The sequence below is a fragment of the Sander vitreus genome, chromosome 18 (assembly GCF_031162955.1).
Source record: "Sander vitreus isolate 19-12246 chromosome 18, sanVit1, whole genome shotgun sequence".
Classification (NCBI taxonomy): domain Eukaryota; kingdom Metazoa; phylum Chordata; class Actinopteri; order Perciformes; family Percidae; genus Sander; species Sander vitreus.
In genome coordinates, this window is record NC_135872.1 from 10,373,704 (window position 1) to 10,437,095 (window position 63,392).

Here is a 63,392-nt window from a genome sequence, read left to right on the forward strand (position 1 = left end):
TAGTCTTTACTTTTAAAATGTTATGCACATGGGTGATTTTAGACCCTTTTTAGGGGGGGCTCAATTTTTGTGCTTCGAGTGAGAGTTTTGCGAACTTGTCTGTCAGTGACAGAGGACAAACAATAACAGGTTCAAAGGGCTTGAAACAGGTTTAATATCCTGTGTGGCTGTCGCCAATGCTATGCACCTGTAACCCAGTCAAGGAAAGGGTAAACAGAAACGTAGTTTTAGCCAATCGGAGGTGGTTGTGCCACTCTCCCACCTTTGGCTGAATCTAATCTGTCAGAGGGAGAGTGGGAGTGCGGGAGGTCAGGTTTAGTTCCATCTTAGTGTTAATAGTGTCAAAAAAAGTTAGCTGACGTTGTTCAGTAGCTAGCTCAGAGATTATCGGCTAATGAAATAACTGATTTAGCAGGGGGGGTTAACACTTGCACTGTATCCGTGTCACATTCTCATTAGGGGCTGAGTCCCCCTAAAGGTTTGATAAAAAGAGAATGAAAAAAATCCACACCGACCTCTTTCTTTTTTTTGGCCGTCAAAGCAGAGTTGAGGCTCCAAGGTTGACATACGCTGTATGACAGAGCTTTCCTGAAGCCCTGTCTACTCTGGTATAAGTGAGTGTTGCTTTTTCAGCTTCGAACTCAATGTGCTGCGACGTTGCAGAAATTAAAAAGTCTCAGAAGGACTAGGTAAGAAGAACATTTAATATTAGTGAACGGCCCAATTGCTTGTCCACCGATAGCTTATTGCTGCTTGCTCATCCAAATTACTTCACACGTGAGACTTCCATTGTCCTGAGCAATACACCTGCCATGACATAGTTGCATCCCCTAGCATTGCTACATTATATACGTCATTTGCTAACAGCTAGCTTTTTAGGACCAGGCTATTTCCAGGACCGAAGTGTTTATTCTGACGATTACATCGCTGTAGTTTAAAATGTTCGGGTTTGCTACAATAGAACATCTCCGGTCTCTCTTTCTTCATCGGTTCTTAAATGTACGGCAGCGAGCGACGGAGAGCGAGGTGTGACCAGCAAGCTGTTTGGTGGTGTAACAGTTAATAGGGGTACCCTCTTAATACACTACACAGTGTGTACATTACACACTACTAATACATATGCCCCATAGATCTCTAGAGCTCACACTCAACACTGAACTTCTTTGGGTTCTAGGCAATACACGCGCCAAGAGTGAAGGTGATTGGATGAACGGCAGTCGAGAAAATTGAAAGACAGGCAGACAGACAGACAGACAGAGACTCCTTCCATTTTTAGCTAGATTAAGACTGGTTGTGCATAAAATATGGAAAAGAAAGTTTTTTTATGAACCACTTGAATTCTTCCTTAAAGCCTGGACGGAGATATTAAATGATTGAATGACTGTAAGGCTTCTGAACTCTACTCTTCTCTGACGTACGTGTTTTTTGATGTCTAATGGCTGTGACGCTCTCTTTTGATTGTCTCTCTGCAGTGCAGCTCTATTAAATCAGCCTGGCAAACCTCCCCATTAGTCATTATTATTACATTGATTATACACTGATGGTCCAACACCAGATACTCTAATCAGCAAAAGTCTCACATGAAGACCTGTTGTTACATATATATTTTTTCCATAGCTTTTATTCACCAGGTTTGGTGTGTTGAGACTAAGGATGTCTTACTTGGCCTCACATTTACAGACAGTTTATAGTTTAAATAAAAGATTATTGAACAAGGAGAAAAGAGAGCAGCAGCACGCACACTCATTTAACGGTTGTTACCTGGTGTGTACACATTTTTAGTCTTTTGAGAAATTTAAATCGTCTGCAGTTGCATTCATTTTTCAAGACCTTCCAAGACTGCCTCACCGACACTGTAGGATGACGTTGCAAACAGAAAGTCAGTGAGTTATACATTCAGTTAACCATAAAATAGAGTTCAGCTGCATTGACAAGTTCAGATAATCCTTTACTATATTATACTATAGTCCCCTTTTGTCAGTATTAGACTATGGTGAAGTAATTTATACGCATCTTCATCTCTTTTGAAAAAAGTGGATGTAGTCGATCATGCTGCCTTGTGGTTCGTAACTGGTGCAAACACATCATCGTAACTTATATGAAATGGTTCGACGGATCACTGTGTTTAAGGAGAATAAACCCATATGTTAATTTTTATTGCAAAAACTTTACTGGGTAAATTACCGCAGTGCATATCCAGTTAACTGACTTATCACTAATGGTCCCTATCACTCGAACAGAGCTGGGTAAATCTGCCTTTTCCTGTCACGCCCCACAAGCTTGAAATGAGCTGCAGGGCATACTTAACTTTGGAATCTTTACCCTCTCTTGACATGTTTCAAAATACTTTAAAGTCAGTTTTTACAGAACAATTTATTGCTGTCAACAGTTGCCATTATTTGCCACGATTCCATAAACCTCTGATTTCTGTATGTTTTGCGTCTGTTGTTATGTTTTGGTAGGCGAATTAAGGGTGATTGGGACATTTTTTGAATTTCCACCTTGTGTATGCTTTCTTGCCATCAATAAAAAAAAATGCATGACACATGATACATTTCTTTAATACTGAAGATGTTGCCTAGCAATTTGAGGAGGAAAAAAGGTTATATCCTATTCCAAAGAGACATGCATACCCTTTTGTGTAAACTGACCTAAAACCTTATCTTTTTGTAACATTTGGGTGAATGGGAAAGCACCTATCATTGATTTAGGCTAGTGTTAGAATATTTATTGCACAATTTAATGAATACTTTGATATAATGTCTCACGCACATTTTCCTTTTCCTGTTCATCATTATGAATTAAGACTCCATGTTCATTTCTGTTAAACATTAATACTAAAGGTTTAAAAATCCATCCACAATTCATACAGCTGTTTATTTGTTTTTTCCCTGTGCTCTCCCTTTTGCTGTCTTCCTGCATCTCTCTTCCTGTCTCACTGTGCCATTCTAATCTGCAGTAGATCAATCAGTTAGGGATGGGTTAAGATGTCAAGGCTAAACTTAGTGTTATGTTTGGTTTGGAAAGTGTATAGGGTAGCTGGTCCAGCAAGCAAAAACACAAAACGGAAAGCAAAATCCAGCTACAGTAGTCCATGAACATGTTAGTGGTTAAGTAGGGGTCTGCACACATGAAGAGTTTGGGAATCACTAATCTAGAGCATACACAATGGTTCTCTGTTGCAAGGTTGATCATTTTTTTCATTAGCAAAGCCTTTTAGCACTGTAGCATCCACCCATAATAAAAACAACCTAATTCCAAAAATAGAAACATGATATTGACAAATTGTTTACTGATTTTGTTGCAGTAGTACATCATATTCATGTTTCCATCAAAGGTTTGTGCAATATATTAGCTATATGACAATTTTATGACCTTATGATGAAAACTCATTACCTGCATTGCAACTGGATGTATTAAGAGATGTATTTGATGCTTGCTCCGCCCACCTATGAGGGCATGCAATTTTGATTATGTAGTTTCACAGCTGAGCTGAGTAAAAAGGTTTTCATCAGGTGAGAAAATTAACCCTGTATAGTTGTACTGTCCCATTTGACTTTATGTCCAAACACGTTTTATTCACTATGTTTTTTGTAATGGAATCTGTTCCCGTTTGTAAGTAAGTAAGTAAGTAAGTAAGTAAGTAAGTAAGTAAAGTATTCTCCGCCCGTGAAATCAAGGTCCTGGCAGTAATTTCAGTTTCCTGTGAAAAATGACTTGGCTTAATGCAATGCAGTGCAAATGAGGTATGAGAGGATCTGAATCCTGGACATTCAGAAGTGAGGCTCTGGACAGAGAAAAAAGCCATCACCCACTTAACAAACATCATAATCCTCTCCACTCATTTATTACTGTGAATATGCTCTGCTCCCTCTGAAAAGGACTCACCCAGAGATTATTCTGTGGAATAATGACAGCGTATTCTACAAGTTGCCAATCTTAAGAGACAAAAGCATGACAGGAAAAGCTTAAATGAAATCAAGGATGTGGTGGTTGTGTTTTTGCAAATTTGGTAGAAAAAAAAACAAAAAATGTCAACTGGCCCCTGGTTATTCAGAGTGTAGTGTTTCTTCTCCTCCCAGCCCCCTTTTAACCTTCTTGTTCTGTTACAAACACTTAAACAAAGTAAAGATGACCCTTTCCATCTAGTTTCTTGGTGATAGAAATGGGTTTGTACCATACTGTAGCAGAGAGTGCTTCATATACTGGAACTATACAATAAACAATAAATCACAGTAAATCACAATATATCACAAAGGCAAACAAATACAGCCAATGTGGCTAAATGAACGCCTGACTAAAGAGATGCGTTCCACAGTCTAGGAACCACTGTTTCAAAAGCTCTGTCATCTTTAGTTTTCAGCTTTGTACGGGGAACAGCCAGTAAGCCCTGGTCTGAGGACCTTAATGATCTGCTGACATCATAAGGAGCAGATGCAGCAGATGTTGTTATACTTGTATATGAAACTTTTTAGTTTGCTGCCAATCTTGACCAGTACTTTCTGGTAGAAGAGACGTTGTATCTCAATGGGACCTTTCTGGTTATATAAAATGTAGTCTCACATTGCCAGACCTTCCTCCACAGCGTTGCGGAGGAGGGTCTGGCCTAGTCCACACAACATTCCGGGATGGGTAAAAACATGCTCTGGTTTATTGACATTTCTTTAAACCAATCTCAATTGTCATGGGCGGCGCTAAGCGCTGGATGGAGCAACGGTGCCTCTGCAAAATAGCCTCGCGAAGGAACTTGTTTTGGTGGAACGTGCTCGTTCAAAAGATGTTTTAGTAGTACAACAGAAAACTCAGATTGGACAGCTAGTCTAGCTAGCTGTCTGGATTTACCCTGCAGAGATCTGAGGAGCAGTTAGTCCTCACAAATCAACCGGAGTTTAGAATGCCAACCCAAAGAAAGAAGAAGCTGAGGGACATCTGGCCGAAATGAGGGACATCCGACGGAATTTCCGGCGGCACCTGAACAATCCTGGAAATGACAATGTCGTCGATATAGACTAAATAAAATGAAGACCAGTGCATGGGTCATCAATTTCAGGTTCCATTGTTCAATCCATAACTCCTCCTGTCCAAGTGTCCTTCAGCTAAACACTGAACCCCATCTTCTGGCTCAGTGAATGTGACACGTATGATTTAAAACAAAGAATTGAAAAAAATATATACCAGTAATAGCCCTAGGGAAATGATTCATCCAGCATTTTCTGTACCAAACATCAACTCCTACAAAATAAAATTCTGTATAATAGTAAGTGCTTCATGTTGTTCATAGACAGTAGATAATAGTTCTCCCAGCTTTACAGTTTCTCTGCAGCACATCAGTGATTGTAGTGAAATCAGTAACATGGCTCCCGGTCGAATTCTGCATGCTGTCGCCAGTGTTCCCACTTGTTCTTGTATCAGCTGACGGCATCAACTGATCAGAAAAACATCTCGCCAACTGCCAACAGCTTGTTTGGCCACAAAGCTGGGTTCATGTCTGAAGCCATGCGAGCAGAATGACTACAGAGGAGATGGTAGGTGGGGGGGAAGGAGTCGACGGCTGCAGAGCCGGAGGTCACAGTTATGTAACACCACTAATGTCAGACCATCACATAAGATGAAACCCTCCCCAGCATCCCTGTTGCTGGATGCCATTTTCTCTTTACATCAGTTAAAATAATCACAGTACAGCCAATCTGAAACTTCAATGTCAATGTGTCCTGACTTCTATGGAAACGGTTTTTGTGTGCAATTAAATCCTATCTATCATCTCTGAAGTGCCTATTTCTGATTGATGTTGATTCCTCCTGTGATGGCTCACTTTTCACAAATACCACAAAAATAGCAAAAAGATCAGAGTTATTTAGGCAAGAAGGAGCTGTACCTGCCATTATGACAAACATTTCATCTGCTGACAGAGAGAGAAAAGCTCCAGGTGTTACTGAGAGAAAATGAAAGAATCGTCAATCTTAGTCTTTAAATGTCACCAACTAGGAAATAAATGATCCCCACTGAGAATAGGTGTGCAGATTTTGCCTCATTTTTGTCCTAAAAAACACATCACCATCCCTTCTAACATCCGACATTGTTATATATGGATTTCAGTTGTAATGGATGTGGTTGATGGCATGCAAGTCCATTAACTGCTTTATTTTGGGCATATTATTACTCAATTGTTTGATTTTATTCTTAGAAATCATGTTTTGGCCATCTGAACGATATAGAACTGAAATTCAAAGACAGACAGACAAACAGCAAAGAGCCCAGAGGTATACAGAGCTTTTTGGCTTCATCTCTTTTTGTTGAAAAAGTAATTGTTCAGTGAGTTAGCAGCAGCTACTGTTCTGAATTGAAACTGAGGAGCAACAGAAAATATTCATGGCCTGATTTCACAAGAAGACACATCTTTAGTTAAAGAAATAGTTCAACATTTTCGGAAGTATGTGTATTCGCTTTCTTGCCTAGTGTTAGATACCACTCTCACGTATATATAAATATGGAGCTACAGCCAGCAGCTGGTTAGCTTAGCTTAGCATAAAAACTGGAAAGGGGGGGAAGCAGCGAGCATGGCTCTGTATTTTGAATAGACAGACATGAAAATGACATAAATCGTCTCATAAAAAAACCTTCAAGTATATATATATATATATATATATATATATATATATATATATATATATATATATATATATATATATACATATGTAGGAGTATGTATGATGGTCGTATATGTTGCATTGGAAATTGACTTATAATGTTGTTTAGATATGAGGATGTGTTGGTTTCGGAGGTCAAGGATGAATCTTCAAACTAAATGAATTAATAAAAATGTGAACAGGGACCTGGTTCGTGCTGTGAGGAAGGACTGTGATAGAAAAATGTCAACAGTGATATTTCAATGAAACAAAGCTCTACAGGCATTGACTGTTTTGATAGTGTGTTACTATGGTTTATGCAACATCTTATAAATGCTGCAATGTTTATGTGAGACAGAGAAGACTTGTAAGAAGAAAAAGTACAATAAAATATAACACTTTCCAGACAGAAGGACACAGAGAAAGAGTGGGATTGATGTGTGACATGTCTGTTTGATGACTTACATCTTGTTGGGTTTTTCTTTCATGAGTGGCGATTATTGTGACATAAGTGTTACTTTGCTGTCAATCTCAAGAAAGCAAATAGTGAAAGGAAAGAGTAAATTTGACATGCCAGTTAGTAATACACACCATCTTGCTTTCTTCAGAAGAGATGGTTTTCGGCACATGAAAAGACATTTCCTCTTTATGTGATTTACAACAGAGAGTGGAGCAGGCCATTAATGGTATTCTCCGCTCGTGAAATCAAGGTCCTGGCAGTAATTTCAGTTTCCTGTGAAAAATGACTTGGCTTAATGCAATGCAATGGGAATGAGGTATGAGAGGATCTGAATCCTGAACATTCAGAAGTGAGGCTCTGGAAAGAGAAAAAAGCCATCACCCACTTAACAAACATCATAATCCTCTCCACTCATTTATTACTGTGAATATGCTCTGCTCCCTCTGAAAAGGACTCACCCAGAGATTATTCTGTGGAATAATGACAGCGTATTCTACAAGTTGCCAATCTTAAGAGACAAAAGCGTGACAGGAAAAGCTTAAATGAAATCAAGGATGAGGTGGATGTGTTTTTGCAAATTTGGTAGAAAAAAAAACAAAAAATGTCAAAAGGCCCCTGGTTATTCAGAGTGTAGTGTTTCTTCTCCTCCCAGCCCCCTTTTAACCTTCTTGTTCTGTTACAAACACTTAAACAAAGTAAAGATGACCCTTTCCATCTAGTTTCTTGGTGATAGAAATGGCTTTGTACATGTGATTAGCAGCCATACTGTAGCAGAGAATGCTTCATATACTGGAACTATACAACCCAGGCTGCACTATAATTACACATGAGAACATTTAGTCTACATGTGGCCTTGCATATTCATTTTCCACTCATCGGTCACCTCTAAAGAATCTTTCATTTCATCTGAAGTGAAGAAAAGCCTTATATAAGAAGACAAACATTTACATGTCTTTAAAATTTATATTAATTTGTCATTAACCTTTACTTGTGTTTATACAAGTTAAAAAACGGAGCAAAATGGTTAAACATAAGCATCACTTCAGATTGAATTTTTCTTCAGTTCATTTTGTAACACTTGGCCGTCCAAGCATGAAGAACTGCAGCCTGTCAGATGTCATTTGTGTCTTAAACTCATAGATCCATGCTTTGTCTGTAGTTTGTTGAGATTACACAGCTCTAAGAAGAGCTCATCAGTGGGTTTTTAAACAAGACTGAGAATGTGTTTGGATGTCATTGTAACACTTGGCTAGATAGTACATAACCAAAAGACTATGTGCATCAGAGATTAAATAAACTAACAAAAACACGCAGGGCTGTAGCTACAGAGGACAGGATGTTCTCAGTGTTGTTTCAGAGAATTTGGTAAAGAAGGAGTAGCTTAAATATTAAGCTATATTACACAAAACATTATGTTTTGAGTTAATGTTGTTAAAGTTGCCTGTTTTTAGGCAAAACAAATAAATATGCCAGTTTCTCCACTATAATTATATGATGATTATTATGCTTATTTGGTGGCTTAAAAACTATGATATTATACTGGGGGAGTTTGAAAACTTAACCTCAGTATTTCCAAAATCCTGGACACAGCCCTACTTATGATGCCTCATAAAAGAATTAGAAAAGACCATCTTGTGATGGGATCACACAAGCCACAATGCAAAATTGGGCCAGGAGTGTAAAGTGGGGGGACTCCTTCCATACTTCCTATCCCTATACTTTGAGCAGCCCTGCTCAGACCACAACCATTTTCGAACTCTGCAACAGTGACAACATCTGGTTGCAGACAAACACCTGGAAAGAGCTCATAACTGCCTAGGTGTCTCTAGGACCACATTTTGATAACACACACACACACACACACACACACACACACACACACACACAGTGAAAGGTGAAAACTACACCAGCGTCGCTTTCGCGGCTGGTAAAAGGCTCTCACATTTTTTTCACTAGTACTACCCATGTTGTGAGAATATACAGTATATGATTGGAGGTTTATTATTGAGGTCTATGTTATTTATTTATGTTTTTATCATGTTATAGTAACTGAAAATACAAGCCTGTTACTGTACTCTGGGTTTACAAAAAAAAAGTTTTACAGCACCAGTGGGGCATTTATTACAGTATTTGTTTACATCTGGATCACAGATGTGCAGATAATCAGGAATCAGATTCAGGTTCGGAGCATCCAGCAGGAGTGTGTTCTTTGGTCATATGTTCACACTTTGAGTCAGAATATGTGCAGAACAGAACTTGTAACAGAATATTATTGGGGTTATCTGATGAAACTGGGATATACAATTGTTGTTCATCTGCATGATAGTGGTAATTGAAAATCTGACGCATGATATTGCTGACAAGAATGCACAAGAATTTTGCCTGGAAATTTGTCCTGCAAGACATGAACAAAACTAATCAAGCGCTCTAGAAATCCGTACATGTTAAACATTTATATTGTTATTATGTGTTTGTGGTTATCGAATAAACCAGAGAGACAGGTGATGTAAAGATAAAGATGAGCTGTAGAGGAACACTGTGTCTGTATGTCAGGCCTTGCAGGGTGATGGATGAAAGGTAATGAAGGACATCAAGATCTCAGCTGATTGTTTCTCCTTCGTGGTGGAGCAGAAGAGTTTATGGTTTGCAGCTATAAAGGTGCGAATGTGACAGTTATAAAAAAATGTAACAGGGGTGAGTAAACTTAGTCATGTCGCCCTAGCTTTGGTTATGTAATAAAGGCCACGCTAAAAAGTTAGTCATGATGAAAGCAGTGGTGACACAGTCACCAGAGATTTGCTGCAACGGTGTCCGAACAGGCCAGTCTACATGGTAGGTGTGTGTCTTTGTGTATCATTGTTTTCTCCTGTTTTGAATTCCACAGAGCTCCTATTTACAGCTAAGTTACAGCAGGTAACACTTGTGGTTGTTGAAAAATCTCTATTTGTCCAATATATATTCCCGGGTGGTACATGTGCTCATTTCACCTGCAATCTGTATTTCAATTCAATTCAATTTTATTTATAGTGTCAAATCATAACAGGGATTATCTCAGGACACTTTACAGATAGAGTAGGTCTAGACCACACTCTATAATTTACAAGGACCCAACAATTCCAGCGATTCCCCCAAGAGCATGCATGAATGCGTAAGTGCGACAGTGGCAAGGAAAAACTCCCTTTTAGGAAGAAACCTCGGACAGACCCAGGCTCTTGGTAGGCGGTGTCTGACAGTGCCGGTTGGGGGTATGATGAACAATGGCAATAATAGTCACAATAAAGATAATGACTAGAAGTAATAGTTGTAATAGTTCATGGTGTCGTAGAGCACAGCAGGGCGTAACAGGACGTGGCAGGGCGTTGGCCAGACATAGCAAGTCAAAGCCGGGCATTGCAGAGCGTAGCAGGGTGTAATAGGGCACAGCAGGGCGTAGGGCAGGACCACGGCGACAGCTGCCACCATGATGTAGGTGCCATCATGATCCAAGATGATGATGCTGGGCGGAAAAAGAACATAAGGACTCCGGGGAATAAGCTCCCCGGAGCTATGTTAGTAACAAGCATTTCTGGGACATACATACACACAGGGGATACACACAGATGGAAAGAGAGAGGAGAGAGAAGCTCAGTGTGTCAAAGGAGGTACCCCGGTAGTCTAGAACTAGTCTAGAGTCTAACTAAGAGCTGCAGAGAAGGAGAGATAAGGAGGCTGTGTTCCTTGATTGTGGCTACACACCTTCCCCCGCCGGTCTAGGCTAACGCTGCGACTCCTTACTCCCTAAGTATACGTAAGCTTTCTATGGGGAGAAGCATTAAATGTTGAATGTATAAAGAATGACATACATACAATCAGCTGTCTGTAATATTGTATGCTATTACTGAACCACTGGAACGCTTAAAGTATTGGTTGCATTCAGTATCAGGTACAGTACAGCAAATCTCTTGTTGGTCTAACCTTGGCTGACTTCTAGCTTTTCCATCTGTGATGTTCAACACTGTGTATGTGAACAAACAAGGGAATGAGTCTCTTCATTGCTAAACCAGACCAGCAAACCAGAACTAGACATGTTTAAAGTGCTGTTTACTTTGTAAAATATGGAACACCTTTTTCTAGAGAACTACACTCTCAATGCTTTAACATGCTCATTTTTTGAGCCACCTGCTTTTGATCTTATTCAGGACATGATGCTTACATGGAACAAGAGGAACCTGGTTATTCATATCCCTGTATACATGTAAACATACTGTATGTACCCTGTATACAGGTTCATGGTCAATTGTTTGCAGGTGTGTCTGATTTTTTTCACCATCTCAAGGATTCTGTTTAGAGACCTGGATACGGTGTTTACATGCCACAATATCCTGCTTTCTTTTGGAGTACTACAAGGTAGAATATGAAGGTTTCTCAAAACCAGGATAAGGCCTTATTCACATTTCTGAAATTAGGACATAATGTTCTCATTCACTGTTCGTACTCATACCCATGAAAAGTAATGCACTGCAATGTAATTTGTATATAACTCACGTACAGTAATCGTGAGCCAGGACGTGCAGCGCTGACGTACTATAAAGAGCGACAAAATCTGCGTAGGGATTGTGGTCGAGGTGGATGGATGGTTCAAACAAACAAACACAGGATTTTAATAGAGGAGACTACTGTTCGTGTACTGTGTGAAAGCAAAAGTCATGTTTATTTTTTTATTTTGTTACCTAACTTACATACTTAACCTACACCACGCACATAAGTTATGTAAGAAACGTACTGTTTTCTACCCAAACCACCATCTTTTCCTAAACCTCACCAAGTAGTTTTGTTGCCTAAACAGGTTCTGCACTGCAGGTGATTGCGCACTGATCGCTTGTATTGCTGGACATCGGCAGGATAACTACTATTGTGAATACTGTAACTTCGTGATATATCAGAACTGTTGTATGAGAATACGTTGGATGTTTACATCACTAAAAAAAACGGTTATAACCAGGATATGAGAGCACACACTGAAAATACACTAATTGACACCATTATGGCCACTTTGTGTAGAATTGTTTGTGATTATAGCATTTCCATAGCATCAAATTATTCTGATGCCATCAGTTTGTGTTTGTAGAAAAATACTGGAGAAAATTGAAACAAGATTAACAGCTATTGTGCAATCAATAATTCAAAATATATTTTGCGGTATTTTGCTGATTTAAATCCAGCTTTGTGTCATGGCAGTCTGGCGCCACGGAGGGAAGCCACACACTGTTCATCTAAACACACTGCCATGACACAGAGTTGGATTAAATCAGCAAAATATCTCTTTAAGTTATTCATTTTTTTTTTTAAACTAACAGAAGACAGAATAAGGAATTATTTCAACACATAATTATTGAGTATTAAAATGACTGCAAAATGTCTGCTGAATTATTTTGGTGTCTTCTTATTTTTCATGAAGTTCTCAGCAGGTCTTGGCTCATTTGAACACTTATTACAGTAGATTTCTCAACAGAGTGAATGTTTTATACACCAACAGTACAGTATGCCTTGATGGAGAGTTGACACTAATAATTTCAAAAAATAAATAAAATAAAATATATGTATATTTCAACAATAACAACAATATCATAGTTAGACCAGTTGACACTCAAATGAATACATTAATGAACATTTTTTAATTAAATCATATTTTATTATGATTGAAGAAAAAAAACATACTGTAAATGTGAAGCCACACACAGAGCCAACTGCCACCCCTCTTTCAATGCATGAGAGATGCCGAAAAATGTTCATATATGAGAAGCCGCCTAGGCCAAAATTGAATACTTGACTTGCACATACATGCATACTCTCATGGATATACATACACATGCATGCATAATGTGAAAATGAGTATGAGGGTATATGAGTGTGAGTATGTGCTGTATGTATGTGCATGTTTGAGTATGTATAATGTCTGTGCAAGTGTTTGTACCAGTATATCCAGTATGTATGTGCAAGTCAATCATTACATTTTGCTGGCTTCTCATATTTATATATATTTATGAATAAGAATGTTCCAGTCGAAAAAAGAAAAGATGAAAATGTGATTGGAAGTATTGTGATATGACTAAAATATTGAGACTGTAATGTAAAACTACAAAAAATAAAAATAAAACAATGACTATGTAAGAAAATGACTAAAACAAGAACAAAAATGAACACTGCATAAAGACCTTAGTTGGCTGAATCAAGTGTGTTTAGGTAGGGCTGGAGCAAAGACCCCCTAAGTGAATGAGGTGCAAACTCTGAGGTCATTTATTAGTGAGGTGTACTGCTATTACTCTCAATCATTACTCAATCAATACAGAGTATTGAGTCAAACATCTCAGAACACAAGAATGAATTAATTAGGGCGTATAATTTACATAACATGTGATGCCATTAAATAAAAAATAAAATAGTGCCCTAATGCAACAGTCTTCCAAGGTGCAGTAGTGAATAAGATATGACTCTCTCTACTATGCACAAAGTCAGCTTACATGTTCCAAGTTAAACTATCAGAATATAGTTGTTCTACAAGAAAACATATGCTGAGTAACAAGCACATAACATTGTTTGATGCACAGGAAGAAACTATGAAAAAGAAATTCATAGTGATGAGGTCTGAATGGGTGGGCAGGGAGGCCTAGTGGTTACAGACACTGTCACAGGTTTGATCTCCACAACAGCTACAAGTGTCCCGTCCTTCAGCAAGACATTTAAGCCAAACCTGCTCGATCATTGTTCACCAATCATTTATTAAATGTCGTCAATATGAGTTTTTTCATGGGAGGAAAAAAAGATGAAACAGACCAGAAAGTTTGGCATGAACCTGCACTTTAGTTACAGACACACAGGAGAAGACACTGAGAATATATATATTTAAATCTTTCACTGTAAAAATAAGCTTTCCCTCAACCCTCAACACCTACAAGTTAAGTGTCCAAATATATACACCTTTCAATTTCACTGCAGTGAGTATAATTCTTACAACCAAAGATTAAGAGTCTTTTTGGAAAAAGTGGATTATTCAATAAAATATTTCTTCATAGCAGGGCATTATATACAATCCCTCTTAAAAACATGTCTCACAGTGTACTTTGTCCCTTTTATATATATATATATATATATATATATATATATATATATATATATATATATATATATATATATATATATATATTAGAACATGAAATTCTGTCTTAAAGAAAATACTGAATTCAATATTATGACATTTAATATTGGAATTCAGAAGTGCACAGAGAGCTGCACACGTGTGTTTTTCTAACAGCAACAGTCTCAGAGTTTGTGTAATGAATGCTTCTCAAACAACCATTAGCATTATTTCTCAGTGACATCAGTTACTATGTTAGTCCTACATGGTTTATGCTGAGATAATGGAAGTTCAATACATGAGTCTGGAGACAGCAGCAGGCTCTTGCCAGAAAGAAGCACACATCAGGAGTACTGCATCTCTTTAGGGCTGGAGATGTGCTCCCCTGATGTCCTCAGATAATCTAGTACCACAGTAGAAGGGCCCTCCTTTGGGACTTGACTTTAAAGCATGAAGTCCTCCAGGTTTAGATGGAGCTTCTGCGTTTCTTGAGTCTTCTGTAGGTGTTAATGCTGTGCAGACCAGTGGAAACTGAGCTGATGCCTGAGTGGCGTTGCATGTTGCACACACAGCCATTAGAGTGCAGGGTGTTGGAAAAAGCCTCTCCATGCTCCATGTAGGTGTCCGAAGTGGAGAGGTCACGTGGGATGATCATGGGTATGGAGTATTGCAGCTTCTCTCTACTCTTGTACCAAAGGCAAGAGCACATGGATTGGAAGTGGAGCACTTCGGAGTAAACGTTACGTAGACCCCGGCTCCCCGACCCACCCCCACTACCTTCAACTGCACTTCCTCCGCCGCACACAGATGGTGTGGAGGAAGAGGATGCCTGGTCTACGGAACAGTGAATGTGTCCACCCGCCTGACCGTTATGAGCGAGGAGAGCCCTCTGCTCAGCATCCCTCTTCTCGTCCTCGGCGTTCATGGTCATGAACCGCAGCACTGCCAAGTTGAGGAAGGCTCCGATCACAGCCAGGCCCGTCAGGATGTAGATGAAGCTAAAGACCACATACTCCGGCTTGTTCTGCAGAGCGTGCTCATTCTGCAGCGCTACATAATCCCCAAAGCCGATGGTGGTGAGCGTGATGAAGCAGTAGTAGTAAGCATGAAAGAAGCTCCATCCCTCAAAGTGTGAGAAGGCCAGCGCCCCCAAGCACAGTGTGCTCATGCAGGATATGAAGCCGATGATCACCATGTTGACCATGGAGACCTCAGTGCGCCTCATGCCAAGGCACTTCTTCAGGCGGTGGAGCAGGTACCGGACAAAGGTGTTGATCCGCTCACCCACGCTCTGGAACATGACCAAGGTGAGCGGGATGCCCAGGACGGCGTAAAGCATGCAGAACACCTTCCCTCCATCTGTGCTGGGGGCTGCATGGCCATATCCTGATGGAAAGAAGGAAAAAAGGAGCAGGGTTACTAGGGCAGAACTAATTAAATCTACACTGCAGAGGACAGGGGTCTGAGAAAAGAAGGCTGGAGGCTGGGAAAGATAGTCAAACCCAGAGTAGACCGATATAAATGATTTGTATTCTTTGAGCAGCACTTCTTATAAATTCAAAGACTCTTCATTTCACAGCAGCAGCATGCAATTGAAGATGAGAATGCACAGCAGTGTAGCGGAAAGGGACATGTATTGATGTTGTGTATGGGAGAGAGAGCCTGAATAATTCATTGACAATTGGTCTATGCAGAGTGACTTCAGCTAATGAGTAGATTTGCACCTAATTAGTCCTTACATTTTCCAGATCAAATAGACAGTCCTTTTATTTTGTAAATCACTCTTTGTCATGCAGTCCTTTGAATCTTTGGATTATCAGAGGCCTACGGCAAAATAAAATAAGTTAACAGTGTGATTTGTGTGTGCGCTTCACTGAGTCTTCTGGACACAGCCCGAAAAACAAGAATCCAAATGGGCCCACAAAACTCAAAGTTAATTAAGCAACTCCATTGCACAGAACATGTCATGTCAAAGTTTAAAGAAGGAGCTTTTCAGTAATTTGTTTGCCATGAAACAGAGAAAAGCTAATAAATCATATAGACATATTGTTGTATAGTCAGTGACTGAAATGGCTGCTTGGAGACTCACTATCAGCCAATTTAAGATACGGCATAACTCATACTGACTGAGTCATTCTGAATGCACTCACATTGTGGAGCTCGTGAATTTCAGGATGGATTTAAAATCCCTTTTCAGGTTCACCTCCATTTCAGGTTAAGCGTCAACCTTTTGTCCCATAACGTCATCCTCTCACTCCTATTGTCCCACAGGATATGGCGCCCTTGCATTCAACATTATTACCCGCTAAGATATATTCCACACCTGGAACCTGTTGCACACGGGAGCTGTGAGATGATGGCCCTGATAACAATGGGATCAGCAAATAGAAAAAGGTTGACCAACAGTTTCAATGTAATTACTCTTGGGGTTGATTTAATTCTTTTGGCTCTGGTTTTATTGTCACACTGATCCGTGCGGTTGAGCCATCTGTCTGTCTGGTGCCAAATCTGTTTAAAGCTTTTCCAGTTGGGCCGCCAAAATGAGAGCCATTACAACTGATGTATCTCTTCGTGGAAGGAAAAACCTGGCCCGCTCCCCGAGCGAAGAGACATTTTGCTTTTTTCAAATCTCATCCCTACAAAAGACATTTATCCCATTTTGTGATGACAGAGAAATTACTGACAAATACTTTACTCTGAATAGTTATTGACCTATTGCAGTCTATTTTACCACAGAGACTTGTTCTCTGGCCAGTTGATGACCTTAAAGATTAAATGTTCCTAATTTGTTCATTTAAATAGATTTTAAACTAGATGATATTTTACACAAGTATGTTAAAATGATGCAACTGTTTTCTCATACAATTGAACTCTCAAAAGTTAGGTCAGATTGGTCGGGTTTGCATTCGTACCTTTATGACATGGAGAGGCAAAACCTGATCATTTGAACCATTTGTATTCAGTTTATTAAATAGTTTTAGCTATTATTTCATTCCTATTTTTCAAATTATTTGCGAAATGCACAATCGTTCCACGTCCCCCTGCTGCAACTGCAGAGTACCCATTTATGTGAATCACTGCTGTCCTATACAATATGTTAAACTCTTACAACATATACCAATACAACAACATGAATCCAGTTCCTTTGGCGTTTAATATAATTGATGACTGGCATGTTTTTTCTCCAGCATATACTGCTAATCAGAAATGCATAAGTCATGGTCAGTCTGCTTCCCCACACTTAAGCTCAGGTCTGTGGATATTTATGTATTGCATTGATCCATCATGAATATATATTAAAATTAGAACTCTATGAAGAAAAATTGCATTATTACTTCCAGAACCCTAAAGCACTGCATCAGAAAATATATTATAATGATATAAATTGCATTTACTTCAACCTTGCACGTAGATAGTTCTGACTATACCTGTGGCTGAATCCAATGGAAATACTGTGTAATATAAAAAACACATTTTCAAGGTCTTCATTTGTTTTCTGTCTTTTGCCTCTCTCATCAGGAAACAAAATTTAAAAATTGTACAAAGTACATGGTTTGCCTCGGCGGGAAGTAAAACAGATGTCTTGTCTTGACTTGTCTGCCAATGGCCCATTCCGATTCGGCCAACGCTGTTTTGTTGTAGCATAGCAACAATTTGAATTATTTCCGGGTCAAAAAAACCACTCCATTGGAGCCCCCAGGAACAGCGCATGTAACGTTATCAGAGATGGTGTCGCTACCTGGTGTGAATCGAGTGCAGATGTGAGTTTAGAGAGAGAAATCTCAATCATTCCCAATCTTGCAGAGACGGAGAGCGTAGGTATATGTAAGGAGATAACATAGGCACAGGCTAATAATTGCTAACTAAAATGCTAGTTAAAATTTGTAATTAAACTTAAACCGCTAATGTAAGTCGAAACTGCCTGCAAGCTTCTCCTGACTGTACGGTAATTTCTCTACTGTGCGACAGTAAGTCGTGTGGTTATGACACATTTGTTAGCCTATTTTTACAAAAACGGCTGCTACGGAGCCATAACGTGAGATACAAGGTAATGGAGCCTTTCATACATTGTTGTGTTTCTTTAGAAATAAACAATGAACAAATAGTCTTTAAACGCTTCAGATGTAAAGTTATTCGCTGTCAAAGTGACGTCAAAATGAATGGCAGTCAATGGAATGCTAATGGCGGGTGAGTGCTAGGTAGCATCAAAATGGCGCCATAGGAGTATAGAGAGTTGTAAATATTTTAGACAATGAACGGGGACTTCTCCATGTATACTTGTTTCTATAGCTATATAGAGAAGCTCATGAGTGGTGTTGCTATGTCAACTTAAACAAACTGTCGCTAGTGCGCATGTCAATCGTGATGTCATTGGCCGAACAATGCGGAAGATCCAGGTATTTTGTATTAATTTTTTGGGGCATTTTTAGGCCTTTATTGACAGGACAGCTGAAGAAATAAAAGGGGAGAGAGAGGGGGAATTGCATGCAGCAAAGGGCCGCAGGTCGGAGTCAAACCCGGGCACACTGTGTTGAGGAGTAAACCTCTATATATGGGCATCCGCTCTACCAACTGAGCTATCCGGGCGCCCGATCCAGGTATTGTTTGAGCTCCATGAGTGCTTCATGCGCCATTGAGCAACTCTCATTGGAATGAACGGGGCTTTGCACTGAATGCTGTATTCTTTTAATACATCCATGAGTGGGGAGGGACAGTTGAAGCATGCACAGATGCTTAACACGATCTGACCCCGGTTAAGGTGTATAGATTCAGGAATACCCCGGTTACTAAGAAGTTCTCTAGGTCTGTTAACCAGGTTATGAGAACTCAGATTGTAACCGGGGTAAGGTGTTTAGATGGCACCTTCCATTTATTTTGTGTTGGCATTCTAAACTCCAGTGGATTTATGAAGACTATGATTAACTGCTCCTCAGATCTCTGCAGGGTAAATCCAGACAGCTAGCTAGACTATCTGTCCAATCTGAGTTTTCTGTTGCACGACTAAAACAACTTTTGAACGTACACATTCCACCAAAACAAGTTCCTTCCCAAGGCTATTTTGCAGCGGCACAGTGGCTCCGTCCGGCGCATAGAGCCGCCCATGACGATTGTGATTGGTTTAAAGAAATGCCAATAAACCAGAGCACGTTTTTCTCCCATCCTGGAATGGACTAGCCAGACCCTCCTCCGCAGCGCTGTGGAGGAAGGTCTGGCAATGCAAGACTAAACATTGGTTAACCCTAGCTACCTTAAAATGGACCATGAGAGTTTTATTAACTATGAATACATTTTAAAAGAGAAATAATGTGTTACTTCTTATTTAAAAGGTTACTCTTGTCTCATTTTATAAAGTATATTGTATGTCAGCGGCTATGAGTAAATAATGTAAATACACTCAAAGAGCAGGACAGTGTGTTCAGGTGAGCACAGAGGCTGAGCTGCAGGCCTGTTAGGAGCTGTCAACAGCAGTGAGCAGCTTATTGAGACACGGAGACGACCAGAGTGACAGTGGTGCTCATCAAAAGCAGATGCAGGACCTGGAGGCGACAAGGCCAGCAGTCCCGCCGGGTGTGAGAGAGTGGAGAGGCCCGCATGACAAGATCACCCTCCCTTGTCCTCCCCCGCTCCCCCACAGCAGTGACAAAGTTATCATGAGACAGGACGTCTCCGTGGGTTGTCCTGGTATGCAGCGGAAAGCCACCAGGGCCATGCGCTCCGTTTACATGGATTACAGTCATTGCCACTGGGAGAGGAAAAAGTGCAGCCTCACCGCTCTAAAAGGTGAAAAAAACAGAGGTACAATTGACATCTGAAGAACCCCACACTCTTGCACAGTCTGAAGCTGAGGCATTAATACTGAGCAGGTTTGGCTGCAACTATTGGCACATATTTCATGGTTAGACAGGGAGAAACACAGAGGAGACATCTGGGAAATTACAGGCTTTAGGTTTTTCCTAAGGAGACAGTAATTCCCTCTAAAATTAGCTCAGTTTCTCAATTTGTAAGGATCGTTGCAAAATATAAAAAGGAGAATCAAAGACTTTACCGCAACCTGGGGCTGATTGTCTCATAACCTAATTTCTATAATTATCATGTGAAAGAAAATATGGAAATTGCATAACATTGAAAGGGTAATAAGAGCTTATAGAAGACTTATTAGGCAAAACTAACAAGCAGCAGAGGCTTGGGCTAATAAATGTCAACAAAACACAGGTGCACCATAATTTAAACTCTCATTCTCATCTTGCTGCTGCCTCTCATTACATAATCATAATTTACAGCCAATCATTTAAAGCCTCTAGCAACAGGCTCATTTAAATGCTTCAAAACAAATCATTTCACAGAAAGGATAACTATTCCCCTATGATATCCTTTGCCATTCTAAAAATACTACCAATACAATTTAATAATATGATATAATAATGATTTAATTTTTTTTTTTATTGATTTAACACATTTTATGCCCTCTAAATCATTTCACAATTTTGAATCCTCTTGTTCATTTTAGCAAAGGGGCGTACAGCTTTATTCAGTGCTGTGCCATATAAACCCTCACTCAGATTTTCTAATTAAATATTGTCTTCCAACACTGCTCATCTGTAGGAATGCAAATAATACCATTGATGCTGGCTGTTGTTTGACCTTTTGGTCCTGGGAGTTTGTCTCCAAAGATGACAGCTCAGTGCATACAGTTCCTTTCTCGTAGTATTTGCTTCTAAAACACATCCCCCACTGCATCCAAAGTCCTCATTATACTGATTAATTAGGCAGCGATAAAACAGGCTTTGGAAATACATCAAAGAATGGCATAATGTGCCTGTCAGGGCTCCGGTTCTCTGTCACTCAATTCAATTTTCATTGATTACCAGGCATAATTTGTTCTTGCCAACATGATGAGGAGCACCTATTCATCAAGCACATCACCTCAACTAATGGGACAGGATTGCGAAAGAGATGGCACATATATCACAGGCTAATTTATCAGGAATTTTTAAAAGAATGAAGAAGCTGTTGAACTCCATCTGTGAGTAAAAAAAAAGATATAACATGCAAGCAAAAAACCTCAAAGGTGAAATTTTAAATGCCAAAAATAAAACATGAAATACAAATATGTGCACACCAGTGGGGCCAGGATTACAAATTACGCAATGAAACATGACATGTTATATACACATACATCTAACAAAAAGTTTCCACAGAGTCTCTGGAGAGGCGACAGGATGTGGATTCGGTAACTGAAATGCTGTTGGCAGCGTTGCACCCTGGAGACCAGCCAGTGCTACGCTGTATAATACACTCATCAGTGTGTGTTTGTGTTTGTGTGTGTGTGTGTGTGTGTGTGTGTGTGTGTGTGTGTGTGTGTGTGTGTGTGTGTGTGTGTGTGTGGGGCAGGGTTTCACTCCAGACAGAGTTAAAGGTGAAAACAGTAGCTGACTAGATACTGTTTTATTTGCGTAGTTGCACAGGTATAATGAACAGATAGCATGTCATGTGTTGATTCCTTTGGGTGCGTATTTGCTGTTATGCATTTGGTCTTTTTTTTAAGGGCTCTTGGTACTGCTTTAAAACAAAATTATTTATTGTATGTAAAGCTTTTTGACAGATATGATTTATCTTTTTAACAATCATTTAAGTGTAAATGTGTCTTTTATTCATCTGCTTTTAACTTATTAACTATTATTATTTTAACAGATTTTAAATCTTTCCAAAGACACCACATATTTTAGAATTATAGGGGAATTTGTATAAATGATGAGCAATTCATATAGAAGATTTCCATTTGATTGAATGCTGCAGCCATTGCAAACCATGGAGTCTCGGGTTTGAATATGCGTCACTAAGTGAACATCATAGAGCTTTAGTTAGGAGCTGGAACAAGCTGATAAACATGTATATGATACTGTAGAGTGTGGAATAACAGGATTTTTCCAACCATAACACCTACTGTTAGTAGAGATGTACCGATACCGGTATCGGCTCCGATACTGCCTAAAACGCTGGTATCGGTATCGGGAAGTACTGGAGTTTATGCACCAATCCGATACCACGTAATAAAGCCCTAAAGAAACAATATGTTAAAGTAGTTTATTTATGTTCTATTTCCGTTATAACTGACTGTCAAACTGGATAATAAAAGAAAGTTCTGTGGCATTCATGTTTCACAAAGAGTTTAACCTGAGCCAGACTGACAACAAAGATAGAAATAATATCACATCATACAGGGATAGTATACAGTTCTTAAAACATAATAAAATATATGACACACTAGTATCGGATCGGTACTCGGTATCGGCCGATACACAAGTTCAGGTATCGGAATTGGTATCGGGAAGCAAAAAATGGTATCAGACCATCTCTAACTGTTAGTCTGGCTATTACCAGACCAAGCTCAATCTTTTAAGATTGAACATTAGTCTGGGGAGTCTGCTCTATCTTAACACACATTAACACAATTGGATAGTCCTTCAACCAATCAGACCAATGATCCAGGTGACGTACTTTGCAGAGTGAGGTAGAGCACAAAAAAAAAAGAAAAAAAAAGCCCGTCGGTAGTAAGGCAAACACATCCTTCTTTTGTAGGAATTGTTCCAGGGCAAGTTTCTGTTCCGTTTTCAGAGAAAACTTGCATTTGAAATCTTTTAAAACAGCAGTGACATCAACGGGTTGCTGCGCTTCGGTGGCCGTCATGTTGAATGTAAACAAAAAGCTGCTTGCCTTCGCTTCTCTATCGCCATCGTGTTAAACCTGCCAATAGCGCGCCAGGGTTTGTGATTGGTTCCAGGGCGAAATCAAATCGCCGGCAGATCGGGCTGGGTTTACCCAGTCTAACCTACTGTAGTAGCAAAATAAGGTCAAAACTGTATGTTTGATTGCTTATATGTTGGATCACAAAATGAATGTATCAATAAAAGAAATTATGATGAAATTGTTTTCTGTGCTGTTGGTTAATAAAAAGCATCTGCTGCTGTTTGTAAAGCTTATTGCTGTAAGGGCATAACTGAAAGTGACTCAGACATTTTGATTAACTCTTGAATTAGCTTCTCTCATCTGGATTATGGCAGTTACATACTGTGAGGACACTGTTTAAAGAGATTTAAGGGGGGCAAATCAAACAAAAAAGTGTAAAAGTAAGCAGGATAAAAGAGGAAACTATGACCTTGAGAAAAAAAACTGATGTTTAACAAATTTGAGAACCAAGACACTCAAATTATAAAATACACACATTCAAGAGGAATTCTGACTGTTTTTGATAGATTAGACACCAGGGTTGAATGACATTTAAAATGTCAAAAAACCCGCTGACAACTTAAATTTGAAATACTGTACAGGCACAAATCCACACGTCAGCATTTAGTTAAAAACTCCTATTGAAGCTGAGGAACTGGAGCAGATGTAATTATTTACAGCTCTACTAAGAGGACATTACTGACAGTATGTATTACTGTAGTGGTCAGTAAACAAATTCCTTCTGCAATGCAGAGGTGTTACACAGAATCACAATATTCAGCCGTATATGGCTAGCCTAGTTCTTCACCGTACAGGTGGCCCGAGCAGCCGTCCCGGTATGACGTCACTCTTATCAGCATTTACACCATCCTCTAAAATGTTGCGCAGATTGGGGAATGTTCTGTACAACTGTGCAAATAAACACAGATCATGTCATCCATTTGGTACAGGCTGTCTTTGAGCAGCAACCCACTCTGCTTCCCAGCATGCCTTCTCCACAGCTGGCTTTCATCTCCAGCTGTGTCTGGCCAAAGATAACATTACACGACCTGACAAAGTGTAACTCTTGTCCACTTGTAACCATCCAGGATTTCCACACATAACACCCAAAAAATGTTACATTAAAAGTCGACTATGATCCCGTATTTCCCACGACTGATGTCCAGTCTCTATCTGAAAGGTGGACCCGCAGACCCCTATTAATTCTCAGTCACAGACACCTCAAACTCCAGATGACCCCGTCATTGTTTATTCAGGCACTCAAACACAAGCTCTGGTCCTCCCGCCTCCCTCCATTACTCAGTCCGGCTTTTGACCCACAAGGCATTGCTGACAGCTGCTGTGTAATGTCTGTGTGTGTGTGTGTGTGTGTGTGTGTGTGTGTGTGTGTGTGTGTGTGTGTGTGTGTGTGTGTGTGTGTGTGTGTGTGTGTGTGTGTGTGTGTGTGTGTGTGTGTGAAAGCAAAGAACTCTAGGACTATGTTTAATTGGGGAAATAAATATCAATATTTAAAGTCAGTTATGAATCTAGAAAAAAAGAAGCATATTTGCCTCATTGATTTTCAATGAGTTATGAATTAAATAGAAAGCCTTTTTGCTGTTTTAATACTTTCAGTGCAGTATTATTCAGTCAGGCAGCAGAGGTGAAAAGCTGAATAGCAACATATGGTATCAGTTAATCAAGTTATTTGTCCTGAAAAAAAAATAAAAATACAATCCACCCCAAGACCTACTTAAGCAAAGTTTGCCCCTATTTGCTTTCAAAGTAACGAGCGATTTGCTTCGCTAGGCATTTTGGGATAGCAGGCGATTTACATGTACAGGACAAAGCGACAAAAACAAAAAGAGAATGGTCAAAGGTTGAAAATGTTTTACTTTATGCAAATGGGAAAAAAACAGTGATGCACTGGTGGACAAGTTCAGACTTTAGCAGGTAGATATAAACATCTATGGGGGAGAAGATTATTATTGCAGCCACTTTTGTACATCCCTTATCTCTAAAATTGCAGGTTTAAACAGGACCGATGGCGCTAAATGTGTTCTTTTTCAGTGAATTTTGCTGCACTAAAATAACATCCTATTACTTTTGTTCTGGCTAACGACAAACATCAGTCATTATTCGCAATGCCATTACAGTTCTTGTCGCAAAAATGTAAACATACAAACTTAGTATTATGTGTTTGAACAAGTGACCAATACTGTCGTTTTTCTGGTGAAGACAGTTTCTATAACCAAATGTAGATAAACAAAGATTTAAACAAGGTATTTTTTTTAGATTGTCATTAACCAAAACAAAGCACGTGATGGATGAACACTATCCTTGGCAGCTTCAGCAAATTTCAAATTTCTTCCCATCAGTCAACGTTGGTTTCTTTTAACCATGACTGTGAAAGCTTATCCTTTGCGGTGTCAAAACACTTACATGTATTATGTTGTACCTATTGTGTTTGGCTACTGTGTGACAAATACAATAAATAATTAATCACAAGAAAAGGAGGGCAGTTACAAACAACATATTTTGTAGTTTAGTGTGGATGCCTTGTTGGATGAATGGTAACATGTGGCAGGTGGTAACTTTCACAATGTGGCACAGTTAAAGTTCATATTGTATAATAGAAAATTTATATAATGATGGTTTTGAAAAACTAAACCAAATTCGGCAGGTCAAGCAGGTTGTCCGCTAATGGCAGGGTTGGGGGTTCAATCCCCGGCTCCACCTGTATATGGCGTGACAGTGTCCTTAAGCCCTGAACCCAACAGCTTTGATCAAGATATTTAAATTTGACCGGGAGTACCTTTAAATTACATTAGACATCAGTCATTTTGGCACTATAAACTGTTTGTAAATTGGCTTTCCAACTTTGATGAGAATATTTGCAGGGATGTACTTTGTTATATTCAGTAGTTATAATCAGGGCCATTTTAGCTTGCTATACTATGGTGGGCTGATAGAAAATAATAGGTGGGCAACTTGGGCGTTCGGTAACCCAGACCACGTAGAGAGCCCCACAAAAACCTGGCAAAACACAGCTGGCAACCAGAGGGTTGTCAGAGTCAAAATCAGATGCAAACTCCTGAGTTCTGTCATTGTGCGCTCAGGCCTCACCAGATTATGGCTGTGTGTTTTTGTATGGGGTGTTTTGTATGGGGAAAATGAATGTACCCATGGGCAGTGCTTAATTTGTAAAGTGGGAGGTCCCGGAGCGCAGAGGGGGGGGGGGCGGATCCGGCGACTCAAAACGGGGGTCGGAGGTAACGGATAAAAAAAAAAAAATGACACTGCCTACGTAGCTTCTCTGACTAAAAAAACCTAAACAACGCTGTGTGTATATCAGGGCAATGAGAACATGCACTGCATCGGTGCAAGATGTAAAAAAATAAAATAAAATACACTGCAACAATCGTTTTCACAAGCAGCAATTATGCATCAGACTATTAAATTAACCAGAAAAACCACCGTGGTCTCCACATTCTTGATCAGCAGAAAAGTTTTTTGCTCGTTTGGGATCCGACTGGCCAGCGTATTTGAAAAAGTTGAGCAAACTTTGTTGTCTTTTTGACATTTTTCCCCTGAGTGAAATGAGGATATTAACAGCAATCTCAACCAGCACAAGCGCGTGTGTCACTTGAAGTGCCTCCCCTCCCTCCCCCCCGTCTTACCCTGAAAATTCACCTCAAAACGCATCGAAAATGCAAACACAAGATTTTTGTGGAACTTCAATGGGGAATAAAGACTAACAAGACAGATAACAACATTGAACACTACACAAACAGTAATTTATTTTTTTCATTTAGGCGATTCATTTTTCATGGTGACGCAGAAGGTGCCAGATCCAATAAAAAAGGTTCCGGATCCAACGTCGGAGGTGCCGGAACATGTTCCGGTGTGTTCCGGCTCGAATTAAGCCCTGCCCATAGGGATTAATGAAGTAGTATTCTTTTCTATTTTATTCTAATTTATAAAGAACAACCTGAAGCAGGGAAATTGGGAGGTTGTAAAGCAGCATTTCTAAGTTTGTGGCTTCCCATTTGAGTCAGTCCTAAAATAAAAAATAAAATCCAGCATCCAGATTTTAACATAATCAACTCAATAACACGCCTTTTCATTGGATGAGCTTAGTTCTGAAATAAAATCTAATCAAGTGAGACTTCTCACCATAGCCAGTATTTAGATGGCAGTCTTATTCAGATCCGTCTATCAGCATTAGGCTTGTTTATAGGCTTAGAAAATAATGATTAAACACACAGTAAGTGTTGTAAGTCGTTTCGGATAAACTAAAGTAAATGAACGAATTAATGTAATGTAATGTAGGTCAAGCTATGAGCTTTCGCTGGCATCAAAGCATTCACAAACTGAGAGAATGTGTAACTTTCAAAAAAAGTCACCGTAATTATATGTTCCACCTCTGAGACACATCTGTGTACGGACAGGTCTGCGCAGTGTGTTTGTGCTTAAACACTATGAGAAGAGGGGGTGAGCTGAAGGCTGCTCCTCACCCAATCAAACGATTTGATTGGGTTGGCAAGACGCACGTTTGGGTGGGCGGAGCTCATAGCCTGCGCCGGGCTTTGCTAGTAAAGATGTCAGCAGTGTCAACTTCGATATTACTCTGTTGTTGCTGTCAGCAGACTGTAAAATAGTAAGAATAATCTCTCTAATCAAACTTTCATTATAAGCCTTGAAAGTGAATGACGAGCTTGTGAATGAGTACAAGGGAGAGAGAGAAAGTACGAGATGTATTCACAAGTGATCTGATGTAACGCCAGAGGAGACAGCACATTGGCAAAGCGTCTGTCTGAGTTCATGTTAACTCGGTTACCCCTGTGTGGGCTCCACATTGGGCCTGGGAGCATAGGCTCTCGTCCAGCTCACAGCTGAGTCTCAAATGTTAAAGTATCACAAGCCTGATAACAAAGCGACCAGCAGTTAGATAAGAGAGCTGTGACTCTGCTCCTTGAAATGAATGGGTTGCAGAAAACCCTCTCATCGCCACGCAATACACCCACAACATTCATGTTTTCTGTAGAAGCAGTTCCATCAAAAGCACCAGTCTGTGTCTGTCCGACCATCCTAGTCTTATGTTTTGCTTTCACTGTGAAAAAAAAAAAATCAGGGTCTATTTCCAAAAGTACTCCTTAGGTTCCTTTTTAGGGGATATGAGAGGAAACCTTGGCATGCCTCAGTTTTCCATGAGGTCAGTAAGCAAGGCATTCCAAGCAAGTGTGAGATCTCTGGGAGGGTTAGCTAATTAAATTAATCAGGTGATTTATGTACCTGAAACACAGTTGATATGGACTTGTTTTAAAACTCACAACACAGCTGGACTAAAATGGGGTTCACATACACAGATACTGTACACAACGGGGAAGCAGGGGCAGGAGGAGGAAGAGGAGGAGGAGGGAAGGGTAGGAGAGGACAGGAGGGATGAAATATGAACGGAAATAAAGCAAGATGAAAGGATAAGAAATAAAGCTGAAGGAAAACAGAATTTAAATACATAACTCACTCACTGGTGCAAGTTTATAGAAAGATCCATTAAAGAAGGCACATTTAAAGCTTTAAAACTCAATTTAGATGGTAGGAAGTCTTTAATTTGTAGTCATTGCTAATGTAGGATCTGCGATTTCTTTCCAGGCATTAGGAGGTCAACTCAAATAACAGATGTATCGGTTTCAAGTGCTCCATTTGGGCTATCTGCTTTAAAAGTGTGCCTGTGTGGGCACGAAGAGAGAAAGAGTGAAGAGAAAGTAAGAACATGTTGTGTAATATGATACTGGAATCTTTAGAGAAAAAATGCTAAAACCCTGTGTTCAACAGCTGGCAGGAGTGCAAAATACTTTCCTTTGACTGCCAAGAATGATAACAAATTATGTCAAAACAAGCAGAGACACAAAATAATGACGTGAATGCTGAGCCAGTGTGCCCTATTATTTGACCACCATCTCCATAATGAGCCTAGACCAGAGATTCCCAACCACGTGTAAACAAATAAACTGGGGGGATAAACAGTCACTTTAATTGTATCATGATGGTATTTTTCTTTAGACATCTTCAAAGTGAATGTTTAGGCTATTCCTTCAGATTTTCAGTAGTACTTTTCGGGCACTTTCATTGACATGAATGACTTAGCTCTTTTGACTTTGATACAAGAAATGCAAATTTAAGTTTTCATTCTTCACTGCAAAGCGACTTTGAGTACCTAGAAATGCACTATATAAATGTGATGCATTATTAATATTATTTCTATTTTTTATTTCTATTTTTTATTATTATCATCATCATCAATAACAGTGACTTCACGCAGAGCCTCAGGCTTAGGGGCCCCCTGAGCACCTGGGCCCAGTAGGCCTGCTCAGTAATCCACCCATGGACAAATGGTTAGTTGGCTAAAAGTAATAGAACATGGTTGAAATAAATAGCAAGTATCGAAATAGCTACATCAGCTAAATATAATGGATTAATAGCTAACCACAAATATTGAATAAACCGTTCAAATAGCTATTTCAAAGTATGGAAGTACTGGTAAAATAAAGCGAGAAATAATTAATAAATAGTTAGCTAAAAGTAACGTTAAGGGATAAATGGTTGAGATAGATAAAAGTACATCTCAAGTATATAAACGGTTTAAATGGGTAAAGAGTTGAAGTGGTTAGCCAACAGCAATGGATAAACAGTAATAGCTAAAAGCTAGGCAGTAGCATAGTACCAATGCAAACTTGACAAAACTGAGCTTAATATTGAGAGTTCAGTTGTTGAAACAATATATAATTGATAACGTTGAATATCATTCAGTTTAAAGTCAATTCAAAAGAACAAATTAGGGACACGTGTTGAGGAAGGAGTTTATCTGACGGGGCTGCGGGGGAAGTTGGGAAGCACTTGCCTAGACTACAGTGGGAATAATTAGTCACAGATGTCACTGCTGATGATGGTGGTGAGGATGACGAGGATAATTTTATGTGGAATATAAAAAGAGCAGAGACACACTTACATCTAGGCTAGGAACTGGGCCAAGTGTGAATCAGGAGACGATTGCTAAAATTCACACACTATTAACAGCCTTTGATCCAATTGCACTCCAAACAAGTGTTTTGTATGCACACGCATGTGATGGTAAACAGCTGATATTGTTGAGCATGAACAACATTTTATGGTTGTTGATCCTGACACACTGGAGGGGGGGGTCTCTGCAGTCCATTATATGAGAAATTGCATGTAAAAATAGTCCAGCTTGGTGTCAGAAAAAGAACAAAACTTATATGACAAGGCTGCTATAATTTGACATGGTTACTTCGCGCCCTGCCTTGGTGATTTCTGGTAATGTGGACTGCAGCCGGGTAATGTTTTATTCAGTTGAATGCTCTTTTTAAAAATAGCTGCTGCTTGTCTTGCTTTCTCTATTTCTTTTCCCTCACCCACATTTATTTTCCTTCCAGTTCTGACTTCTCTCTCTATATATTTCTATGTCCCATCAGTCTCTAACTCAAAGACATATTCTCTTTCTTTGCAGCCTCTGCAGCACAGTCACCTATCCGTCACCTGATTCCTTTTATATTTATGCATACATGCTCTGGCCCCCGTTCAGCTGCTCTAGGGAACAGATGCTGTTCTAAACTGACATGTGCTGGTGAAAGGGGAGGCACCACAGATCAGTTTACACAGCAAAAAGAAAGACAATATAGAAAACCCTGGATTAAATAAGAACAAAAGTAGGCACAGTGATAAGTGCCTGGTTACACAAAGAATTTGAATTTAAAAATGCGACCAGAAATTACATTATATGTACATATTGCAGTGTCCTGTATATCCTTGTCATTCATATGTTGTTGTTTTTGACTTGAGCCCATACAGTTAACCAGCCCAATTGACAAATAACAAGAAACTACAGTACAGCAAATATAAGTTTGAGAAAATGTAGAAACTTTGTATGTTACATGATTTGTCCAACGAAAGAGAAATGTCTGTTTCAACTGTATAATGTCCCACTCGGCACTTAAATAAACCACGGTCGCCCGCATAGCTCAGTTGGTAGAGCGTGTGCCCATATATAGAGGTTTACTCCTCAACGCAGCAGGCCCGGGTTCGACTTCGACCTGCGGCCCTTTGCTGCATGTCATTCCCCCTCTCTCTCCTCTTTCATTTCTTCAGCTGTCCTGTCAATAAACCACAAGCTGAGCTTTAGAGGTGCTGGTAGTTTTTGTTACTGTAGGGCAGAGCCAGACTAGCCCAAGCTTCCAGTATTAATGCTAAGCTAAGCTAAGCTAACAGTCTCCAAACGGTAGTTTCAAATTTAGACATGAGTGTTATCACCCGTAATGTCAGGAAATGTCTAGCAAAAATTTCAGACTTTTTTTGCCATGACTTTCTAACAGTACTGTTTGAAACTTGGCTAACTAGCTCACACCGAAGGAAGGTCCCATGTTATAATGAAAACTGTTGACATTTTTTAGATTTGAGGTGTATTTTTTGTGCAATATGGTGAATAGTTTTGTTTTTACAAAAGGCATCGTGTTCCAACTTGTTAATAGCTGATACACTAAATGTAAGAAACTGTAACCACGACATATTTTAAATAAAAATATATTTTACTAAAGCCAAGCACATGTGAATAAGGAACTCGTAGGAAACCCTTTTAACCCTTTTTCAGCACCGTTCAAGTCCCGGATCAATTGAAATAATTTATTTATGTTTTTTTTAAACTTTGAAATGTGTGGAGTCGAGTCAGAAATGGTTAGTTACAGAAAAGGAGGCTGATATTAAACTCGCACTGAAGATACACACAAACAAACCCATATGGCGCACACACACACACACACACACACACACGACAATTGCTTTCTACTGGAGACATGAGTGCCCATCAACGTCCTGGTGGAGCTGTCTGACTGGGCTCGTTGCCACATTGTAAAGCTATCATATGTCATGCAATGTGATGCATGAGGCTAATGCTTGCACCTGGCTTAATGACCAAATGCAATTAAATCAAGTAATTGATCTTATTAGGGTGTTATATGAACCCCCTAACACTGGCTGCTGCTCCTGTTCCTTCTCTGTACTGTCTGCTGTTTTTCTGATTATTTTATTGTTCTGCTGCAACACTGACAACATAGCAAACAACAAAAGCTATTTGACTTAATGCTGTTTAAAAAGAGAGCCTAAACTATCTTTCACAACATGGACTCAATGCTGATTGAAAAGGAGACACAAGGAGGCTTCAATAGCAACACTTTAAGTGCAACATAACTTTTTAGAAGCTTTTGCTCAATTTCCTCAAACTTGCATGCACTCTTTAAGTAAAGTCTTATAATGGTAAGAGGTAAATACACTGCCAGTTGCTCACAGACTTTTGTGTATCTGTAAGCAGAGAGTGAGGCTGTGTTTCCTTAGGGTTTCAACAGGCCCTCGTTCGCTTCCCTTAAGCACTTTCCCTTGGGGAATCCCCGCCACCATCTTAAGTTTCATTCCATTTCGTTCCATTTGTCTGAAAACCTGAAGTAAACTTGGTGAGATCGACCCTCGGTGGGCTGAGGGAGCGAGTGAACAACGATGGTTACTCCAGAGGTGGCTATCACCCACAATGCATTGCAGTTTTGGATTTGGTGCAAGAAAATACAGCCATGGTTAGGTGGCAGTGATGTACAACCGCTAAAACTCCTGTTGCTGACCACCAAAGAAGAAGAATAAATTGAATACATTTAAACTTTTGTTTACTAAAACATGTAATATAACTGTCAGTTAATATGCACTTTATACTTTTTATTTACTAGGTGTATGTGCAATTTCCAACATTATCTGTAAATGCATGGAAGAAATTCTGTTTTTGCGAGATATAGCCTAAGCATTAATATGATTAATCATGGTACAGATCAAAAACTTTCTTAATCCGAAACTCACGCAGCTGATTACCAAGCCTCATTAAAATGAGTCTGCACGTATTGATGACATGTAAAAAGCAGTAATACCTTTTATAAATAATATTTGTATAGCGCCTTTCATACAAGAAATACTTTACAATAAGGAAATTTCATGACATAAGCAGACATAAAATGAACATAAAAACGGGGATGGAATGTGATAATAAATAGAAAAAATAAGATTGAAAATAAAAACACACTTGAAGCAGTAGCGCTAAGCCTACAACTGCCGTTCGATCCGTATAGTTTGGGCTGAAAGTGAACAAGGGCAGGTGTGTTCCATTTCAATCCGCCCCCCAGCCCACTTTCCCTCTGCTCTCAAAGTGGCCTCCGTGCGACGCATGCTATTACTTCATACCAAGGGCTGAGGGGGAAGTGAAGGAGGGCATGTTAAAACACTAATGAAACGCAGCCTAAGTGTCCATCCCTGTTGAAGTGACCTTAAACAGGTTGCAGTTTCTTTTACCTTTCATCCCATAATTATAATTAATATATTATTAATATTACATACAAACATGTGTCCTATATGTGGGCAAACTTCTAATCAAATCATGTCGAGTGTCATACTTTGTCCGAACTATTCCTGAATGATCATCCAGTTTTCACTGTCACCTTGGTGAGGTAACCAGTGCCTCAGGCTGCCCATATGGCGGGAGCATCAGCTCCACCTCCGCTCAATCTGCAGGTTCACCTTACCAGACCTGTCTGCAAATCCATCCGTAGCATTTGTTTTAACCTACTTGGAGAAGTGGATGGACAAGCGCCATCGTGACCGTGATATCTTTTGATTAAGTTTCAAGCAGGTCATTTAAAACTAAACATATTGTTTATTACCATGCATCTTGGCCATACAGCAGGAAAATGTGTGTAATTTGGCTTACTTTTTTTTTTTTTTTCAAAAGGAGGTCTTAACTTTGTGTTATTTGGTGATATTTATTATGTAGCAAACTCTGACAGTCTGGAGGATAAAACCACTATAATGAGGGCACGCAAATGTCACTTCAATCAAGTTTATGTTCCAGCCTGATATTCATTAGGAGCCCAAACAGCCAGACTGTCCCACTGATCAGAATAAGAAAAGCTTTATTACCAAGTACGTTTTTTATCATTAGGAACACCAAAACAAGGAATTTGTTTTGGTGTTGTAGGTGCATGTCACACATTCTCTAAAATAAGTTAAACAAACAGGTTAAACAGAACTATATATATATATATATACACATATACACATACACACATACACACACACACACACACACACACACAGAATGTATTAAAAATAAGAGAGTAAGAATTAAGATGAAAAGAGCAGATTAAGTACAGTGGCATGTAGAGCCAGAGGTGGGGTGTGGAGAGAGTCAGGGTGTTGATAAGGCTAGTGGCGGAGGGGAAAAAACTGTCCTTGTGACGTGAGGTTTTGGTCCTGATGGACCTCAGCCTCCTGCCAGAGGGGAGTGTCTCAAAGAGTTTGTTGCTGGGGTGGGAGGGGTCAGCCACAATCTTTTCAGCACGCTTCAGAGTCCTGGGGGCGTAAAGGTCCTGGAGCGGCGGCAGATTGCAGCCAATCACCTTCTCAGCTGACCGAATGACACGCTGCAGTCTGCCCTTGTCCTTGGCTGTGCTAGCAGCGTACCAGATGGTGATGGAGGATGTGAGGATGGACTCAATAATGGCTGTGTAGAAGTGCACCATCAATGTCTCTGGCAGGTTGAATTTCTTCAGCTGCCGCAGGAAGTACATCCTCTGTTGTGCTTTCTTGACGAGGGAGCTGATGTTCAGCTCCCACTTGAGGTCCTGGGAGATGATAGTTACCAGGAAGTGGAAAGACTCCACAATATTAGTTGTGGAGTCACAGAGGGTGATGGGGGCAGGTGGGGCTGAATTCTTCCTGAAGTCCACAACCATCTCCACTGTCTTTAGAGCGTTGAGCTCTAGATTGTTTTGATTGCACCACATCACCAGGTGGTCAGCCTCCCACCTGTAGGCGGACTCGTCACCATCGGAGATGAGTCCGATGAGGGAGGTGTCGTCCGCGATCTTCAGAAGCTTGACAGACTGGTGACTGGAAGTGCAGCTGTTGGTGTACAGGGAGAAGAGCGCAGAACACAACAAGAGAGGAGATGGTCTGTGAGTCGGAGATGTCTTTCCCCAGCTTCACATGCTGCTTCCTGTCAGACAGGAAGTCAGTGATCAGTCAGGCACACCAAGCTGGGAGAGCTTCTCCTGAAGCAGAGCCGGGATGATGGTGTTAAAGGCAGAGCTGAAGTCCACAAACAGGATCCTGGCATAGGTTCCTGCGGAATCCAGGTGCCGGAGGATGTAGTGTAGGGCCAGGTTGACTGACTGATTCAATAGATCATGACACAGTTACAATGTGTCTAATATGAATTCAACAATTCGTCTCGTGGCACACAGCAGTTATTGTTAGCAGTTTTTGTAAAGCAAAAACATTATCTTGTCTAGTGACATACTGTATGTACATTTCATTTAAACTAGAGTATGTCAAAATGAACTTGTTTACTTTCTGAAGGGTGACACAAGAGCACAGTAACCAAAGAACATAAATATCACTAGCCTTTACTTTTTAATGCTGCAATGATAGCCGGTAGGTTTACTGGTAAGCTGTAAATGTCTCTGTTCGAGCACCAAAGAAGGAGTTTAACAGCTCCCTGCTTTGTATTTGGATCACTCCAAAGTGGGAGATGCTGCCTCATTAAAGAAGAAAAGAGAGTGTATTAAAACAAATACATACGATTACTCATGGGCTTCATTAATCCATTTTTACCATAATTAGACATAGGAAAGTAATATTTGGTGACTCTATAATAGTTTTTCACGGTAAAGAGCCCTATTCTTAGTATGCATCCATTAAGTGTTCTGCAGTTAACTGGAACAGACCTAGTGAACCAACGCTGGGCAGAGATGAGTCGACTTTCTGTACCCAATAGGACATTCTTCACTATACTGATGGCAGTTAAAGTCAACAGTTAACCAAAATAACAAACAAAAATGGTCCCTCACTGTTATGGTTTATAGGCCTTTATGCAATGCTTGGGTTCATTGAGACCCGATCACCAGACAAGAAGGTGGATGTTGGACAATTCTGCAAAACCCCGGATTACAGTCAATATTTCTTTTACATCAAATGCTAATGTTTTTAAATATTTGATTTCTGGCTATGGCAACTACAGCATGGTTAGGATTAGGGAGAATTTGAGGCCACTCTGCAATGCAGATGTCTTCTGCAAATAAGGTGAACCTGGCTCAACTTTCACTGCAAAACAAGGCACTGTGTTGGCTAATTAAATGTATGAGCACACTTTCCTGGTAGATGTAATGTGAATACTGCACTTCTACTCTTTCACTCGCAATCATGATAACTTTCCAGAGGTGGTGGAGGGATGAAAGGAAATACTCCATCCAAAGATCTGGATGGATGTGATGTGGAGCGGGGATTCCGATGATGGAAGGAACCCTGGGCACTGGATGTTGTTAGGTTATGTGCAATGCAGGAGCTAATGAGGATCCTAAATAAACAAACAAACAAACAAACTGCTTCAATACTCCTTGATGCAAATTGCCATTAACACATATTCTAGTGCTGTTTTCCACCAACAAACAACCAGCATGTGAATGACGCATCACCGCTGACAGCTGTGATATTAGGACTATTCCACAGAAAATACGTTAGCAGCCTGTTGTTTTAGCCCGAGGTTGGCACAAGGTGCTTGTGTTTTTTTTGGATGGATATTAAATGTTTACTCATAAGCTCACACTCCGATGGCGGCCCTCAGGGGTAAACACGGCTCACCTATCATGGTTATTGTTATTACCATTAGGCCTCAGTGTTTGACAGTCTACTTCACACAGGTTGGCTTGTTGAGAGATTAAGCAGATGCTGGAAACAAATTAGAAAACAAATTCCCCTGGGAGACAGTATATATGCCAGGTGAGCTACAGTCGCTTGGCGCTGTCTGACCGAATCATTCCATTGCTCTGAGCCAGTTGGATTAGCATAACGTTAATACAAGACCTGGGTTAGCAAAGCATTCAACACCAGGAGAAGGCTGGAGCTGTCAGGAGCCAGTGAGTTGTGAGAAAATCACTTCAGGTTGTTATGATAAGGATGGCAATGAAAGCGCTCCGTTTTGTCTGTGAACCAAGTATTAGTATTAGCTTCTCACCTCTCACCTCAGTGTTTAGACGCTTTCCATGCTGATGAGGAGCCAACCATGCTTGATGTGGAAAGATTCGTTTTTGGCACATGTACTGTATGTACTGAGGCAGCTACTGAGGCTCCTCCACCATCCCTGGGTGCTGGAAAGACAGCTCAGTGCTTTTGGCACATAATCAACACCCAGCCGGATGGTATAAGCCCCCCCCCTGTTGTCTGAGAGAAATTTGTGCGAGAGCTGCATTTCATGACATTGTGAGTTCCTCAGGGAGAGTTTCTCTGCTGTGGTCATGTGACTAGCTGTGTATCGGCTTTTAATAGTAGTGGAGGCTATAGTTGTGATTGGGTTTTTGTTCCCCCACAATGCAGCTTCAACTGCTATTTTGATTAAATTTGTAATTTGAGGCAGCTGACAATAATTTGGGTTTCATTTATCGGGTGATTGTTTTTAAGATATTGGTTCTCACAAACTTGGCATTGGTAAAACGAGCCGCTTGTGTGTTTGTCGTGACTACATCAGTACGGTGGCTCTATACAGTAGCTCTAATGCTTAACGAAAGGGGTAAAAAGAGTTCAAACACACAAGGACACACAGATACACACCACACACATACCATTGTACACATAATGAGCTTCTCGGTGCAAATTTCCCATCAGCATTCAGACATTTCTCGAAGAAATAAACGCAGACAATTTGCAGCTCAGTGTGGGCTATAACATTGTGTCTCTTAAGCATCATTAAGGGAAACTCTAGATGCTTTTGCCAGTGCCTTCTCCAACATTTCTGCATAATTTGCCAAACACAATACACGTCCTTTTAGGCAGTTCATATGAAATGACTTGGCTTTTGTTTAGTAAATGCTTTTATAGCCTATGAACTGCAGCATCATGGACAACAGAAACATTTAATAACAGACTACATTTCTGGGGAGACAGAATATTGTTGAGTGTCATAAGTGTAAGTTTGATTATTGACCTGTAGGCAGTGTTGCCAGATTTGACTGAAAATAGCCCAATCAGAGCTTTAAACACGCCCAACTGTCATTACAGAAGCCTCATTTTGTTAAACGTACAATATGTAATTTTCTGCCGCTAGGGGTCTCACAATCAAAACAATGGAAGGTAAACATGGACTTTTGATACGTTGTGAAGTTGTGTGGAATTATGGGAGTTGTTGGGAGTTATTGGCAGTTTTCATTGTTAAACACCAATGTTTATGTATGTCATTGTTATGAAATAGCTGCAATTTCCCCAGCATAATTATGTTTTTCTTGATTTGATTTGTATTGTTAGCTGACTAGTTAGTGAGCAAGCAAGCTAACATTAGCCAGCAGCTAAAACCACCATATCACAATATATTTCAAATGTCAATGTCAACCTTTGGATGTTTTCAACACCGGGGCGAAAGGGGTTTGTTGTAACATTACTCAACGATGCAGAGAGACGGGTGCATGTGGGGATGGCTGAAGATCTCCCCTTCATTTTTTTGTAATCTTAACTTGTCTATTTGGTGCCTAACCCACCTTTTGTCGGGTATATTTAACTGTAAAACAGCTAAACGCGAAGGGGGGAGAATTTTGGCAGGGAGGAGATTTTCGGCACTAACACCAGTAACATGAATGGAGACGTAACGTTACAGATGGCCGCTGTTCTGACTCAGGTGCCTGGGGTCTGATATGGTCTGTTTCCCCGATAGTTTAACTGCCGTTAGCATCGTTAGCAGCCAGCGCTGGAGTTATGTGCTGACCAGGTTTGGATTGCTCTAATGACAGTGGCTGGCTGCTAGCTAGCTGGGGTCTCACTGTGGATGTATCCCCGAGGCTGTTGTCAGCGCTCATCCCGACTGAAGTCTCTTAACTTATTGGTGGGTTAGCCCAGTGCTGTTAACTGTAGTCAAAACAATCATATTAAAAATAACTTTTTGAGCGTGTTAAACGATGTTGTAACCTTATGTGACCAACCAAGCATTAGCATTAGCTACTTCTCAACCAGCACATTGTAGTAACGTTAAGCTGGATCGATATTGAAATTTATCAATAAATGAGGTCTCTGCTGTATTACTGTGTTGCAAAGTGGCATATAATAAATGACAAAATAATGCTGTGTGGCAGGAAAAAAAAACGGTTACTGAGTATAACTCTGTGACATTGTATGATTTACAATTACTCTAACGTAAACTTTTACGTTTTAGTAAACTAAAACTAAATAAAAGTTAACATGCTAAGTGAAGTGCCTAAATTCAACAAAACAAGGATACACCAAGGACCTGATTAAAAGCAATCAATTAAAATGATTTTCTATATTATATGTATTATAATCAAGCAGTTATAATTACTTTTAAATATAATGGGATGTATCAGATATTGACTTCAGTTTTGACTGCAGTATTGAGTCCAGATGTTGGGGGAGTAGATTAACAAAGTCAGGGCATTTTCCCACCTATAGTTCGTTTGCTTTGGTCCAAATCATGGTGAATTGGTGAGTTAGTAAACTTGGAGCGATTTGCCCTCGGTCGGTTTGGTTTGGTTTCACACCTGGAAAAATCCAAGCATACCAAAATGCGTCTTTACAAATCAGGCAAGAACATCCAGCCCTCTTATTGGTCGGATATGTCTGGGGGCGGGAGCAAGACAGTAAATACAGGAAGAAGGTCCTGTGTTCTGGTCTAGTGGTCAAACCGTCAAACCAGCTAATTTCATTAAAATTATCAGACATTGTTTCACAAGAGACGTGACTACGTCTGCTCTGGTCACCGAGACTTCGCTCTGCTCTGCCGGCGTCTGTCTCCAATTTTAGCGGCAGCTGGTTCGACCATGCAGATACGAGTGACAGGGAGGAAGCTTGACTACAGTCTATTTCTGTAATAGAAACACTGCAAGCTGCTACAGTTTGCTGCTCTTCTGCATCGCAGATTGCTAAACACACCTGACTACAGGAGACATTAGCTCAGACTTGCGGAGTACATATAGTTGGTGCGGTTCGAGTACGGATCACGTTCTCACCACAAACGAACCGCTCCAGAGTTCGAATGAAAGCGTACTGAGACCACCTCTTCAAGCAGGTCTCGGTACGCTTGTTTGGTCCGCTTTCGTAAGCACCAGAGTTCGATTGCTGCATTCTCACCTGCCCAAACGAACCGCACCAGCAGGGCAAACAAACTCTAGTTCGATTCAACTGAACTAAAGGCTGTTGGTGTGAAAACGCCCTCAAACAGCCACTCTCAGAGACAAAGGAATGTGGCCAAATCCTGAGGGGGTTGCCACGCTGCCTTGAAGTCAATTAGGCAATGGTTATGGTTATGGTTAGGGTTAGGGTTAGGTGCCTTGGAGGCAGCTGTTGCAGCGCTGCCTGGAAGGAGCCGTTGGGGGCAAAAAACACCATTGAGCGCTTTTTAGGGATGGTAAACTACTTGGGCAAATTCATTCCAAACCTAAGTGAACTCACCACACCACTACATCAGCTGCTTCACAAGGAAGTGGTGTGGAATTGGGCGAAGCACCAACAGAATGCTTTTGAAAAGCTCAAGACCTGCATCAGCAGCCCACCTGTACTCCATTACTATGATGTAAGGCAACCAGTGACGCTCACCTGCGCTGCTTCACAATATGGTTTCAGGGCTGCCTGCCTCCAAGAGGGGAATCCGGTGGCATACGCGTCTTGCACACTGACCCAGACGGAGACGAGATACAGGCAAATAGAAAAGGAACTTCTAGCAGTGGTCTTCGCCTGCTACAAGTTCTATGACTACATCTACGGCAAGCCGGTCACAATTGAGACAGACCACCAGTCCTTGGTCACCATTCAAAACAAACCATTTCACACCATCCCAGCGCGCCTGCAACGCATGATGCTACAGTTGCAAAAATTCGACCTGACTCTCACCTACGAAAAAGGAAAGCACCTCTGCTTAGCCGACACCCTTTCTGGCCAGAGTTTGAGGTGATGACAGTTCAACTAATATCTCCACGGCGCCTTGAAGAGCTCCGTAAATACACTGCTGCAGAAACTCACCTATTTCATCCAACAGGGCTGGCCAAAACGTCCGTGCAGCGTGCCTACAGAGGTGAGAGTATTCTTCAGTTTCCTTGATGAACTCACCGTCGAAGACAGGGTCATCATGAAAGGAAACAGGGAAGTTGTGCCTGAATATCTGAAGGTGCTACACATGGGACACCCATTAGTTGAATCCATGAAGAGAAGGGCGAGGGAAAGTGTTTTCTGGCTATCAATAAATGAGGACATTCAGGCTTTCATTATGGCATGCGGCGTCTGTAACAGCCTGAGGTTCCACCAGCAAAAAGATCCGCTAAAACGGCACACAGTCCCGGGCCTGCCCTTGTCTCTTGTCGCCACAGACATATGTGAATGGAAGAATCACTGACAGTCATCAATAAGCTAAAGCGTCACTTCTCAGTCCACGGCATACCACAGAAGTTGTACTCCGACAATGGCACCCAGTATACTAGCCAGGCCTTCCATGACTTTGCCCAATCTTGGGATTTTTAGCATGTGACGAGCAGTCCTGAGTATCCACAATCCAATGACCTCTGTGAGAGGGCTGTACGGAGTGCAAAGAAACTGTTAGAGACCACAGAGAGAGACGAAACAGATTTCTACCTGAATCTGCTTGGCATACGAAACACGCCCCGAGACAACACCCTGGGTTCACCTGCACAAAGACTGTTGTCCCGTCGCACTCAAACTATTTTGCCCATCTGCAAGCAATTGCTGAAACCAGATGCAAGAACCCCAACCAGCATCAAAGCACAATTAACAAAGAAGCGGCGGACACAAAAACACTGGTAAGACTGCAAATAAAAAGGGGTCATGACAAAGAGGGAATTGTGAAGCGAAAGTGTGATGAGCCATGCTCATATGTGGTAGATTCTGAATGGAAGGAATACAGGCATAACTGACACCAGATCCTGCCAGTGATGGAGCCACAGCCTCCAAAGAGCACCACTTACACCGATGAATTGAACACAACAGGATACACACCCAATGCAGACATGGACAAAATACAAGGGACTGAAAGAACTGAACAAACACCATCAGAACAGTGTCACAGACAACTAAGTCCAGAAAAGTCTCCCACCAGTGTATCCCAGCAACACGTGGAACCGCAGGCCAAGAACCCAGTTCAAGCCGCCACTTCTGTGTATCTCACTAGGTCCGGCAGAGTCTCTAGGCCAAATACAAAATACGTGAACTGAACTAGCTGCTTAAGTCTATTGACTCAAAAATGTCAGAAATAATACTTTGTTCTATGAGATCTGCATAATGTTTCATTCTGTTGACAATGCATTTAGTTGTGGGACACTCACAGAGTTCATTTTTATGTAAACCAGATCATATTTGCATTTCTATTATAAAACTGCTGTTAGTGCAGAAGTATGTGATTCTATGTTTCTCATGTTCAGGAGCCACAGCTAAAGGGGGATGTAGATAGTGGTACTGTTTTGACCCTTAAATGTTACCATACTATGAGTGGGTCTCGCGGGATGGACTTCGGGAATAGAATGTTTTTTGTACAGTGGGAACTCCATGCATGTAGATGCTCTCTGTTAGACTGTGGATGTTGATAAAGAAGAATCAAACTTTCATTCTGATACTTTATTGCACAAATGACATATGTTTATAGGCAAGCTCCTCCTTCAGAGGGTGGCTGAAGAAGCCATTGGACCAGGATTGCGCTGGAGCAAAGGGCCAATGGATCCTGGCCCCAACCAACCAATGGGAGGAGGCGACACCCGGAGTAAAATAGAATATTAAATGTCTGGACTAGGAGATCGGGGCCATTTTGCGGAGCTTTCAGAGCAAAGTAGTAGTAGCTGAATGGGCTCAATTATAGGAGAGGAGGTGCCAATCAATAGAATGAAGTCTACCTTTCATTGGTGAAAACCGCCCCAAAAAGAAGCCCAAATTATCACAAGCTGGCAAACCTTCCAATCTGGCAACACTGACTGTAGAGAAGGTTAATATAATCCCAAACTTTTCCTGTAAAGCCTCTCTCTGCAGCGTACTAAAAGCAAAGAGCCACTATAGCCACAGCCTTGTTTCCAGCATTGTTCCTGGAATCACATCCCAGCTGAACTGTCTGCACACAGAACAAGTTTTCAATACCTTTCCTTTTCAGGTCAAGAGAGGAGAAACACAGTGACACAGCCGTGCTCAAGAGACAGCCCTTATGACACTTTCATAGCCAGTCCTCTACACAACACATTACATATCTAATTTTCCTTTGTGTCTCAGTCAGTCAGTGCTTGGTATACTGATAATCTTTGTTACTGATTACAGAAAAAAGGTTTGGATTGAGCTCATTGTTTTTCAAATGATACGCACAGAAATATAAACCATGGAAATACTTAAATACTCTTCCAGCATGTAATATTCAATATTAAAGAATCAGTCTGATGAAAAGACCATAACAAAAATTAAATTGATCCTCCTAAGAAGTGTTGTCTGTGTATATCTTCTTCTGTGCCATATAGCTTCTTTGTTGTCCAAACAATATAAAAACACATGTTCCTATAAACATGGGCACTGTACTTTATTTGGAGTTAATCCGATATACACCATCCTGCTGCTCTAAATATTAACTAGAGCACCAAATGTGTGTTAAACCGCTGCTGAATATAGTCCCCAAACAAAAGCCCTATTTACTCCAGTTTTAATCAATGCCCAGCTCTTTTCTTAACGATATTTGTGACTCATTTTTTAAAGATTTATATCTTCACGAAGAACCAAATGTGCTTGCAGTTGAGTACCACAGACAAGGTAGAGAAGTCAGAAAAATACTGACGGACTAACACGCTGGTTTTGCCCTTTTCATTGGGTTCGTTGACAACAAATATAGAATCCTAACACCTCAATTATCCTTTAAAATATGTAATTCTACAAGTTTTGTCATATAAACTGAGACAGTACACCTCACAGGAGTCAGGTTGCCACAGTATATCAAAGACTTTACACGTCGCTGTGTTGTATATTTAGATTTGGAAGAGAATCAGTAGGGACCTTCAAGTGAACAAGATTCAGATCTCACAACTGTATACTATTTTATTTGGTTAAACTCCAGTCAGCCCCTGCTGGATTGTGAAGTCTAATAAATACAAAGTCATGTTTTGTTTAGTGAGTCAGGCAAGCACTCGACTTTCCATTGAGGCAGTGGAGCATAAAGCAGACGTACAATAGGTAAACATTCGCTGGTCATGTGAACGGGGCAGCAGCAGCAGCAGCAATGAGAGTCACTTCTGTCAACTTTCTCAGACGTCAGTCCTTCAGATCCAGAACAGCAACAAGCTCTCTCAGCCAATAATAGCTGAGGATGTTTCTCCCTGTACACTCACTTTGTACCCACATCTCAGTGAAATTGGGGCCTTTGATGCTAAAATCTAAGCATTATTGTTAAAGTACTGGAAATAACATGCAAAATCCATGAAACACTGTGACAGGGATTTGTTTGCTTTGAGTCTAATTATTTGTAAAACTGTTGACTTATGGAGGTGTCTGTGTTTTATTTTCCCTGGAGGCTCTGTAATATTTACCCTATTCACCAACTTCAGTACAATAATTACAATTACAAAAACAAAGATCCCATTAAAATCCACTTTACTGGAGCGCTGCCGTCTCCATTAAAGTTTGTTGCCCATTAAGGTCCACTTAGTAAACTCAGAAACTTTGGTGAACTTCTAACAAACAAATCAACAAAGTTACCATTATAAGAACAGAAGAGCTTCACAGAATCAGTTTTTTAATAATTGCATTAGCCAAGAATTTCCTTTATTTCCTTTTAATATACTCTCCACAACATCATGTTACAGCAAGAGCTTTTCTTCTATAGACACCTCCTTGTTTGTCCCCATGTATACGCAAATCATTTCTAGAGCATCTTTCAAAACAGAGTTACAATGTACCTCACAGGTAAATGCCAACAATGCCAATAAATACAACAGGAATTTCAAGGAATGGTCAAACACTTTGTCGAACCATTGCAGTAAGGAGGTGTACAAATGCCAGCCTATACAGGTGGGTACCTGAAAAGCTTTTTGTCCAAGAAATGTCTGATTTTAGGTGTCAACAAAAAGAACTACACCCAGTTTCTGGTATTTGGGCCAGTTGGTAATCTTAACCAATAGGCCTACATGATGAAGGGACAAATTTATATCTGTGCCACTACTACTTATAGTTGCTAAGCTAACACTTCAGCATGTACAGCATGTGTTTTACGTATCACAGACTTTGGTTATGAGAGCAAACCAACAGTCTTCATCATAAGTCCATCAGAAATTAATAGTACAACATTTACCACATCAAAACATTGATTATTATTTTTTTCGCTGTTTCAACATTCAGCACTAAACCGTCCAATCTTTGAACTGCTACAACTATTACATAACATATTGTATTTTAGTGTCAAAGGCCAAACAGAAAAAGTGAGTAGTCATAACAGAGTAATCACAAGACTTCTCTTCTTCACACGTATAGCTGTCTTTGTTTTGAAGTTTGTGATCTTCATGTAACCTTAAGACACTACACTGAAAATTATCTAGAAATGATCCGGCAAAGCTGTATGCGAGTCCGATTGTGAGTTTGATTGTATGTCCGAATCAGTCGAATCAAACAACAAATGATGTTAACCCTGCCAGCTCCCTAGTACAAACTGTGTCATCACCGATTGCAACAAATGTGCAAAAATTCACAGTGAGCGAGTGGCTGTGCTGATGACATCAGCTCGACAAAAACCGGAAGAAAACAAACAATCAAGGGTGAAGAAGGAGGGCGATTTACATTGAAGACTGCAATGAAAATGTCCAACTGGAGAGAGAAGATTCTGTAACTTCTGTGAGTAAAGACACCCAAAATAAAAAAAATAAAAAAATAAAAACGCTGAAATCATCAGACAAATTCAACGGCAAGAGACTCGGTTGTTTATGACCATGTTATGAACAGCTCGGTGACAGTGTAATCTGCATCATGTCCTTCCTGTGGCACACTCTGTCCAGGCGTCACACCTTGTCTAAATCAAACGGAGTATTTCCAGTAAGTGAGAATGCATCTGACACGGACAATCCCCTGTTGTGTGCTACATGTGTGAAAGAGAAACTCCGAAATATGTTGGGACCTGATTCCTCGGACATAGTCCGGAGTTCATATGTGAAAACAGCTTTAGAGACACAGCCATTGCATTAAGGGGGGCGAATCAAACAAAGAGTTAAACAGTCATCCTTTCAGCTCTTCAAGTTGACAGCCCTGACTCAAAGACAGCCCACTGTCCAGTGCTCTTGCTAACATGCACCTATATGTCATGCACATTTTGTCCTGTGACCTTTGGGACCTTGAAACCTGTTTAAAGTCTGTTGTGTAATTTCAGAAATTACCACAGAGCCGTCTTTCTTTTCTTTCGTGATTTTTTTCAAACAGCTCTATGTTTATGTCACATTACATCTCAGTGTGTCTGCATGATGAGTGCGGAGGGCAACACCTGACTACAAGCACGACACTGGGTTATGCAAGGTCATTTTAATTTAGGGCCTTATTATGCAAGCATCAGGGAGAGTTACAGTTACCATATCTCCCAAATCACGTAAACACAGCAGCAGCTACACAGCAGGGCCCGGATCAATTCCCTCCCTCCCATTCAATTACACTGTAAACTGAAACGGCTCTGGTTGATTATGAACCATTGATTCTCAGTTGATTCATTACAGATAGACTGCGTGAAGCATTTTCACGCTGTGATTTTTCACTTTTTTTTATCAATTTGAAGTACTGAGTTTTTAGTGTGTGACTGTGAGAGGGCTGCTGATATTAAAGTTCCATGAAAGAAAAAAACAATCAAAATCCTCTACACTATTTCTTGGCACGTTCAAATCAACATAACCTCAATGAGTAGCTGAGCTCTGGTCTTCATCATGGAGCACCACAACAAACTGCCCAGGGAACATAAAGAGAAGAGTCTGAAGTTGTGTTAGCGGCTCTGTGTGGCTGTATTTACTCACAGCGGTGCTTTGAGCTAAATGGTAACGCTAGCGTGGCAACATGCTGATGTTTAGCAGGTATAATGGTGAGCAAGTTTACCATCTCTGTTATTTGCCATACTATTACAAAACCAAAAATGTAGTCAATACGATGATGGGAATGCCATTAGTGTCACAGGTTTTTGATCATAAACGAAAGTTTGACACACTGAACTTTTGACCTGATGATGGCGCTGGATAAAAAAAACAAGTATTACCAAAGTTATTAAAATTCATCCTGTGGTGGACATGGATGTCTGTACCAAATTTCATGGATAGCCGTCTAGCTGTTGAGACATTTCACTCTGAACCAAAAATGTGAACCTCATGGTGGCGCTATAGGAAAAGTCTGAGGATCACCAAAGTCAGGAGGATTCATCGTGCTGGAACCATGAATATATGTACAAGATTTTGTTCCAATCTATCCAGGTTATAGACAAATAAAAAAAAGTCTAAGAAAGCTCTTCATTCTGTCTGATGTGATTATACTTGATGAAAGCTACAGCGCACAGTAACCGAAGCACGTTTGAGCTATTTTCTATAGTTTGTATATGTTAAAATAAAAGCTTTCGATGATCCAAAACCAAAAAGCACTTTCACCCCATACCTTCATACAGAGCCATAGAAGCCTCTATCATCTTAATGAAACTTAGTCAAAGTTCAGTCACTCCCTTTATTCTCTCATTCATTCTCATCTCTCTCCGGCTTCTACCATGTGGGCGTTCACTCTAAGTAGTCCAACCAGATTTTCACCACGATCTCTCTTAGCCAATCATATCCTTGCTGTCAAACTTTAAAATCCGTTCTCCTCTCTGCTACTGTCAATTATATTATTTTAATACAAACGGATGCGTCCCTCCTCCAACCTGTCACCTGCAGTCTTCATCATATCAGCGCCCAGTCCTGCTCCACATTCCATCATCCAGGTCTTCAGCAACTCTCTTCACCACCACCAGTGTCTAGGATTATCCTACAATGATCACGGCATCACTATCCCCCTAAATATACCAGGTCACTATGGGGTCTAAACGCCAAAGACTCTTCTCAAATTCTTTTTTTATCATGCACTTGAATATAAATTGATTGTTCACTGAAAATGAAATATCTCCTGATTAAACTGATCCCAATATATCACCAGGTAACTGAGTGCAATACAGCTGTGCATTTATTGTATTGTCACCTTGAACAGACGCTCCACCAGCTCTCCTCTGAGAAGTGTTGAAGTATCCATTTCCCTCAGTCTGTCTAACGATGGAGCCCATGTGGAATAGCTGTTAGGAGTTATATTCTTTGTGCACCCAACCACTTACTGCACTAACCTCTTAAGCTGAATGAATAATAATGTTACTAATGCAAGTAATTACCGTTAATAATTCAGGATGTGACCTCTAATTACGCAACAGCTGAAGATTAATTCATTTGCCTACATCAGTGGTGGCAACCTGAAAATTATGATATTTTATTTATTGTGAGTCCACATATAGAAACATCACATGCACTGACCCAGAGAGGATTTGCTGCTCTTTTTCAGCAACAGCCTGCTTCACATTCACATACTAATGTGTTTAAACACTTGGTAGCCTCCCAATACATCAACAACTGAGGCACTGCTGGTGACAGATCAACTAAACCAGAGCTGGAAGTGCTTCAGCTCTCTGATCCAAGCCACGTTTAATGTGATGGAGGAGAGTTGCCTGCAACCCAACCAGCAAATTTCCCTCATAGAGTCCAAGGCTTAACCACTGACTGGATGCTCTATGCTGGGATTACAGCAACTCGTACAGATTGCATGCCCTGAATGCATTTGTATTCGCTTCCTCGTTCTACAATTATGGAGTCACAGACTACAAACGCCCTTCAATCGAAACACTGAGCTCATGTCTAACCAATCTGCAAGAGGCACACGGCCAATTGATCTTTGAACAAAAACTATTTAACAAGAGGTGATTCACAATCATTAAAATCCATGAAAGATTCTTTTTTCTAACTACAACCATATGGTTACTTTAAAAGGGTCCTTTCTAAAAAACGCTTTATTTATGAGCCTAGGGAAAGGTTAATGACTTCAGAGATTAGATATTAGACAAAACATTATAGGCGGAGTGTATTTTTTTGTAATATTCCTATTCCACAACTTTAAAGATTAGTTAGACGTCAAAGGGTCAGTCCACCCAAATTATAAAGAAACATATTGTCTCTTACTTCTGGTGAAAATAAATAGGTACATTTCATAAAAGAAATGACTAAAATCAACATTAACATATTTTTCCACAAATAGTGTTCTCATTGGTCTGGATAATCCCCAGAAACAATTTTTGGTAAAAGGGATTAGAAAGTCGTTCCACTGAAAATTGCCACACACAAAATCTCATTTAACGCCACTGAATTGGGCAGAAATCGAAAGACAGATATGTAAAGACCTCGACAAAGTAAATTAAGCCTTGGTTAGACACCAGTGGAGATAACCAAGATTTTTTCCTTTAAAAATTTGGGTGAAGCAACCCTTTAAGTTAACTATGTTAACTTGAGTAAAAAACAAACAGAAATATCAGTACTGGACAATTTGTTTTCTGCAGTATCTGCAAATGGCAACCATGGTACAGTTACGCTAAGTGAAAGATTGTGGTTCTACTGTAGTAAATAAAATGTATTGTCAAGGTATGGTACGGGTAAGTAAGGTAACTAGAGGTATGGCAAATGTATAGTTACGGTTACAAAAAAAATCTGAACGTTAATCGCAGGTTTTTTTATCCTAAGTTAGACATGTTACACCTGCTATCCACCACCCTGCCTGCTACACCCTTACTTTCTGCCTCGCTACAAAAAGGCCATACTACGTCTTGCATTGGCACTGAGTGTTATGAGCGTAACCATCCAATGTACAGTACTGTATATGCGCTCCAACAGTTTCTGTAAAGACTCTTTGCAAGAAAGTAGTTCAAATAAACACTGTTCGGTCTGTTTCTGAAATGAGATGATGACACAGAGGATATGAGCCATGTCTTATTCGTTAAACGGTGTTTTCATGTTTTGCATGTGTCATATTTGGTATAGATGACCTTGAACTGCAGCCTGGGCGGTGAGTGCTGCGGTCACATACGGTGACGTGACAATGACAAGATGTCATTCCCCTGGATGTGTGCGTTTGTATATACACAATACATTTCTAAATAGTGGCCTTAGGACTGACTCATTGCCTCTTTTACTTTGTTTTTCATACTGGTAACATCAGGTTATGTTTTCACATCAACTAAAACACTCTGGTCCTTGGGGGTGTCCTGTGCTGGAGGACAGGAAATAAGATGTTCACGTCTATTCTGATACTTTGGTTTGTGACATACATAGTTTTAGCCTCTCTTTTATCATACTTTTTTAAACTCAGATTTAACTTCAAATAAAAGCTTAGCAAATTAGATGTTTCACCCTTGTATTGTGGCTCAGCATTTGGACTTTACTGTAAGCCATGGCATCTACATCTATAGTGTTAATGTTATGTGCCAGGAGGCCAGCGGAACAGCAAGGGTCTGGTGTTGTCATTAATACTTAATGGCAGGCTGAAAAGCCAATCACTGTGTCACTGTGTTTGTAGCAGCCTCAGGGCTCACAATTACAGAATGAGGTTACAGACACCCGGGGTAGGGTTTGTGTGCAATTAGTCGCCTGCATCTGATAGGGTTACAAGTCACAGGTCACTACTGACAACTGCCCAGTCACTAAACGCATGGAGGAAGGCTCAGATAGGAGGTGGTGATAAGGACAGATGAAAAGAAGACGCCAAAATGAGACTGTCTGACTTTGATGAGAATAACAAAAATTCGATCTCCCTCTTCCAAATGAAAAAGTTGAATTTAAAAACAATAAAACGCAACATTTCTCAATTCAATACACTTAAAGCGTAACTCTCGCCAAAATGCAACCTAGGGTTTTTTTGTGAATGTACCCGAGTCAAGCTTTCGTGTAAAAGCATATTTAGGACGGAAGCGCCACTTTTAAGATTTACCGTATCTTCGTTTTTCGGTCAAATTTCGGTCCTTTTGAACGGGAGTCCTAGGGGCACTTCTATGCTAGCATCAAAATCACTATTTTTAAAACACTAAGAAGGCTCGACGCAACATGAAACTTTTCTCCAAGTATCACCAGAGTCTCTGCACATGAACTCCAGCATTGACTCTTGTGTACACAGAGTTTACTAAAAAGAAAGGTTTTGAACAACTCATTGTAGCTGTTGTTTTTCCGGTCGCCATCCATCGAGCCAGTCAAAAATAGTCGAGGGAGGAGAGTAAAGATGGAAAGCTCCTAAAGCTTAGTTCCATATGAATGCACGGATAATTTGTTGTTTTGTCGTTAGTGAAACACAATATTGACCTTATAAGAATGACAATTCCTCCTATGGAGTCCTTTCATTCGCGTTCGGAGATCGCCTATTTTTGACTGAGAAAATGGCGGATAGCGTAAACAACTGCTAACGTGAGTTGCTCAAAACCTTTTTTAGTAAACTCTGTGTACACAAACAATGTTCTCAATGCTCGAGTTCATGTGTAGAGACCCTGGTCATACTTCCAGCAAAGTTTCATGTTGTGTCGAGCCTTCTTCGTGTTTTAAAAATAGCTATTTTGAGGCTATCATAAAAGTGCCCCTAGGACTCCCATTCAAAAGGCCATTTGACCGAAAAACGAGAATACGGTAAATCTTAAAAGTGGCGCTTCCGTCCTAAATATGCTTTTAAACGAAAGTTTGACTCTGGTACATTCACAAAAAGACCCTAGGTTGCATTTTGGCGAGAGTTACGCTTTAAGTGTTTTGCCACTACAGCCTCACTTGGTCTGTTATGACCAGTATCATATAGTGGCTAATGTTAGTTAACGCTAGCATTTTTTTAACTTGTGCTCCTGATACCTTGTAACCCATGTTTTAGCATGTCACAGATAGACATCGTCAAAGCAACTGATTTAAGAGAAATGAAGGCAAATTCAATACCTGTAATTACGACCTGTGGCCACAGTGGTCGCTGTTAGCCAAAGGTTAAGACAAAGGTAAACAATGCATTTTTTTCCCTTTTTTTGGTTTAATTTTTCAATATTTAAAATGTCTGACTCAGTTAAGCTTGAAGTTGTAGCTCCAAGAAAGATACAAAGAGCTGAGTAAAGTTAAAATTAAACTCATTTTGAAGGCTGTGTAATAAAGTGAGTAAAGAGCTGGGAGCCTTGTGGTGTTGCAGGGCCTTTGGAGCAGGGATAATGAGTAAGAGCACAAGAGAAGAGGCAAATGGATGTCTGAAACCTTAAGTTTCCTGGAGCATCTTCTCTAAAAACAACATTTAGTTATGAGCAGCAGAATTTTATATTTGGAGAGAAGCTTGTCCTTAAAAGTCCTTCACTTGGCGGCTTCACATTTGACTGATGTAACCCCTTTTCAATGCTACAATTCAATGAACTGCTATAGTATAGTATAAAAGGCTCTGATGACAAACTGTCTGGGTTCAGTTTAAAAAAAGGTCTCTCTGCTCAGTCGGCGTGAAGCAATACACACAATGTCAACACTGCAGTAATGGGGCTTTAAGCTGCCACCAACACCTCATGCTGATGTGAAAACCTGTCAGTAATATTTAGTTCATGGTATTTTTAACCTTCTTTGCTGTGGCTATAATCATACTACAATCCTTTTGAAAGGAAGTTTAAGAAGATGTTATATCAAGTGTTGTAAGGACCATATTATTCAAATACAGCTGTGGGGATTTATTGTAGGCTTCACCTGTTGTACTTAATACTGAGTTTATAAATAATATGACATTTGATGGTATTTCCTCCATCTGTGGTATCATTATAGACTACAATATTGTTCCGAGTGAGATATATATATATATATATCCTATAACTATAAGCATGTTTTCTATGTATAAAACATAGGCGGTTTAGTACTGCTTAGCACTGCTGCCTCACAGAAAGTAGGCACTGCTGAGTAGACTACTGGGTTTGATCCTTGTTGTTTTATTTGACATATTTGATTATTTCCATTCTACTCTACATAATTTAGTCTATATTGACAGCGTTCCACTTCCGGGATTGTTCAGGTGCTGCTGGAGATTCCGCTGGATGTCGCTCATTTTCCTTTAGCTTCCACTTTCTTCGTGTTGGCATTCTAAACTCCGATGACTATGGTTAACTGCTCCTCAGATCTCTGCAGGGTAAATCCATACAGCTAGCTAGACTTTCTGTCCAATCTGAGTTTTCTGTTGCACAACTAACACAGCTTTTGAACGTATACACATTACACCAAAACAAGTTCCTTCCCATTTTGCAGCGGCACCGTCATTGCGCTGCCAAAGATGATTGTGATTGGTTTAAAGAAATGCCAATAAACCAGAGCACGTTTTTCTCCAATTCTGAAATGTTGTGTGGACTAGCCAGACCCTCCTCCGCAGCATGTGAAGGAAGGTCTGGCAATGCGAGGCTGTACATCATTCTACTTTGCAGCTACTTCTACTCCACTTTATACATGTTGATACATGTATCTGGCAGCTATAATTGCTTGTTTCTCTGCAGATTCAGATCTTACACAAACAAAATTAGACATTATAAAATAAGATTCATTGTTACAGATTAAACTATGTATATAAAACTGAAAGTGGACAAAATACAACAGTAAGAAGAAGCATTAAAACAACAAAATATGCTACAGTATATAATCAACACTCACTGCTGCCATTTTTTCTGCATTACAAGTCCTGATACCTTGTAACCCATGTTTTAGCATGTCACAGACAGACATCGTCAAAGCAACTGATTTAAGAGAAATGAAGGCAAATTCAATACCTGTAATTACGACCTGTGGCCACAGTGGTCGCTGTTAGCCAAAGGTTAAGACAAAGGTAAACAATGCATTTTTTTCCCTTTTTTTGGTTTAATTTTTCAATATTTAAAATGTCTGACTCAGTTAAGCTTGAAGTTGTAGCTCCAAGAAAGATACAAAGAGCTGAGTAAAGTTAAAATTAAACTCATTTTTGAAGGCTGTGTAATAAAGTGAGTAAAGAGCTGGGAGCCTTGTGGTGTTGCAGGGCCTTTGGAGCAGGGATAATGAGTAAGAGCACAAGAGAAGAGGCAAATGGATGTCTGAAACCTTAAGTTTCCTGGAGCATCTTCTCTAAAAACAACATTTAGTTATGAGCAGCAGAATTTTATATTTGGAGAGAAGCTTGTCCTTAAAAGTCCTTCACTTGGCGGCTTCACATTTGACTGATGTAACCCCTTTTCAATGCTACAATTCAATGAACTGCTATAGTATAGTATAAAAGGCTCTGATGACAAACTGTCTGGGTTCAGTTTAAAAAAAGGTCTCTCTGCTCAGTCGGCGTGAAGCAATACACACAATGTCAACACTGCAGTAATGGGGCTTTAAGCTGCCACCAACACCTCATGCTGATGTGAAAACCTGTCAGTAATATTTAGTTCATGGTATTTTTAACCTTCTTTGCTGTGGCTATAATCATACTACAATCTCTTTTGAAAGGAAGTTTAAGAAGATGTTATATCAAGTGTTGTAAGGACCATATTATTCAAATACAGCTGTGGGGATTTATTGTAGGCTTCACCTGTTGTACTTAATACTGAGTTTATAAATAATATGACATTTGATGGTATTTCCTCCATCTGTGGTATCATTATAGACTACAATATTGTTCCGAGTGAGATATATATATATATATCCTATAACTATAAGCATGTTTTCTATGTATAAAACATAGGCGGTTTAAGTACTGCTTAGCACTGCTGCCTCACAGAAAGTAGGCACTGCTGAGTAGACTACTGGGTTTGATCCTTGTTGTTTTATTTGACATATTTGATTATTTCCATTCTACTCTACATCATTTAGTCTATATTGACAGCGTTCCACTTCCGGGATTGTTCAGGTGCTGCTGGAGATTCCGCTGGATGTCGCTCATTTTCCTTTAGCTTCCACTTTCTTCGTGTTGGCATTCTAAACTCCGATGACTATGGTTAACTGCTCCTCAGATCTCTGCAGGGTAAATCCATACAGCTAGCTAGACTTTCTGTCCAATCTGAGTTTTCTGTTGCACAACTAACACAGCTTTTGAACGTATACACATTACACCAAAACAAGTTCCTTCCCATTTTGCAGCGGCACCGTCATTGCGCTGCCAAAGATGATTGTGATTGGTTTAAAGAAATGCCAATAAACCAGAGCACGTTTTTCTCCAATTCTGAAATGTTGTGTGGACTAGCCAGACCCTCCTCCGCAGCATGTGAAGGAAGGTCTGGCAATGCGAGGCTGTACATCATTCTACTTTGCAGCTACTTCTACTCCACTTTATACATGTTGATACATGTATCTGGCAGCTATAATTGCTTGTTTCTCTGCAGATTCAGATCTTACACAAACAAAATTAGACATTATAAAATAAGATTCATTGTTACAGATTAAACTATGTATATAAAACTGAAAGTGGACAAAATACAACAGTAAGAAGAAGCATTAAAACAACAAAATATGCTACAGTATATAATCAACACTCACTGCTGCCATTTTTCTGCATTACAAGTAGGCTACTTTTATTTTAATATAATGCTCTTTCAATGCAGGACTTTTACATGTTATTTTATATCACAGTATTGCTACTTTTACTTTAGTGAATATTTAATAATTAACTTTGTTTCTAGTAGAGATGTTCCGATACCGATACCAGTATCGGCTCCGATACTGCCTAAAACGCTGGTATCGGTAAGTACTGGAGTTTATGCACCGATCCGATACCACGTAATAAAGCCCTAAAGAAAAAATACGTTAAAGTAGTTTATGTTCTTTTTCCGTTATAACTGACTGTCAAACTGGACAATAAAAGAACGTTCTGTGGCATTCATGTTTCACAAAGAGTTTAACCTGAGCCAGACTGACAACAAAGAGAGAAATCATATCACATCATACAGGGATAGTATACAGTTGTTAAAACATAATAAAATATATGACACACTAGTATCGGATCAGTACTCGGTATCGGCCGATACACAAGTTCAGGTATCGGAATCGGTATCGGGAAGCAAAAAATGGTATCGGGCCATCTCAAGTTTCTAGGCTATCTGAATGAAATTGCATGTTCTTAATAATTGAAGGGGATTTGTGGTGTCCCACCTGTTGTAGGCAATACTGAGTTTTGAATATCCTCAATCTGTGGTTGACCCATTACTCAAATAATATAATGTTCATATAAGTATGTTACCTATTTTAAATGTTTGTGGGATCTACTACAGTACTCCCTTTATGGTTTAGTCTTGCAGTAAATCAGTGTCCTTCAAAATAGCATGCTTGGCTACCAGTAGCCTACAATGCATTTCATATGGGTTTACAGTCCTAGAGCTTGCCTCAAATTAAACATTTTTAAACTTTTTTTCTCACAGTAAAATGAAAGCCAAAGTACCCAGACATGATTTCAGTGTTGCTCTCTTACCAATGGTGGTGATCACAGTGATGGCGAAGTAAAACGAGCCGGCGAATTTCCACTGCATCCCGGCTTTGTGCGGCTTGAGCTCCAGCACCACATTCTCCAGCTCGTCAAAGTCCTCCGTGGACAGGTTGAAGGTCTTGAGCAGCTCCGCTTTCCTCAGGTGCAGCTCCCTCCTCTGGGTCGTCTCCTTTCGGGATTCCAGCGCGTCGAAGATCGCGGCGCCGACTATCAGGTAGGTGAAGGTGCAGATAATGAGGGCGAGGGTCCTCACGTTTTGCCTCTTCATGGTGGCGTGGTGCGTGTTAGGGGGACGGGCAAAGTGTCAGCGCGGGTCTGGAGGACGGGGAGCTCGGCTGGCTCATGGCTGTGCCGCTCTGACGGAGCAGAGAAGCTCTCTGATTACTTTATGAGCCAAGGAGCTGTTCATTCAGCACCACGCCCCCCTCCCACTAGAGGAATCCTCCCCCTCCACCCATCTATACAATCCAACCACCCATCCACCCTCCCCTCCCTTCTTCCTCCTCTCTCCCATTTCTGAATGTACGGATGAAAGCTGCAACCTAGCGGCTCAGGTTAGCTGAACTCTCTGCCCAGCCTCCCTCATAGCACATTGTCAACCAACGTGGCCCTAGGGACAACTGTCCTTCCTCGTCCTTGTCCACCTCTTCCTCCTCTTATTCTCACTCCTTGACTTCTGGCTCATGCTTCACAATTGACCTCCATTTTCCTCCAAAACAGGAGAGCTCATCTGTCGTCTCTGACTTCTAAGTGTACAATTAAGCAACTAGTGTTTACACCTGTCAAAAGTGGGTGTTGCCAATTGGTACATATAGCTTGGCATTGTGATTGTCTCTGCTCTCCAAAGGAACACAAGAGATTTTGATTTTAAATGTTGCTAATAAATGCCTAATGTAGAGAATGTATGTAGTGTTTTGCAAAAGTTTGATTGAGAATTTAGTGTAAAGGAGAAATTGTGCTGGCAATTCTGCAGACTTGGTTTTGGGATTTGGTACATGAATTTCAGGTTTTAGCGATTTCTAAGTTTGTAAACATTATTGTGCCCAAACTTTAGTGCCCAGGAAATTACAAAGACGTGTTTTAAAGATTTAAGTCTTCAGTAGGAAGCAATTAACTTGGGACTCAGGACCACAGCCATGGGATTTATTGACAAAAACAAAAAGTATTTTTCTATAAAAACATGAAAGCATAATTGCTACTATTTCTACTATAGTATTGATATAGACAGGGTCAGTTTAATGGTTCAATAATAGAGACATAATCTTTCTGTATCTTGATTAAGCAAATAACCATTGAAATAATTTCCCCTCATGAATATGCTTTTTTTTAATATACTGTATAAAATCAAAAAGTGTTTGTAGACATGAAAAGTGATATAGATGTTATTTATTCCCTTTAGTATTTATCCCTTAGTCTTTACCTTTCAAAGAGCATTTTATGAAAGGTCACATTTTGGATCAAGTTTTACAGATTTATTGATTTATTGATCAGGCCGAGGCTTGCAGCACTCCAGTAAGTGAGGGAAGGATTTATGCAGGCTCAGTCACAGTTGATTTGACTAAACCGTTTATTGAAGCCAGGTCTATTTTTGTCCTGCTCACAGTGTGGAACGATTGTAAAGATTGTCCAGGATCTGTCAGTCAAAGATAGAGCAGGTGAGGGGCAGTACAGATGTCATCATCTGTCATAGGTTGGTAGAGGGATGGTTATAGATATGTTTAAGGTGGTGAGTTTTTAATTCTGGATGAAAATATACTCAAAAGCAGCAGATGAAAGCATTTTATTACCCAGGGCGTTTCAGTAGAGCAACAACAAAACTATGCCTATGAGACTGTGTTTGTGCAAAAGAAAGCATTTGTTTAGGAGTCAAACAGCAATAATGAAGGAATAAAAAGCAGTGAAATCTGATCAGGAATGCCTTGACCTCTTCACAGCGCAATTGCCAAACAATGTCTCCAACTGACGCACAATGCATCAGAGAACTACCAACTGGAAACCAGTGACACTGAAGGTCATGAAATTTGGCCCCAGTTAGACTTTCACTTGACCTTTTGTCTCTCTGAGTCAAATCATCATCACCATGACTTTCTCTTTCAGCTTAAACACACATTCAATTCGCTGCACACATACAACACTTGTCTTTTAACAAGATTGGAAACTTTCATAGGAGGTTTTGTTTACTCTGAAGTTTGAAAAATTGCTTCTGGTATTGCCTTGATGCACAGGGGAAAGATAAGGTCAAAGAGCAGACATTTGAAAGTTCCTTGGAACCAAAGTAACAACTGGATTCTGTAAAAATGTAGTGGTGAGTCATGTTGAAAGCTTTACTCATAGATGGAGAAGTTTCTTTTCATTTGGAAAAAAAAACCAAAACCTTCTCTCAGCAGTTAATGTAAATTAATAATGGGGCTTTTTTTTTACCACCAGCTGCTCTGCTCAAGTAGCTCAGTGGTCACCAAAACAAAGCTGCTGTAGTCCCACATGGTCTTAGGAATTGAAATTATTTTATTACAAAGAGCAAACAAGTTGATGTCATATCGACTAAAAAGTGAACTCCTTGCTATATGATACTTTTTTCGGCCAAGTTTTGGGGAGTTACAGTTACTGAATTGTTACAGTTACAATCTGCTAACAGTGGTGACACCTTAACAGGTATTAGTGTCATGAGAAACAAGCCACTCTGCAATGCCAAGGTGGTCAAAGACAAAGGAGGAAAACCACTTAACGAGAAAAATGTTTTTAATATGGTGCTCTGTTTTGTGTGTGTTTCTCATGTTGGTCCTGGGTCTGAAATAGAAGTGTTGAGCTCAGCTGTAGAGTCCTGCAGGCCTGCAGGGCTTCAGCTGCCGGCCGGTCAGTTCTCGGCATATCCTCCACTGCGTAATCACCGATACATCCTCATGAGAGCGAACACTTCTTGCAGCCACTGACCCATCAGACAAAATTTTCCAGTGGCAGGTTCTGACCCCCGGCTGTTTGAGCTGGGGATCGAGCCTGGACACTCATTACTGCGATTTTGGAGAAGCTGCAAATTTCCCACTGAAGTCAGAGCTTTGATGTACTTTGAACCTAGTGGGTGTTCAGATCGGAAAAGAGAAGAAAAGTACACCGCTGCACAACTAAAGTTCCCAATTGTGAGCATTCACTGAGAATAAATAAGTAGGTTAGATATTGGTTTCATTGTTGTTTTATTCATGATCTGGTGCTTTAAAATAGGTGCCATAGGTTTCTATTGACTCAAAGTAAATCCCTTTGAAATATTATTATTTAGCTTTTGGTTTGATGACATACTTTTCTCAGAAGAGTATGTCATCAAAACATTATGTCACATTATGTCATCAAACAGAGTCTCTTGAAATGTGTCCTTTGTGGTATACACAAAGGACACTCAGGTAATAGGCCTAAAGCCCTCAGCGGAAAAGGTTTAGAAGTAGAAACAGCAGATACAGGCAGGTCACCGTATACCACATCTGACTCTAAGTGAGCTGGAAAAAACACAGGTGTGTCCCCAACAACAAGTTCTCTTCTGCAGAATAATTCAGTATCTTTTATTAACCGGTCACTGATGATTCCTTTTGGGATCTGTTCTGTCATAAATGTCGCATCACCCAAGTTCACTTTCTTGAATACTCAATTTGCAAACAGAAAAACTCAGATGTAAATGTAAAATCTATTCCTGTAAAAAACAATGCACATTGATTTTAAGACCATTCAAGCGAACAACAATTCTGTACCCAACATATGTACACACAAATATGCATATAAAGTACACACAGTTTCATATTATGTCTTTCACTTGTTGCCAGGGCTTGGGTTGTTGAAGGCTGACTAAACATTACTGGAGAGCATATTACATAAGGACATCATTAAGGCAATGCCAGGGAGACAGGAGCCATCCCAAAGCCCCCCCGGTCTGCACCCCCTGCCTCTTCCCTACCAGCAGAGCATCCTGGGAGGGGTGCCCTTCAGCTGCCTACATCTCATCACACAAGGTTCAACGTGGCCTGCAGACGCCCGCTGACATTCAATTAAAGTATTTCATTTTCCCATCATTTGCTCTGCCTCCGTGACTCTGACGCTGCTCCTGCTGTCATTTGATAATTATTCCAAACATTCCTCCAATTAGAGGTGAATCTATTTTTTAGCCTTGGCACCCTAGTGAGTGCAATACACCTGCTGAAGCTGCTCTTCAGGATGAGAGGATGGCAGACAGTGACGTACTGAAGTGTAGATATTACTGGGAAAGTAGGAGAGCAGTGTGGTACCCTGATTGGTCAGAAGGTTCTGGTTCATGTATCTTCACCTTTAACCTGAAGACCTCTGGATATTTTGTTGTTGTTTTTTGACTCTGGGTCAAACCTAAAATCAGTTTGCATGAAGTTGGCTTATTTCAGAATTGATTGCTTTATCTGAGAGGTTACAGATACTTTTCTGTCTACTTAGGAAAATTATGGATTTTTAAGATTTTAAGAAAAGACCTAAAAACAACTTTATTTACCAATAATGATGGAAAAAGTTGCCATAATTATTTAGTTCTAATGGTAACTGTTGCTGGATAGATGTCAATAAAGCTATTGTCAAATAAACGATTACCAATTTCAAATTTAAAAACATAACAAAAAGCAAACAGTCCACCACTTTGGTCCAGAATGAAGTATTTTGATTTGTATCTGATGGATTGTAACGAAATTATGAGCAGACTTCCGTGCCCCCCAGAGGATGACTTTGGTGATCCTCTGACATTGGCTGTAGCATCACCAGCAGGTCAAAATGTTCATGTATTCAATGATACAGCCTGACATCTTCTGGATGGATTGGCCGAAAATTATGTACAGACGTTCATGGTTTCCAGATGATGAATCCTTAAGACTTTGCTGATCCCCTAATCTTTTCATCTAGCTCCATCATCAGGTCAAACCCAAAGATAGTTAATTATCACATAAGACAAAAAAAGCATAACATCCTCACAATTGAAAAGCTGGAACTAAAAAAGTGTAAGGCAATTTTGCATTAACAAAAACAGCTAAATGGTTAGTTGATAATCAAAATAATTGCAGATTAAATTTTGTCAACATCCATTCCTCTGCTGCTGTAAGGACACACTAATTTTCACAAACTTTTGACCCCTCATCCCACAGTCTGTCTCAGTCTCTGTCCTTCCTAATAAGTCATCTCTGCTGTCTGCATTGACACATCCACTCTAATAAACACTGTCACATGGCTGTTGATATATTACATACAACTTGTCTCTCTGTATGAACATTTCAGCATTGATTACCTGCCATGTCACCAGCTTTTCTTCCCAGAAATCCACAATAAACACTGACAGCATGACCCTCAATAAACCTAAAGTGGGAAAGGTTAGATATTGGTTCTGAGTTATTTCATGTATTTATTGATTCAGCTCAAAATGGATCAATAGCACATGTAGTACCAGGCACATATTTATAAATCATGAGCAAAGGAGTACACCTTGAGGAGGCCAAAAAATAAACTCATGTAGATGGTAAGAAAATACTAAAATGAACAGCTCATTATGCAATTAAATATAATTGATGGCAATGTAAATTGCCTGTCAGTGTCAGTTGTCTTGGAATGGAAAAGCAATATCTATAAGTATAAGTATAATAGAGTGAGTGACAACCTTTTCACCATCTTATGAGGTACTCTGCAGCGTTTGATCTCCTGTAATATTGATGGATGCAAATGATTAGGAGAGTAAATTTGGGGTTCTTGCTGCAGTTTAGCGTCCCACTGAGTGACATGTCTGACTCACGGTATAATGATACATTTAACAGCTTCTTAGATTTCCAGCTGCGCTTCCCGTGGACTGGACATGAGACTGTCTGTCTGTCTGAGTGGCTCTCAGGGCATTATCTTTCAAACTAACAAAAATGTTTATTCTCTTAGATGTCTCTCAGACATTTCTTGTTAAAAGGTTATCGACACAATTTATTTCAGATTTCAGATTAATTAAGGCGATAACAGTCCATTTTACGTCAAGTAATGACTGCACTTACATGTAAAGAGCGTCCCTTGTGTCCAGCTACAGACTCAGATCTCTTCAAATCACAAGTGTTGTTGAGAAGTTACTGTAATGAAGTGTGGGGAAACATCATGCTGTTTTAGTAAGCAAGTTATCATCTCTATCCTGCTGTTTCTTCCCATAAAAGACACAGTGCTATAAACATAAATATATTTACACAAGTTATAATCCTGTTTCCTTATGTTAATTGTTTAGTTTTTTCTCATTAAATGCCAAATATGACAAAAAAATATTTTTTTTCCCTGTATAACATTAAAATATTTTGATGACTCATCTTAAACTTGAGGAGGTATATAGTACATACTGTACATTTCTGATCCAGCCATCATATATTTAACCTGCAGTTTACAAAATGATGATCTCCAAGGAAACAACTTTGAATGAAATGAAAAGAGGGAGCTTTTAAAGTTGGTTTTAAATTGGATTTACTCATGTCTTCATTCCGTAAATTTTTCCAACATTGTGCTGAATTTCAGAAAACATTGAACAGTCAGCTGTTTCATTTTAGTGCTCATTTCCATTTTTCCAATTTTTCTGAAAGATATTTTCAGTTGTCAATCATTCTCTCTCAGCTTCTCATGCAAAATGACAATTATGCATCATGTTCTTTCCACCAGAAGAAAAATCTGTTTCTGTCTCGCACACATAAAAAAAATGGCTTACAGCAAAGCGGAACTGGGTGGTTAGCATTGGCATGACAAGTAATATTATCGAGCACCATTGTAGCCAAACCAACCTCATATTTCATCAATAGAAAATAAACAAAGTAAAAAAAAAGTGATGTCTGATAAGTGCAGTGAAAAGATGCAAGATGTCATTAAATTAAAGTAAAACCAG

At 40.0% G+C, this 63,392-nt stretch overlaps 1 protein-coding gene across 1 annotated transcript; it reads right to left on the bottom strand.

Annotated features, from left to right (window-relative positions):
* Positions 1-14,249: 14,249 nt before the first annotated feature.
* On the bottom strand, positions 14,250-56,900 carry kcnk3a (potassium channel, subfamily K, member 3a). Its single transcript, XM_078274508.1, has 2 exons — positions 56,495-56,900; positions 14,250-15,586 (listed from the first exon to the last, which is right to left on the bottom strand). Exons 1-2 carry the CDS (start codon positions 56,775-56,777, stop codon positions 14,667-14,669), a joined length of 1,203 nt encoding a protein of 400 aa, XP_078130634.1. The 5' UTR covers positions 56,778-56,900; the 3' UTR covers positions 14,250-14,666.
* Between the last annotated feature and the right edge of the window lie 6,492 nt (positions 56,901-63,392).

Coding starts and splice junctions, on each gene's coding strand:
- kcnk3a (XM_078274508.1), bottom strand. CDS start 56,777: ATGAAGAGGCAAAACGTGAGGACCCTCGCCCTCATTATCTGCACCTTC. Junction 15,587..56,494: donor CACTGTGATCACCACCATTG/GTAAGAGAGCAA, acceptor TCTTTCCATCAG/GATATGGCCATGCAGCCCCC.